Raw genomic sequence first — 72089 nt, forward strand, 5'->3', positions numbered from 1 at the left:
TGATGAGAAGGCAGGTCCTGTGAAAAGATCAATATGTCGTCCAGGTAGACAACGACACATACATATAACAAGTCCCGAAAGATCTCATTAACGAAGCCCTGGAAAACAGCGGGGGCATTACACAACCCGAAAGGCATTACTAGATATTCATAATGCCCATCTCTGGTGTTGAACGCTGTCTTCCATTCGTCACCGGGCCGGATTCTAATTAAATTATAGGCACCACGAAGATCCAACTTGGTAAAGATCCGAGCTCCCTTGATGCGATCAAATAACTCAGTGATCAACGGAATGGGATACCGATTTTTAATAGTAATGGCATTGAGTCCACGAAAATCTATGCAGGGGGGTAGTGATCCATCCTTCTTTTTTACGAAGAAGAACCCGGCTCCAGCGGGAGAGGTGGAAGGTCGAATAAACCCTCGCTGGAGATTCTCCTGGATGTAATCAGATGTAGCTTGAGTTTCAGGTAACGAAAGTGGATAGACCCGACCCCTAGGAGGAGTCTTGCCAGGGAGAAGATCGATCGGACAATCCCATGAACGATGAGGAGGAAGACGTTCAGACTGAGCTTTATCAAAAACATCGGCAAATGAAGCATACTGAGGAGGGAGTCCCGGTGAGGAAGATGAGATGGAAGATTGCTGTATTTTAAGAGGAATGACTTGAGAAAGACAACGATGATGACATTCAGCTCCCCAAGACGTAACTTGAGGAGTGCGCCAGTCAATCTGGGGAGAATGACATTGAAGCCATGGAAGGCCTAAGACAATCGGACTTGTCGTAACAGGAAGAATTAAAAACGAAATCTCTTCATGGTGTAGCACACCAATCTGAAGCGTTACTGGAGACGTACTCTGGGTGATGAGACCATTGATGAGACGTGATCCATCTATAGCAGTCACAGTAATCGGTGTTTTCAAAGTAATCACTGGTAGGGACCATTGATTCACTAGGGATTTAGAAATGAAATTTCCTGCTGCTCCAGAATCAATCAGTGCTTGAGACTCAAAGGATTTGGTAGCAAAGGAAATCGTAACATCAAAAGCGCAGACTTTTAATTTCGTAGAAGATGGAGAGGACTCCAGGGACCCTAACTTCACCTCTCCAGAACTAGTTAGGGCCTGGCATTTCCCGATTTTTTAGGGCAAGAACTGAGCATATGTGTGGAATCAGCACAATAGATACAAAGTCTATTCTTTACTCTTCGGTTCCTCTCCTCTGAAAATAATTTGGAACGTCCTATCTCCATGGGAATCACAGAAGGTGAAGCTGGACGAAATTGAGGGGTTAAGCGAAGAGGTGCTTTAACTGAAGTTGTTTTCTCAGATTCTCTTTCACGAAACCTCATGTCTACACGATGGCAAAGAGAGATCAAATCTTCTAATGACGTAGGAAGCTCTTGGGTAGTCAGTGCATCTTTAATTTTATCGGAGAGCCCCTGCCAGAAGGCGGCAATTAATGCTTCAGTGTTCCACTGAAGTTCAGAGGCTAATATCCTAAATTGAATGACGTACTGGCCTACTGTATGAGAACCCTGACGTAAACGAAGAATGCTGGAAGCAGCGGAGGTCACACGACCTGGTTCATCGAACACACTTCGGAACATAGAAATGAATTTGGCACTATCTTGTAATACAGGATCGTTTCTCTCCCACAGAGGGGAGGCCCAAGCCAGAGCTTGTCCAGAAAACAATGAGATAAGATAGGCCACTCTGGAACGATGGGTAGAAAAATTTTGAGGTTGGAGCTCAAAATGAACTGAGCATTGGTTGAGAAAACCCCTACAAGTTTTGGGGTCTCCATCGTACTTTGACGGAGTAGGCAGGTGAAGCGTGGAAGCCGTAGACACCTAGGATGGCACTGGGGAAACGGAGGAAAGCACAGGAGCTTCAACATTAGCTGTAACGGTCTGTCCAGATGTTCCTTGGGAGGCTAACGACTGGTAGCATTGAAGTAACAGCTGTTGGCGAGCATCCTGTTGCTCCACACGGGTGACCAGATGCTGCAGCATCTCTTTGGCTGTAGGTTCCGTATCTGGGTCTGTCATGGCCTGATCTTACTGTCACGGGCACTAGGAGTCTTTACCCAGGGATCACCAGGTGATAAGCTTACCAGAGGAGTATAGATGGTAATATGGTACTCTGGTAGCGGGGTGATCACGGAACAGGAGACAGCAGATGATAGAGATGCTCTGGAAAGTCTATGACTAGCAGCACTGGTAATATATATGTAGTAATACACGCGGAACTGAATGGACAAAGGACACGTGAGGGTAGTCAGTGGTCTGCGGTAGCAAGTTGTACCACTGCTATAGTGAGGAGGAATGTCCAACAGAAACGAGGTGATGAGAGTCAGCGGTCTGCGTTTAGCAAGTTGTACCGCAGTCTGGGTGAAGGAATGGGATCCAGGTGAAGGTATCCGGGGAGTCAGTGGTCTGCGTTAGCAAGTTGTACCACTGCTATGTGAGAGGACACTGGAACAGGTGACACTGGAAACAGGAATCAGTGGTCTGCCTCTAGCAAGTTGTACCACTGAATATATATGTGAGGAGGAGCACGGGGAGAGACTGCAATACAGAGGATACACGGGCACCTTGAACTTGATCCACAATGACATGCACAATATAGTAATGACTGAACAGCACTGCAATAATACAAAGTCATAGAAACTATCCGGGTAAAAGATAACACAGTCAATGATGGCAAAAGTCTCAGCGGATAGTAAGCTCCAGAGGAGAACAACTCAGTCCAGCAAGATATGCAATACACCAGCACAGTCAATGAGAAGTATGCATACTGTGGTTCAGGAGCAGGCTGTCAGACAGGAGTGCAGAGATACCTGAACGGCTGGAGGCCGGCAGGATGCGAAGTCCCTGGAGGGTGAAGCGGTAATCAAGTAGGTGCAGCGCACAGGTAGGTAGACCAGCAGGGGAACAAATACTCAGGAAGCAGTAGTATGTAGAACTGGACTCCTGGAGGACCCTGAAGAGTAGCGATGGTCTAGACGAGATGAAAGCAGTGAGGCGCAGATCCGATGCAGACTGGCGAGTAGACACCAGCAGGAACACTGAGAAGCACGGAGAGCGGATCAGCTGCTGCAGACACGAGTAGAACTGAGGAGTAGTAGCCAGCAGGACTCTGCAGGTACACGGAGGTAGCGGATAGCAACCAGTGGGTGCAGCCACGATGAAACACGGGAGAGTAGAGCTGAGCTGGAACTGTTGAGCATGGAGAGCAGCGGATAGGAATCAGTTGTAGCAGTCTCGAGGAAACACGGGAGAGTTGAGATGAGCTGAAGACTGTAGCGCACGGAGGCAGCAGATAGGAATCAGCCAAACAGTCACGATGAAACACAGGAGAGTTGAAGTAGTCTGAGGACTGTAGTGCACGGAGGCAGCGGATAGGAATCAGCAACAGTCACGATGAAACACAGGAGAGTTGGAGTGGTCTGAGTACTGTAGTGCACGGAGGCAGCGGATTGGAATCAGCTGACACGATGAAACACAGGTGAGTTGAAGTGGTCTGAAGACTGTAGTGCACGGAGGCAGCGGATAGGAATCAGCTGACACGATGAAACACAGGAGAGTTGAAGTGGTCTGGAAACCACAGGAGTAGAAGTGGTCTGGAAACCACAGGAATCAGCAGCGCTGAATACACGAGGAAACACAGGAACACCTTCAGAGGCTCATGGGGAATGAGACTCCAAGATCAGGCAACGAGGAATGGACAGCAGGTGCTTTAAATAGGGAGTGTTGCCTGATCAGCCAATTAAGTTAAAGGAACAGGTACTGAAGGTTTTGAAAGGGCTGCGCATGCGCAGACCCTCAGGATGGTGGACGGCCACGGTTCCTAAACACACGGGAAGAAGCACTCACAGTCTGGTGAGTGACAGGAACAGTGGCAAAGTAAGCCCAGCTGGTCCCCAGCAACAGACAGGGTGGCATAGGCGGTCCATCCTGTCACAATTAGAATTACACTACTTACTATTTAAATAATTACATACATTTTTATTTTAATTTTAATAGAATACTCTTCATACACATTTGTACATACATACATACCCACTTTTTTTAACACACAACACCCCACATACATACATACATACATACATCCCCATAATTTGTATACCTATATTGGTGTATTTTTTTGCTGGAGTCACACAACCACATACATACCCATCAAATCTGTATTTGTTTTATTGTATTTTTCTGAACTGTGCAAATTATTTTTTAGCATTAGGATAGGTTATTCAATTTCAGATAGGCCAAGTTCTTTTTATAACCTAGTGCAAAATAATTGTACTATTGTAGTATAGGATAGGTTTTTATATTTCAGATAGGGCAAGGTAATATATTTCTTAACCTAGAGCAAATTACTTTTACCATTGTTATAGGATAGGATTTTAGATTGCACATAAGTCAAATTAATATATTTATTAACCTAGTTCTAAATAATTGTACCATTGTAGTCTAGGCTAGGATTTTGTACCACTGTAGTATAGTTATATTGCAGATTAGGTAATACAATATATTTCTTAACCTACTGCAAAATAATTTTAGCATGCTAGTATTGGATAGATTTTTAAATTAAAAAACACATTAATTAATAAATTTATCAGTGTATTTAGGTAGTTATTAGATTTTTACGCAGATTAATTTTTTTTAATATTTGTAAAATTTTAACGAGCAGCCATGTCTAGGGAGCATAGGGATTCTCTCTTTCAACAGGACACCCAAGAGGCATCACGTGTTAGTAGTGGAGAGGAATGGTCAGAGAACTGTAAACAGCGTCGAGAAGAGCAAAGAAGACAGCAATTTGTGAGCAGCGTTCAACCATCTACAAGCAGATAGCAGGCACATCAGGAAGATGACAGTGAGGAAGAGGACGATGACAGGACAGCAGCATCAAGGTCAAGGCGCTTCATGGAAGAGAATGATGTCCTTGCGATCGGGTACTGCAGCACTATGAAACACTCAAGGGTGCAAATACTCAAAAAAACCTCCCACAAACTGAAATCCAAGATTTGGAGCCGGATAGCATCAGAAGTGTCATCTGTCGGAGTTCGCACCAGAACTGTTGAAGTGTGTCAGAAGCGCTTTCAGGACTGTAAGCTCACCACCAAAGCAAAGATGGCAACAGTAGCAAGACATGCCAGTGGCATTGGTGGTGGCAAGGCACTGCGCATCAAATTCAAAGCGCCGGAGAAGAAACTGCGTCAGATTCTCAGGGCTGATCTTGTGGTAGGAGTGGAAGGGACAGTGGGCACCCTCCACTTTCCTGCAACAAGGTATATTATATTTAACACCTCTGTAAGAAATTTTCTTATTATTTAGTTGTATGTTAAAAAAAAATGTTTTCATTCAAAACAGAAGAAGAATCAGCTCGCCCCAGAAGACATGCAAGGGAAGCAGTACCTAGAAAGAGAAAATCCAAATCTGGAGGTAATTTTGAAAACTATGGCAAAAATGTATTTAACTGTTATTAGCAGTAAAGAAAATCCAAGTGTAATTAGGTTTTTATTGACGGTTGACTTGCATTTCCAATGTCTTTTGTCTAATGTGTGTTTTATATTTATTTTAGATTATATTTAAGGTTCTTCTCGAAGACAGATATGGCAGAGGAGTGGAGAAGGTATGATTCTAAAACTTTTCAACAATATTATATGACATTATACACAAGACTCATTTATGTATTTGCCAACTTAGATAACATAGTTTATGGTCCAAATGCATATCAATATATAGATAATAATTATGTGTTGGATGCCCTAGCCCAGTGATGGCTAACCTGTGACACACCAGGTGTTGTGAAACTACAAGCCCCAGCATGCTTTGCCAGTAGATAACTAGCTGATAGCTGGCAGAGCATGCTGGGGCTTGTAGTTTCACAACACCTGGAGTGTCACAGGTTAGCCATCACTGCCCTAGCCCTATATGTGTCAATAAAGATACCTAAGTCATCAGCATCAAAATGTATTCCTAAAACTCAAATATATTAGGTTGTGCTTTACTCACCTACAAGGCCCTCGCCAACTCCACTGCGCCCTACATCTCCACCCTCCTCTCTATTCATGCTCCATCCCGCCCTCTCCGTTCTGCCTCTGACCGTCGCCTCTCTTCCCCCCTTATAACCTCCTCCCACGCGCGTATCCAAGACTTCGCCCGCGCTGCCCCCCTCCACTGGAACAAGCTCCCTCCCTCCATCAGAACTTCCCCTAATCTATCCAGCTTCAAACGGGCCCTAAAAACCCACCTTTTTCTTAAAGCCTTTCTGTCTCCCACTTAACTTCCTACCTTATCTTCTGCCTCTGTCCCCCTACTCTCCCTCTCTCCCCTGCGTCTCTCTGTCTGTCCACCCCTCCCCTTAGATTGTACGCTCCTCTGAGCAGGGCCATCTCTCCTCCTGTTTCCACCACTTCTAACTCTGCTCTCCAGCTACTTAGCCCTCCTCCTCAAAGGTCCTCCACCCCACATCCACTTTCGCTCCCTCCTCCCCCCTGGGGGTCTCCCTGTCTTCCACGCCCCCCTTCTTGGGCCCCGTCATTTTCGGATCCTCCCTCCCCCTTCCCCGCCCTCTCTAGCTGTGCATTGAGCGTACTGAGTTGCTGTGTTTACTGTACTGTGCTGTCTCCCATTGTATTGTGATTTTGTTTGTCTCTGTACGGCGCTGCGGATGCCTTGTAGCGCCTTATAAATAAATATTAATAATAATAAAATACAATACTATAAAAATACAATAATAATCACAGTGGTGGAAAGATTAATAGAGGTGGACACACACACACACACACATATATATATATATATATATATATATATACACACACACACAAGTTAACCCGTGCATGATACTCATGCATTCTAGTCAAATCAAGCTACTTAAGGTGTTAAAAAGGTTCTTGTCCTGCATTTGGGCTCTAGCCCAGGCCTCCTCAGGGGAAGAGCGTTACTTCCCGATGCAAGCGCCCTTTTTTAACGTGGTTTCGTCCACATGTCACCACCTCATCATTTTTCTCCATCACCTCATCCTTCATCTTTATTGCCACATCTATCCAGATGTCTATCCAGACACAGGGATCTCTCTCAGCGGTCCTGAGTATCACACTCCTCTCACTCTGTCACCCCCGGCAACCACCAACCACTCCCCACGGTCACCCCCGGCAACCACCAACCACTCCCAACTGTCACTTCTCCTTCAAGAAATATATATATATATATATTTTTTTTAAATCTTTATAAACACTTTTAACAATTAACAAATTAAATTAACAAATTAAAAACATCTTAGTATACCAAATTTCAGCCCTTTCTGAATTTTTTTTCCCACACACACTAAGAATTTAGTAGGTCAGTGTATAACTCCGCCCAGCAGGTGGCACTGCAGCTTGTTTTTTTTTTTCCCACACACACACACACACACAGACTAACACACGCCACTAGGCATATATATATATATATATATATATATATATATATATATATATATAATCTGTGTAGCTGTACGATTTCTATTGATATAACTATGCAAGAACTATGCTTGTATAGACCTCTTACTTGTAGTTTAATCAATATTTGATGAATGTCTAAGTTCATCACATATGTGCCATTGATGGAAAGGTTCTTTGAATATTTTGAATCTTTGTAGTTTTGAATGTATAAAATTAAATTTAGCTATACTGTTTTTTTAAAGTTGAAAATAATATAGTTGAGAATGTATATATCAAACCCAATTTTTTTTTCGGTGTAAAAATTTTATTTTTTATGTTTGGATATTTGGATATATCTATATTGTACTAACATTTTAATATTTTTTTTTTTTCATTTTTTTGTTCAAAAAAATAATTGTTTGTAATAGATGTGACATTGCAATTGGAAAATCAAGACGCAGTGGAGGTAGTTGGAACGTCTACAAATTCTGGTAAAAAATTTATGCACATGTTGTTAAGGATAAGAGACGACCCCAAAAAATGTTCAGCTTATTTAAATAAAAAAAATTCTTACAGAACAAGATAGGCATTCCAAAAAGTCTCCTGCACCTGCTAAAAGAAGTGAACCGAGTAAAAAAGGTATATTTTCCAACACATAGAAATATAAATATATATATCTATCTCTAATATATAAATATATATAAATATGCTTTTTTGTCATAGAACTCACCGTAACTGAGTTCCAGCACCTTCTTTTGATGGCTTTTCCAAGTTTGAAAAGTAACTTTTGAACATTTGAGGTTTGGTCCACGTGGACTTGAATTGCCCTGACGTGCGTAGCAGGTTGGTGGCAAAATCATTAAAACGGTGCATGTGGGCTGCTTGTTTGTCGAGTCCGATGCATGCGTACTTCGTCCTCGCTGGTTGTGATGGCACTGTTCGGCTTGTGGCGGTGCTTAGCTTGTGATTGGTTATGTGGTTGCGCGCTGAGTGCTTACTGGGCGGCGACCGTTATGTTTCGTTACACAACTGACGTGTGTGTACTGTGATTGACTACGCGATGTGAGTTCCGGCACCTTTTTTCTTACAAAAAAGCACTGTATATATATATATATATATATATATATATATATATATATATATATATATATATATATATATATATATATATCAATCAATCTATATATATCTATATATATATACATTAATAACAATTTCATACTCAATATAGTCAATTATGGGTTTAATGTAGATAAACAACATTGTTTGTCTACCATTACTAAATTCTTAGTTTAAAAGATGTCTCCTAGAGAGACAATCGTAATATTATAAGCACATAACCTAGATTAATAATTAATAATCTGCATTTATCTCCTAGCAAACACACCAATTGAAAATTCCTTGTTCTACATCCTTTTTTAAATAATTTTAATATGTTCCTTTTTAAAAACAAAAAACAAAAACAGCTCACAAGAGAAGAGAAGAGTGACTAAGGAAGACGTGTCGGAGCAAGTTCTAGATGTCCATCAAGGTAATTGTTCCATTTAAGCTTGTATTCTTTAGGTGTTGTTAACATGCAATATTTCATAACAAGTATGTCCATTATTTTTCAGAAAATAACATCTATAATAATAAAATCTATTTAGAATGAAATGTAAATAATCTCTTTCGAAATTATTATTATTTATAGCAGACCGGCATGTTGAAAAAATGCCAGCAGAACGGGGAACATCAACCACATATGGTGAAAGTCCAGAAGGTATTGTTTGTAAAAATGTATAATATATATGTTGTGAAGGGTATTCTGGGACTTGTAGTTTCATAACAACTGGAGTGTCACAGGTTAGCCAACACTGATCTATACATATATCTATCTATATATATATATATATATATATATATATATATATATATATATATATATATATATATATATATTAGATATACACAGACAGAAGATATATATTAACATTTATTTTTATATTAGGGTTTAGAATCCTCCAGAACGTGTTGTAACACCACTCACCATGTATCAGTTGCCTGATGTCATGAAAGAAGTAGCATCTGTTGTCTCACAAACAGGTGAATTTAAGATGAATTATAGAAATGGTCTAATAAATACATGTGACTGTAAGTTTTATAATTTTAACAAGTATTTCATTGTTTAATAGTTAATTTTTTATTCATGGTTGACTTTACAGAAGAAATTGACCATGATACAGAGTCATTTTCATTTTCGCAAGATACAAGTTCAGTCCACGAGGGTGCTGCAACAAGATTTGAGTTGCTGCAAGAAACCTTCACCAACCTTCAAGTTACAGCCACCGCAGATGAAGGTCCATCTCAAGTAAAGGTACCCTCCACAGGCACCAGTCTTCCACCACAACTGGTGCACGGTCTACCAGATGAAAACACTCAGTTTGATTCCATCACAAACTTTTCTAGACAGATGGAAGGAAGGCAGGAAACATCTGGGTGAAATATGGAAGACAAGAGTCCAGAGAACTGGTGATTCAGTAGACCGTTTGATGTCTGTTGTGGAAGAGGCACAAAGGTCATGTAATGCCACCAATACATAATTGGAGCGAATAGTGTCAATCCAAGACAATATTGCGACATCTCTGCGCTTGAACAACACCATTCAAGCGAGAATGGCACTGTCAATAGAGCAGATCACAGCACTCCATTATCAGATGAATCAGTCCATGGCACAGATGAATGTTCAACAACAGCAACAAACAGTGTATTCGCAAGTCATGTTAATGCATCTTCGACCATTTTGGAAGAGCTGAGGGTCCAGCGAGGCCAGGGAAATGTTTCACTCTCTTTCCCCGATTAGAATCTTTCTGGACTGGTTCCAACACCACAGCAGAGGACAACAATGGAACAACCCTGTGGTGGAATTAAGAAGGGAGCAAGAAGATTGCTGGAAGAAGAGGCCGAAGAGGAAACCATTAACCTAGTGTCAGAAGAGGAAGATGGCCGTTTGTGAAGTAATATTTAATAAACTGTATCTTGACTTTTTTTGTTTCAGGTTAAATGAATATATATATTTGTCCTTTCCTAAGTATTATTAAGTATTATTATTTTGTCCTTTCTAAAGTGAAATTATATTTTTTATAGATTTAAACATATATTTGACATTTTGATAAATATTTAAATATTGTTTATGTTTCTAATGTTCGTGTTAATGTATCCTCTTAATTTTTTGTTTTTTTTACATTCATTTTAGCTAAACCAGATATATCGCTGACCAGACCATGATGGACAGAAAAATAGAAGATCTCTCCAGAGATGTTCAATCGGATTCAAGTCTGGGATCTGGCTGGGCCACTCAAGGACATTCACAGAGTTGTCCTGAAGCCACTCCTTTGATATCTTGGCTGTGTGCTTAGTGTCGTTGTCCTGCTGAAAAATGAACCGTCGCCCCAGTCTGAGGTCAAGAGCGCTCTGGAGCAGGTTTTCATCCAGGATGTCTCTGTACATTACTGCATTCATCTTTCCCTCTATCCTGCCCGTCTCCCAGTTCCTGCCGCTGAAAAACATCCCCACAGCATAATGCTGCCACCACCATGCTTCACTGTAAGGATGGTATTGGCCCGGTGATGAGCGGTGCCTGGTTTCCTCCAAACATGTCGCCTGGCATTAACGCCAGAGAGTTCAATCTTTGTCTCATCAGACAATTTTGTTTCTCATGGTCTGAGAGTCCTTCAGATGCATTTTGGCAAACTTCAGGCATGTGCTTAATACTAAGGAGTGGCTTCCGTCTGGCCACTCTACCATACAGGCCTGATTGGTGGATTGTTGCAGAGATGGTTGTCCTTCTGGAAGGTTCTCCTCTCTCCACAGAGTAATATGCTGCTGGTCACTCTGTCAGAGCGACCATCAGGTTCTTGGTCACCTCCCTGACTAGAGCCCTTCTCCCTCGATTGCTCAGTTTAGATGGCCGGCCAGCTCTTGGAAGGGTCCTGGTGGTTCCGAACTTCTTCTATTTACAGATGATGGAGGCCACTGTGCTCATTGGGACCTTCAAAGAAGCAGATATTTTTCTGTACCCTTCCCCAGATTTGTGCCTCGAGACAATCCTGTCTCGGAAGTAGGCAGACAATTCCTTTGGCTTCATGCTTGGTTTGTGCTCTGTCATGCACTGTCAAGTGTGGGACCTTATATAGACAGGTGTGTGTCTTTGCAATTCATGTCCAATCAACTGAATTTACCACAGGTGGACTCCAATTAACTCCAATTGTGATGTGATTTCTTACTTTTTATTTTTAATAAATTTGCAAACATTTTAAAAAAAAATTTTTCACGTTGTCATTATGGGTATTGTGTGTAGAATTTTGAGGGAAAAAAGGAATTTATTCCATTATGGAATAAGGCTGTAACATAACAAAATGTGGAAAAAGTGAAGTGCTGTGAATACTTTCCAGATGCACTGTATATACATACAAGACAAAGATTTTGGTTTATTAGATATTGTTAATCATTTATGTCATTAGACACGAGAAGAAGGGAAAATGTGAAGAAATTCTGAACCACATCCTGAAAGAACGTACAGAAAAATTTACTTGGCGAGTTTGTTTTGTTTTAGTTTATTCCTGTATTTTACATGAATTATTTGCTTTATGTTCCCGGAATGATGTGACCAATGGACGTTGATCTATAAATGATTATCTTTGAGTTGGAGACTGATCCTTCCTTTTTTTTTTTTTTTAAAATAATACCCAATACAGTTTTCTTTTTTGTTTACAATGAGAGCGACTATCAACTTTATCCTTTATGGCAAAAAACCTGGAACACACTATTGAAGGCATGTAACAATTGAAGGTAATAATTATGTAAAGTTTTATGTATTAGAAATAGAGATATCCATACATATGTAATGCCACTAGCAGATGTGAATGCATAGGATACCTCGTCACTTCTCAATTAAGTTAAAATACAAAAGTTTTGTGAAACAACAAAGTACATGTGTTTTTTTGTTTAGCCAAAAATAATTTTTAGAGTAACATATTAGTTATTTTACATAGTTAATATAGTTTTCCCTAAAAAAAAAAAAAAAAAAAGCCAAAAAAAAAGGTGGAATTATATTAACCAGAAAAGCTTAATGACCGCCAATGATTTATTACAAATACCCTTCAACTCCTCCATATTGTAATGATTACTATAAAATTGTGCAGTTTTAACATATTTTGTGTTTGATTTGTTACAGATATCATCGAAGAATACGTAGATGTCACTGACAATTGACTGAAAGCAAAGTAAAGGCACCGACATAGAAGATTGTAAATGTCATAGGAAATAAAAGTTTGAAAGAAAATTATTTCTTGATTTATTATATATATATATACACCTTAACACAAATGGAGTATAAATAAAATTTAAAAAAAAGGCAGAAAAGTCAGAATACAGTTGTGGTGGTAGACGTCTTCACTGTAGACGTGTATTTTTCAGTTCAGGTATTCTAAGAAAAAAAAGGTGATAGGCACTGCCCCTATTCACATAATAAAGGTCAATGTTCAATAGGTAAGTGTTAAAACCAAACTAAGTTTGGGTGTAATCACTATCATTACTATAGCTGTTTGGTTCATTTATTTTTTCATATTTAATCTGTTAAGAGTTGGATTAACTCAGGGATGATTTATTTTTATTAAAAAAATTATATTTAACGCACGTTTCAAAATATAGGTGAGTTTAGAACAGTATCCTTTTTTTTGGAGAAAACTCATATATTAGGATGAAATGATCTCATGAAAGTTGTATTAATTTAGTTTGGTCAACACTTATTTTCACTAAAATGTAGTTGCTGTTTTGTAAACAAATTACATTCAGGTTGAGCATATATATAAAAATAAACCATTACACTTTTAACATTGGGTACCTGATAAAAAAAAAAGGAAAAATAACATTTATAACACAATTATATTTTTTACATTTATTAATAAAATAAAATCTTTTTTTTGTCACAAAACACATTCCCGATGACTCCTTTCCATCTGCGAGGTCAGTTTACGCAAAGAATCTCAGATAGTTACTGTTCACTTATTTGAAGGAAATATTATTATAATTTCCTTATTATAATTTTGCATAAATTATGTAAAATGTAGTATTAATTTTTTTGAACACCTCACAGCTGATCTCTACTTACTAATCTACTTTATCAGAAAACAGCTGCTCCATGCTGATACGTTTCATTGGTTGGGAGATCTTAGAAAATTAGATGTCAGTAATACATTCATTTAGATGTATTTTTCGTTTCATCATTAAAAAAAAATAAGGGTCAGTAATTTTGCCAAAACAATTATGTTATCATTTGACAAATCCAGTTCACATCATTCCCTTACATATAACTTTCAAACAACAATTTAACATTCTGTGTAATGGCACAAAAATAAAACATACTCACGATAGCTGATTTATTCGTTTTCTTACCCATGATCATGCATCATTCCTTTATATTGGATGACAATGCCATATTTTTAGTATTTCACACTTTCTTGAACATAACAATATTAATTTTGGGATAAAAATTCAAATTACTTACATGAAAAAAAAAATCTTCTATTACACGTTGCCGTTCCTGAGTTCTGAGCTCCACCACCTGTCCTACCTCAGTAAAAAGGTCCAAATGCAAAGAAATCTCTGCATCTATATCAACCTCCAGTCTGTTTGCAATACAAATATTGTGCAGAATAGCACAACCAATAATTATATCACAAACTTTAGAGGGTGAATATAAAAGCACACTGTCGGACCTGTCTGAACAGCGAAACCGGCTTTTAAGGGCACTAAAGGTTCTTTCAATAACACCCCTGGTATTAATGTGTGCTGCTTGGTACTTTTTTTCTGCTGCAGATACAGGGTTACTTAACGGAGTCAGCAATCAGGACCGGCTTCCATATCCTGCGTCTCCTAAAAAAAAATACACATTAACTGTCATCATCTTAACCTATTATTTTTTTTATCTCAATTTATTATACTTTCTTTGAATAAATAGTACATTGTAGAAAAAAAGGGACTTACCAAGCAGCCAGCCATGTGGGAAGGATCTTGCTTCAAAATTTCAGAACAATGACGACTGTTGCAATATGAAGGAGTCAGGCGATGAACCTGGAAAACCGATAAGAACATTGGTGATTTTTTATTTGGCATCACAAACCATATGAACATTTATGGAATGGAAGTGTTTTCGATTACGAAAACTTACTTCCATTCAGCGGGGTGGTTAAAGCACAATGTGGGTGCAATCAATTGCACCCAGCACATTGGGCATTTGAGCCAAAGCATAAAAATCTGCTTTGAGCTCACACCACTCACTGGCACACTGTGGGAAATTAATAAAATATGTGGTGTGCTTTTTGAGGGCTTTTAGGAGCTGGAACAGGATCCAAGAAAAAGTGGGTTGGGAAAACCCGGCAATAAGTGCCAAGATGGGCTGAAATGTTCCTGAAGCCTAAAAATAAAAAGAACCCAGCAGTTTGGCAAGTCCAGGTACTGCTCGGTTAGTAGTGGCACGAAATTCCAGGTCCTCTTTTACAATCTCATACAGATTGTATAATTGCTGAGGACAGGTGATAAAGGTTCCTCACCTCCTCCTTGGGCAATCCATCAAGCAAGTGCCTGTTGCGGTACAGACGTGGCCTGGGGATTCTGGTCCTACTTTCCTCAATTGACAATGCTGCCATTGCCTATCCATCATTCTCTCCCACAGTCTCTCCCTCTTCCATACTCACATTCACAACACATGCATCAACATTCTCTCCAGCCACTTCCACATTTACATCACTTTGCATTGCATCCAAGGCAGTCTCCTCCATACATGCAGCATACATGTACTTCCACACTGTGTCCATGAATGGCTCCATTGAAATAGACACACTAAACTATTAGAAAGGATAATTAAACTAAACTATTAACTATTTCTTTACACCCAAAAATGTAGGGAGTCAGGCCTGTTTGCATAGGGGAAAAATGGGCCTGTGAGAAGCACTAGTTTACAAGGATATTACTTTGGTTGAAGTGATTAATTTATATGTATATTTAGCAAATTAAATGGCAAACAACATAAAACAAACTATGCGATATGCGTCCTTGGAAATACTCGATAATCCAGCAGAAATCACTTCAGTAAAATGCAGGAGAAGGTGGTTTGCCCAAAAAATCACTCAGCCAACAGTTCTTTCTCAAAAAAGCTCTTGTTCACCACTGTCAACTCAAGTGATTAGAAGAAAGAAAAATTGTGTCTGTTCTATTTAAAATAAAGGACTGCACCATTAAGCTATTTTTCAAAGGGGAAAGAAATAAACTTTTATTATCATGCTTTTTTAAAATATATTTCATCCTTTTTATTTTTAAATATAACAAGAAAGAACAATTTTATACCTTTTATTACCTTTTTTTTTTTTTTTTTAGCACGCCCCAAAGAGGTGTGAGATAAAACAGCATTTTAGCCTATTTAACGTGCCGCATAAAAAAAAAAATTGAATAGCTTTTAACGCGGCTGCCTCTCGCCCACCCTACACTTTCAATAGATCTTCTACTTGAGCGTGATAGGACCGTTTGAGAAAAAAAAACGGTGAGTTAAAACTGGAATTGAATCGCAGGTAAAGTTAACCTGCTCAAAAACGATAAAAAAAACGCGTTAAAATTAATTAACGTGGTGTTAAAAAAAAAACTGTGGTCAACTGAATTCCCCCCAGTGTGTCGGTTTGTAGTGCAGGCCAGCTGGGCAATGAAAGACACTCTGCATCGTACATAAGCAGTATCACATTGCATAGGTTCAGAGGTAAGTGAACAATTAGCAGCAATACGGCCTAATTCACCACATCTAAAACATCTTATCACATTTCTATCAATTCTTATACGAGGCTGGGACCTTCTTTGCATAAATGGCCAGTCTCCAGGTTCTCGGCCTTCTGTCTCTGGATGTTTCAGTTCATTCCATCAACCAGCACCCTTTTCCCCTGGAACAGTCAGTGATTTTGTAGGATTATAGTCAGGTGTATGATTAACCAATTATACTAAACAGGTGATAACGATCATCATTTTCATATCTGAGTTGAAACAGGCTAAAAAAAATAGGTGATGAACAGCCAAACTCTGCTGCAAAGGTGAGGTTGTGGAAGACAGTTTTATGTCACAAGTTATACATTATGGCAAGACAGCACAGCAACAAGACACAAGGTACTGTATCAGCAAGGTCTCTCCCAGGCAAAGATTTCAAAGCAGACTGGGGTTTCAAGATGAGCTGCTCAAGCTCTTTTGAAAAAACAAAATGAAACAGGCAACGTTGAGGACCATAAATGCAGTGGTTGGCCAAGGAAACTTAGTGCATCAGATGAAAGACACATCTTGCTTACTTCCCTTCAAAATCAGAAGATGTTCAGCAGTGCCATCAGCTCATAATCAGAAAAACCAGTGGGGCCCAGGTACACCCATCTACTGTTCAGAGAAGTCTGTTCAGAAGTGGTCTTCATAGAAGAATTGCGGCCAAAAAGCCATACCTTCAACGAGGAAACAAGGCCAAGCAACTCAACTATGCAAGAAAACATAGGAACTGAGGTACAGAAAAATGGCAGCAGGTGATCTGGATAAGTCAAAATTTGAAATATTGAGAGCAAGCCTACATCCACAGAAAATCTGTGGTTAATTCTCCAAGATGTTTGGAACAACCTCCCTGCCGAGTTCCTTCAAAAGCTGTGTAAAAGTGTACCTAGAAGAATTGATGCTGTTTTGAAAGCAAAGGGTGGTCACACCAAAGATTCATTTGATTTAGATTTTTCTTCTGTTAATTCACTTTGCATTTTGTTAATTGATAAAAATAAACTATTAACACTTCTATTTCTGAAAGCATTCTTACTTTGCAGCACTTTCTGCACACCTGCCTAAAACTTTTGCACACTAATATATATATATATATATATATATATATATATATTAGACACACACAGCGGGTGAAATAAGTATTGAACACATCAACATTTTTCTCAGTAAGCATATATTTACCATTTTGTCATGAAATTTCAACTAAATGTCAGCAGCAACCCTTGCAATCCACATATGCCAGGAAATCAAACCATAGATGTCCATAATTTAAGTTTTGTGTATTAATGTGAAATGACACAGGGAAAAAGTATTGAACACATGAAGAAAGGTGTAAAAAGGCATGGAAAGCCAAGACACCAGCTGAAATCTGTCAGTAATTAGAAAGCAATCCTGCCAGCTGGTTCAGCCACAACTGATGGCCTATAAAAAGGTGTCTAAATTCGAAAGTGTCACAAAAGAAACATCTCATAATGGGTAAAGGCAAGGAGCTCTCTCAAGATCATCGGTACCTTATTGTTGCAAAACATACTGATGGCATTGGTTACAGAAGGATCTCTAAACTGCTGAATGTTCCAGTAAGCAATGTTAGGGCCATAATCCAAAAGTGGAAAGAGCATCATTTCACCATAAACCGGCCACGACCAAGTAGACCTCGAAAGATTTCTTACAGAGTGAACAAAATTATCAGAAGAGTTGTCCAATAACCAAGGACCACTTGTGGAGAGCTTCAGAAAGACCTGGAATTAGCAGGTACAATTGTTTCAAAGAAAACAATAAGTAATGCACTCAACTGCCATGGCCTGTATGCATGCTCACCACGCAAGACTCCTTTGCTGAAGAAAAAACATGCTGAAGCTCGTTTAAAGTTTGCTGCACAACATTTGGACAAGCCTGTGAAATACTGGGAGAAAATAGTGTGGTCAGGTGAGAGCAAAACTGAACTCTTTGGATGCCATAATGCACACCATGTTTGGAGGATAAATGGCATTGTACATCACCCCAAAAACACCATAGCAACAGTGAAGTTTGGAGGTGGGAACATCATGGCGTGGGGCTTTTTTTGTGCACACGGTACTGGATTACTGCATGTAATTGAAGGAAGGATGAATGAAAAAATGCACCGAGACATTCTTGATAAAAATCTGCTGCCATCTACCAGGGTGCTGAAGATGACATGAGGGTGGACATTTCAGCAAGTCAATGATCCCAAACACACAGCCCAAAACACTCTCAATTGGTTTCAGAGAAAGAAATTAAAGCTGCTAGAATGGGCCAGCCAATCACCTGACTTGAATCCAATAGAAAATCTATGGAAAGAACTACAGATCAGAGTTCATAGAAGAAGCCCACGGACCTTCAAGAGTTGACAACTAATTGCGTTGAAGAATGGGGCAAAAATCACACCTGAATAGTTGGGTTGTACCGCACCAAGTTGGCCATTGTTACTCCTTTTGGATTTATTTAATAAGGAGATACTTTATTTTGTGTTCAATGGAGGGTGCGCTCGCACACTCGATGAACATCAATATTATTTTCAAGAAAGAGAGGAAGGAGTGTGTTAAAAGATAGAGACATTCAAATGGCCATAAGCCTTTACATTTTTTTAGCTTTATTAATTAATATATATAATAAAATAACAGAAAATTTATTATTAAAGAGCTAATAGCGAAATATTAAAATTGAGTGTGAAATGTATGTACCATAAATGTGTCAAACTGTTAAGAGGGTAGAGAAAAGCTACCCAGCTGCGCTGTTGCTCAAACTGATAACATCTTGACTTATTAATTAGAAACTGTGGTTTTCAGATAAAATATAGAGCTCCTGATCTAGCGGAGCTCTATTAAGGATAGGAGGGTCTAATTAACGTAATTCCTAGATTATCTCATGTTAAACTTTTTTCAATAGATACCTCTGATTATTATAGTATTATAAAACCGGATTTCTTATTCAGAATTAGCAATTGTCCCTTTCCCCTTTAAATTTACACTCCCCCTTTTCTTTGGAGGTTGGACATAAATTATAATCACTCCCTCCTTTAGACCAATATCGTCCCTTCAAAACTAAGATTCTTCAAGTTTTAATAGATTTTCTGAACTTCTGATTTACTAAATTCTAATAAGGAGTGATAAGTCTAAAAGGCGTCATTTCTCGGTTATCTGAAAATGAATTTCCTCTATTAATAGTCTTAGAGTATTCTTATAGCTGAATTGTAATGAGCAGCCCACGGAGATCAACCCAGAGACTTGTACTATATCCTTATGTCTATTTATGTCTGCACCCACCTTGCACCGTATAATCTGTCATTATCACCAATGCGCCCTCCTTCTGTTGTACCCATTATATCCATTATCGGCCTTACCAGCTAGAGCTTGTAGGAAGGCTGCCTCCTCACGTGGAAGAGGTGTATTTGTGGGTTTGAATTCCATTATTCCATATATACAATACTGCATTGAGCGCCATTGTTTACATCTGGTTTTACATATATGTGTATATATATATATATATATATATATATATATATATATATACACACACACACCATCTGTACTTCTAGATGGTCACCAGTGCAGGGTTCTCCCCAGGACCTATTTCCCGGGTACTTGTCACACAGCTCTTGGAATCCAAAGGAGTCCTATTATGATAGGAAAACCATTGTTTATCCTATTATAATCAGCACTGCAGCCAACAGAGTGTGTTAGACCACTGACCACCAGTCTGACCAGCCCATGCAGGCAGAGGTTCAGCTGCCAGGCATGAAAAAATGAATGAATTATAAAAAAAAAAAGTGTGTCCAGTCCAGCCAGCAAGTGGGCAATAACCTCAAGAGTCTTTATAAATAAATATAAGTGTTGCCAATATCATCCAACATTTTTTTCTTTATTATTATTGCAAATATTACAATGCCCCCACCTGGCTACTTCTTAATGCTACCTGGCTGGCAAAATGTCTATGGAGAACATTGCATTAACTTTAACTAGTGTGGAATCATAGTAAGTGGTCAAGAGGTATCAGCCAGCCCACAACATAGAGGCGCTGCAGCAGCTATACCAGCTACCCAGTAGAAAGCGGTTCCAGGTGCCGGTGAAGGAGCCTGGTGGTGGCAGCACTATCCTCCTACAACTATTGCACAGTTGGTGAGTGTCTGGTGGCAGTTGGTTAGATGCAGTGAGAAGGGAACCCAAATAAACTGTGTAAGGTTCCTCTCCTAAGTACCACACCAAACCACCAGATGGAAAAGTAATCCGGTCACAGTAATATTCAACTGAATGTCTGTACATCGAGGGTAGTACTTTTTTTTTTATTCATTTTAACACATTAATCAATTTTTTTAAGACAAGTGAAATTATGACACTTTCTGCAGAGATTACACTCTTCCATTACTTTTTTAGGTCTGTGGATCTTACAGAGGCAAATAGTTGTGAGTTGATTTTTTTTCTGACTTTTTTTTTTAGGTAATTTTAATTTAATATGAGGAAGCATAATAATAATGGGGCGTTTTCATAGTCCCCAGAAACCCCTGTCCTTCCTGGGGTGCCCTATGCTTACAGTACATCTCCCAGTACCCTCCCCTGCTGTGTGTGAGCACAGCTTTCTGCCCAGCAGCCTGGCCCCACCCCTTCCTCCAACACAGCCGGCCTGGGTGTGATGCAGGAGGCAGAAGATAAGAGTGCTTGACGGTTCACATGTCTGTGTGTTTTACACTGTGCTTGTCTGTGTATGTGACAGTTTACATGTATGTGTGAGTCTGCGCTTGTCTGTATATGTGACAGTTTACATGTCTGTGTGAGTCTGCGCATGTCTGTGTATGTGACAGTTTACATGTGTGTTTGACCCTATTTGAGTTTGCAAGTGTGATCCTATCCTGCCTAAATTGAAACAGATAGGAGATATGCATTTGTGATATAATCTGTCTATTCTAGTTATATAATTACCAGTTGAAACAAGCCACAAAACTCTGTAAATTGCTAATCAGCTTGTGCCAAAAACCAGTTTCATAATTTCATATTTTTTTCCATGAGGCAGCAAACACTGAATATCATTAACATTAGCATTAAAAAACAGTATATCACCTAAAAGTACAATATAGACCACCTATGAGTCATTTTAATATCTGTACAGTATAACATTTGACCACGTCTGAAGAATTCATCTTGTGTGATACAGCAATGATAAACAGACAAGCATCTTATATAGGACTTTACTTAAGAATACTCAGAAAGCAGGGTTTGTTACCTTGGTAAAAGATATAGCACCACGTTTATATTAAAGAGCAGTGTTGTAAAGCGTACAGGAGCGCGCTGGAATGTGTTGAGATTCAAGAATGATTCTCTGTATGCAGCATCTAGGCTGTTAAGTATAGAAGCATTTAGTATGTATAATCAGATTAATCTACAATAATCTCTCAGCAGAAAGCATCACGTATGATGTTTTGCCACATTCACTATGACTGCACAGTGTCACTTTGATTATCATTTATTGTAATTATAACTGTTATTTTATTTAGTTCTTAGGGGGGTATTCAATTGTTAGCGAGACGGGTGAAAATCCTGCGCTCGAAAAAAACCAAAACCCTGCGCTCGTTTTTTCCTGTTCGAGCGCTCGTTTAAAAAAAATAAAAATCGCTCAATTCAATTATTAACATTGCATCCACCCCCTCGCGCTCTATTATTGGTCCTAGCGAGTTTGAAATGAGGAGTGGTTAAGGCAGTCATTTTAGTATAAAAAAATAAAAGAAAATTAATGCAATCAAGAAGGGCCCCAGCATTGCAAAGGAGATTGGGCCCCAGCACTGCAAAGGAGATTGGGCCCCTACACTGCAATCAAGAAGGGCCCCAGCACTGCACAAGAGAATGGGCCCCCACACTGCAATCAAGAAGGGCCCCAGCACTGCAAGCAACAATGCCCCCTCCCCCTGGACAGCAGATAGATTTTACAAGCAGGTAAATTTTTTGCCATTTACAAACATTTCGTGAACACTGGCCAAGCATGGACATATGTAAGGTACAAATATTTGTTGGGACTTTGCGTAAATGAGTGTGTGAAGGTAAAGCATCAGAAAACTGAGGATTTCGTCCATGGTGAGTATTTTTTTTTTTAATAAAAATCTATGGTGTACATGAAGGTGTTTACTGCATTTCTTGGGGTTTTATTATTTTTGATAAAGATTTGTGGTTGGAATGAGGGTGTTGTGCTTTTATTTATCATTTTGCTTTGTGGAACTACAGATCACAGCCAGCCGTGGGTGTAAGTGCATGTTGGCACTTGTGGTTCTACAAGTGCAAACATGCCCTGGGTGCCATGGGTACGCTGGTGCTTGTAGTTAGACAAGTAGCAGCATGCCCACACTATTTAGGCCTACATGGCTGGCTGGGACATGTAGTTCCACAAGTCATACAAAATCCCCATTTATTACTCTACTACCCACAGCCCAGGGGTAGTAGGAAGAACCCTAGTGCTATCGGCACTGGGCTGGGTGTCCCTAGGGGGGTGGCCCGCTTACATTTTTCAGCGGACCACACTCCATAGGGAATCCAGGCCAGCGCTGAACAGTCTGTGGGTGTTTAGTCATTATGGCCGTGGGACCCAAACTGCGTTCCCCCCCTCCTGTTATAGTGCCTATCACCCGGCTGGTTTGCCTAGTGCTGGTTCAATGAAAATAGGGGGAACCCTACGCAAAATTTTTCAAAGATTTAAACACACACAGCAATAGCCTGCCAGCACTAGGGTTAAGACCAAAGTATAGTAAATGTTTTTGGTTTTAAAAAATAAATAAATAACATGCCACTTTTCACAATTTTGATGAGAGTTGACTGAGGTCAGGCACAACCACCCCCCCCCCCCTAAAAAAAATAATAATTTAAATACATGCACCACTAATGGATTTTTTTAAAGGGGGAACTTTAAACATTTTTTTTTAATTATTACACTGTTATTTTTTTTAAAAAAATAGTACTTTTCAGTTTTCAGGTTATTTTAATGAACTTTTAGACCTATTTTTTCAGTTTAATTTAGATTTTACTTAACTTAAAAAATTTTTTTTTTCTTTGAGCAGACCAAGGAGGTGCGAGATGAAACAGCAGATTTGCCTGTTTCACCCACAGCGTTAAAAAACAATTGAATAGCTTTTTCCGCTGAGGGTTCGCATCCAGCCTATACTTTAACATTGACAAACGGTTGGAGAGCGATAAGACCGTTTCGGTAAAAAAAAAAAAAAAGAAGATTAGAACTGCGGGAGAAGTTTCCGTGCTCGAAAATAAGAAAAAAAGACTTAACTCGCTCAAAATTACAAACTCGCTAACAATTGAATACCCCCCTTAGTGTCATGTATTTAGCTGCACACTAGACATAGCAATGCATTTGCATTTTGATGGACCAATGGAATGTTGTGCCTTACTAATTATGTAAAACTATAGCCACAACCGCTGGTGGCGTGGAAAAACCCTCCTCCTCAAATCCTGCAATTGCCTCTGATGCATTTGAATAAATGGGTTTGCATCTCAGTGTCTTCAAAATGTATGCTATTAGAATTGAAGGGAGGGGGCACGAGCGACACAGACGATTGCCGGCAAGGGTGGCCTGTGTGGAAAACCTGGTGAGCAGGGGGCATGTGAAAGAAAAGCTGGTGTACAGCGGTGGCATGTGAGACAGAGAATGGTGGGAAGAGGGGGCATGTAAGGGGGAAAAAAAAAAATCACATGGCCTCTCCTCATACACCAATACCTTCGTACTCACCAGCTTCTCTCTCACAAGCCCCAACACATGACCTTCTGCCCACCAGCTTCCAGCTCGCTTTTCTCTTACCAGTCAGTTTTTCCCTCTCATGTCGTTTTGCCCACAAGCTTTTCTCTCACATGCGCCCCCTGCCCAGCAGCTAAACCTTCACATCACCCCTGCACACCGGCTTTTCCTCACATGGCCATTAATCATCAGATCATTCCCCACATGCCACCTTTTCACCAGTGTGCTCCACATCTTCTTACCTGATTCTCCATTACTTTCAGTAGTGTTAAATATGATTTTTTGTTAAGGCCTCATAAGGCCTTTGTTCAGCCATTTTATTGTAACTTGTATAGAAATATTATTTGCTAGAAGAGATTATTCATTTTTCTGTTAACTTGCAGTTTTGCAATATGTGAGCCTATGGCCTTGAAGTTGAACTAATAGGGAACACCTGAAGAATGTAACCAGTTATGAAAACAATAATGAGCTTCATATCCAGCTGGTAGTATGGGAGCTGTATCCATGGTGTTACACATAGCATATCTCCAACTCCCCTTGAGATAAGAAATAATAGGCTCATCTGTCCTTAGAAGGGGGAGAAAAGTAAACACCTCAAGAATACGTGAGAAAGTTAATCAGTAGCGCTTCTCATAAACTAGTGGTATAAACTATTGTATGCATATGACGTAGGATTCATTTATACAGTAGCCTATAAAAACCTGTATCTTTGTATCAATAAACTAGAGAATATTCCTTGTATACAGAACTTGGTCTGTGTCAATTCTCTCCAGCTGATTGAAGCGCTTCCAGATATACTTGACACCACAGGCTGACTTGGGTCAGAATTTTAGATCTAACAACTTGGAGGTCGCCACAGAGATTCGCTGTCCAGCAGGCTACAAGACAGACAACGGAGGTTTCCCAGCACATTGAACCCCAACATCCGCGGTCAGTAGATTTCTACTCGTTGGTCTTCCTAGTCTGGGTCACCTCATGTCTGTCTGAGGCACCTGACACGCGAATTTGTGAGTCTCAAGTATCATCTGATTAATATAATACAGTATTAACCCAATTTGTTTACTGTAATTGTATTGTTGATTAGATTTTTGAAAGATGATTGAATTTTGAGTGCATGTGTTTGTACCTATGTATGATGTATAAAGCATAAAAGTCACATAAGACATTGATCAAAGAAGCATGTAATGGAATAGAGGGATTTAGAGAGTTATTGTTTTGAACACTGAGTGAACATTTTAGACACCATCCCCAGAGGTATATCAAAGAAGGGAGATTCTGTAATCTGCCCAAATTGTGTAAGAGAGATTTCCAAAAGACCTTCGTCCCAGATACTGTCAAAGAAGCTATTTAGCACGGACATCCAGTACAAGGAGTCCACAGAACGGGACGTCCAGTGCAAGGACAACCCACAGAAACTAGATAAGAGTCCCGATTTGGACTCAACAGAATACTGTCAATACGAGTAATATAGATAGTAAACAAATGACAGCAGCTCCCTCATAGATATGATGCACAAAGACTAAAGGAAATGGGGGAGTAGAAGGTCTGCAGGGAATTTTTCAAGAAAGCGGGGATAGCCAAAGATATGTGTGGATGGAGAAACAAAGGTGTTGCAAGTGGTAATGTGACAAGAACAAAGGGGTATTGAGATCAAACCCCAAGAGATTGTTTGAGGTGGCACAGGAAAGTTAAGAGATCTGAAAAGTCGAAATATATGTGGATATGCTAAATGCATCGGAAGCTGAATAATGAATCAAGTAGGTTGTATATTATAAATGTATGTTTGATCCTGTGCAGCTGAATAAGTGAAATGTGCCCCTCCCTTATTCTGTGTAAATGATTTCAGTGTGTTGAGATAAGAAGCACACTGTTTTTTGTTTTTTGACAATGTATGTAAAATTAAAAAAATGTGTCCGGAGTGCTGATTGATGATAACATGTTGAAGCTAACTTGTATTTAGTGTAATGCTGGGACTTGTAGTTCCACAGCAGTAGGCTGGAAGATGTCAGTTAAGTTTTCTTTCTCTGTATGTGAGTTTTGTCTCCGTCTTACTGCGTGTGAGAGAGATCCGTGATAATTCACATTGTTTGTTCTCTGTCTTAGTGCTCTATAAGGGAGATGTTTGATTTACTTTAAATCACAATGTTTGTCTGTCTTGTCCGTTTTTTACAAGAGACATGTTTCAAGGTTGAAAAAGTTGTACATTCATTGCTTAATTGATAAGCATTTAAAGAGATACAAAAGAAGTTGAGAAAAATAGCTTTCTCTTTAATGAAGTTGAGAATTGTGGGAGTGAGCTTACATGCAGACATTAAAATCTGTTTTTATCTGTGTTAAAATGGCGCTGATGAATGTTCTCAGAAATCAGGAGGGTTTGTTATGCCTTTAAAGAAATGTTACGAGATAAAATGTCGTCTGTGAGCGAGACTTAAGTGAATATATTTTTACTTTGAACACGAAAATCACAGAATCTAGAAATATGTGTGAATATTTGGTCACGGGAGAGAGATTTTGTTGAGAAAATGTTGAATGATTTACAGACACAATGTATTGTGTCTAACGAGAGTACTCTGATTTATGAGACAGTGCTGCTTTTAAAATGGTTGAATACTTGGAACCAAGATTCCAGATTGAATGTTTCTAAACCCGGAAATTTAATTAGTGTCATTTAAAAGGGCTGTACTAAGAGATGATAAGAAAGGAGTGGCTTTGAACACTCGCCCAGGTCTCGTCACTTTGACATTCTCTATTTGTGAAATTAGGGACTGCCCCTTTGAGGAAATCAAGGCATGGAACGCATAGCGTCACAGTTAAGCTTTTAGCAGCTGTTCACTGGTTACCTGATAACAGTATACACGCATGTTACAGTTACAGTAATTCCTAGTAAATAAATGTTAATCTCTATGCAAAAGTTTTTTTATTCACAGGTCTCCAGCTGCAAAGACCCATTAGGCAATCCAGATTGCATTGATTTAACTTCCAATGCACCATCTTTGCACCACAACAAACATAAGTATAAACTAATGAAGGATTTAAATAACGTAAACTCTTCTGAGTAATGATTACCTTGTTTTGGAAAGAGATATTAGAGTTTATGTGCTATTCGCATAGCAAATGCATGAACTAGGTGGTTTTTCTGTATGTGCAGAAAGCAAAAGGTTTTTATTTGTATCCTCATTACAGTTTTGAGTAAATCAGTGTTTGTAAAGACATTTACTGCCCTTATTTACTGTGCTATAATTGTCATATACTGTAAATAATTCTTTTTATTGTGGGTATGGTAATGCATTGATGGGAATTCTATATTTTTACAGAAATGAAAAAGATTTAAGACTTTAAGAGCAATTGTATGTGCTCCTGCATTAGCACTTCTGGATCATAGCAAGCCATTTATACTCTCCTCTGAGCAGAACCAAATGTTTAACCAATTTTAAGCTGAAATAACTTCAGCGCCAGCACTGGCTTTGCCAGATTATGACAAGCCTTTCACATTATTTTGTTATGAAGTCAGTGCACATGTACAAGGAGTACTGACACAAATACATGGTCGCAAGCTAAGGTCACTTGCATACTACTCTGCTTTAGTGCTTGAAAAGAGTATAGATATTGTGCTAGGACACCCAGTTACCTTAACGGTATCGTACGTTGTGACAGAAACCAAGCACAAGCAAAACATTTGTTACCGGCCAGATTTACTAAGTATGAAGATATACAGCACAAAGGACATTCCCTCCTATTGTGAAATGAGTGACATATAACACTTGCCGAGCGCACTGTGTATTTTCTTCCTCCCTTTCCTTTTTTATTAGAAGAAAAAAAAAAAAAAGGAAGCACAAGAGGCCCCAGAGCCTCTCATGTTCACAGATATATGTTAAGACCTTCAGACAAGGGGAATCTGAGTAAACTGTATTTTAAGTTTTTTAAAGGTCCAAGGGAGACCAGAGAGGGGAGTTCATTGATATTAGCAGGAGGAATATAGATTGCACGTTATTTTCCTTTGCTGTGCGCTGTAGATGTGTACTAGACTAGAAAGGAAAGCCAAGTTTGGAAGAACCAGACTCAGGCCCATAGTAATGTATAGATCATTATACATAATTAGAAAATTCTAATATGAAAGTTTAACCCAACCAAATAAAGAAAAGAGCAACCCATGACTACAGGGGTTTACACCCAATGCAGGAATGTGTTTGTGAGTATTGTGGCCCAACACATTATTATATACACTAATAGAACTGATGATGTGGCTTATTAACAGGTTATTTAAGCTAAGTGTTTCTCTTCCAGAAGAATTAAAGTTACCACATCTGTCTTAACCGTTGTACTGTACACTCCATCTAATGAGTGTAAACTTTGTGGAACTCAGAAACCAAGAACCTTTTCCTTGGATTCCACATGCTCCTTACTGAAGCCTATCCTAATGAAGTAGCACTGCTTACTCCCAGTAACGTTACACTTAAGCAGTGCACAATGTTGAATCCTGCTGCCTTATTGCAGCAAGTTTCAAAAGATGGGAGAAGTACCTGTATATATTGGGGTTACCCTAGGGATTTGGGGGAATTCCATTCCAGCTTGAACAGAAAGAAAGGAAAAAAAAAAAATGCAAACAAAATTTTTCTGAACATGATTGCATAGAACTAATGAAACAAGAATCTCTGGTTTTATCTCACATTAAAGATAAACCATTACCAGATGCAGACATCACTCTTTTTGTAGATGGTTCACACTATCACATAGATCCTGTCCCGTATACAGGGTGTGCTGTAACCACACACACAGAAATAGTGATTCAACAGACTCTACCGAGTCACATGTCAGCACAAGAAGCTGAACTAAAGGCCCTGACACTTGCATGCATATATGCAAAAGGACAAAGAGTAAATATTTACACTGATTCAAGTTATGCATTTGTAATTGCGCATGATTATGGCCCTGTATGGAAAAGTAGGGACCTTATGGGTTCAGCAAGCAAACCAGTCAATATGATGAACATACCAGGGCACTGTTCACTGCATTCCAGCTGTCCTCCAAACAGTGATGAAGGTGAAGACACACACAGAGATACTACCCCCGAAGCTAAGTGAAATAGACCAGGCCGCACGAGAAGCCGCCATAGCCCCAGTACCCCAAGGGGAGTCTATTTACATGGTGACCCCCTGACCCCTGTTTGACCAGAGCACACTCCAACTTATGGAAAGACAAGCAACAGAAAATAAGAAAAAGACTTGGGCAATACATGGAGCACTAGAAGTGCAAGGAGTGGTGTAAAGGTCAGCGTTTGTGTCTGCCAAAAGTAGTTTATCCCATTATGGTCAATATAGCACACGAGAAAGTGCATCTGGGAAAAGATGCTATGGTTGTACTCACTAGCAGCTTATGGATAGTACCAGGGTTCGCCCAAGCAGCACAGTCGTTAGTGGCAGAATGCCTAGTCTGTGCACAAAGTAACCCGAGTAAGTCTGTCCTATGGAAAAGCACACCCCAGACATAATATCCCTATAAGAGGATACAGATAGACTTTATAACTTCCCAAATGCTCGGGCTTTGAGAATGTGCTTGTCTGTGTCAACTTCTTTAGTCACTGGCTGGAGACATGGCTGTATAGAAAAGCAAATGCTAAAGCATTAGCCAAGAAAATTGCGAATGAGGTAATCTGATGATATGGTGTACCAGAGGTCATTGTAAGTGACAGAGGGATACACTTTACGGGGCAAGGATTCCAGAAACTATCACACCCCCTACAGATCCCAAAGTTCAGGATGTATGGAGCGCCTTAATGGTACACTGAAATTGAAAATGCAGAAAATAATGGCTGAAACAGGTCTGCCATGGATCTCATGTTTACCTGCACTCAGTAAAAAATACTGCTAGGAAAGACACAGGTTTAACACCATATGAGATATTGTTTGGCACAGCAAACAGAACAGGCTGTTATTTTCCATAGCAACTACACCATGTATATAGTGATTTGTTGAATTATGTTGCCTTATTATAGAAACAACTAACTGAAATACATGGTCAAATATTCTCCTCCATTGCAAACCCTAATTTTGATACAGGTACCCATAAACTGCAGCCTGGGGGGCTGGGTGGTCGTGAGAAAGCACATCAGGAGAAGTCTTGAACCCAGATACAAGGGTCCTTATCAAGTCCTGTTGACGACTCCCATGGCAGTGAAAGTACAGGAAAGAGACACCTGGATTCACGCATAACACTGCAAAGTCTTCAAATCAGGGGAGTCTTGTTCTGATAAATAGAAATGACTGTCTCATTGTATTGATATGTCTTGCCAGAATAATTGTGACTGAAGTAGGGATTAAGGCCTCCCTAACCCAGTATGAAACAGACAGTTAAGTGACATATTGCCTATGCCACTGTGAGAAACATATGGGAAGGAGTGCTCAACAATTTGCACTCATAGTAGAGTAAACTCTGAAAATGTCTTTGTGCAGATGCATAACCTCATTGGTAAAGTTGTCAGTAATGATTCATGTTGGATATTGGAAATATTGGCATTAGTAGCAAATGGTTTAGCAATCCTGTTGATCGTATAGGTGATAATGAAACTAAATATATGGCTGATTAAGAAGTTACTGACACTTGATTGTTGTCTCTCCAAAAAGGGAACCACTGAAAATCCCGAACCTCTGATGATCACAGAAATTACTTCTGAAACCTGACCAGACTATGAGTGTCATGAATTATTTGGACTAGCAAAGCCAAAGAACTGCAGAGTTTGCAACAAGAAACTACTAAAGATTGAACAAAGGACATGCAAGGCCTGCAGAACTACTATAGATTCATTAACTACCTACTAAGAAACCATCATTTAAGAAACCATCTTCTAAGAAACCATCTTTTCTAGACATGGACATTTGCCAAAATGCATCTCCTCATAAATCAAGTTAGGACAGGGAGGATCACAGGCTTATTAGTGGGGGATGAGTTGACAGATTCCTAAGGGGACCAACTCTATGCATGTGGCCTCCTACATGTGTATAAGTACCTGCTTATTAAGAATGTGGTTCTATAGATAGGATTAGGTAGGTAGGAGGAGAAAGGGTCGAAAATTGAATAAAAGATGGGAAATGTTAAATATGATTTTTTGTTAAGGCCTCATAAGGCCTTTGTTCAGCCATTTTATTGTAACTTGTATAGAAATATTATTTGCTAGAAGAGATTATTCATTTTTCTGTTAACTTGCAGTTTTGCAATATGTGAGCCTATGGCCTTGAAGTTGAACTAATAGGGAACACCTGAAGAATGTAACCAGTTATGAAAACAATAATGAGCTTCATATCCAGCTGGTAGTATGGGAGCTGTATCCATGGTGTTACACATAGCATATCTCCAACTCCCCTTGAGATAAGAAATAATAGGCTCATCTGTCCTTAGAAGGGGGAGAAAAGTAAACACCTCAAGAATACGTGAGAAAGTTAATCAGTAGCGCTTCTCATAAACTAGTGGTATAAACTATTGTATGCATATGACGTAGGATTCATTTATACAGTAGCCTATAAAAACCTGTATCTTTGTATCAATAAACTAGAGAATATTCCTTGTATACAGAACTTGGTCTGTGTCAATTCTCTCCAGCTGATTGAAGCGCTTCCAGATATACTTGACACCACAGGCTGACTTGGGTCAGAATTTTAGATCTAACAGTAGCTACACAGGAACAAGTACATTTGCAGCAGTTCACCTCCCCTGTGTTCCACGTGACTACAGCAGTCAGTATGCCCGAGGTCACTTTTATCCTGTGTATTATAAGATGGGGATTATATATGTGGCATGTTCTTATAAGATGGGGCTTATATATGTGGTATATTCTTATTTCCCTATTGCTATCCTGAGCATCTGTGCAAGGTATAGAGGTGACCCTAATGCTTAGATCTTTATATCCTTAATGTGATGACTTACTGCTCTTTCAACATAGGGCCTCCTGCAACTGGGTAAACCGAACATTACACAGATCATAGGCCATCCCTGTGAGAAACAGAATTACAGGTTTATGGATACGTCAGGGTCAGCAGTTCATAGCCTTACCATGTACTTTATCAGTCCAGCCAGTTCATCAACAAGTGCTGGATAGAAAAAAAAATAATAGTGTACCTTAAGCGCTTATTCCTCAAGAACATGGTTTAAACGAGGTATTCCTCACAATTTTGTAAAAGAAGTCCTCAACGTAAAGGAGCACTAAAATAAACTCCAAAACAAATAAAGACAGGATGATATTATATGAACATATACACGCAACACAAGAAAACCTGTGAATTTCAAACCGGGGTTAAGCCCTTCTTCCAAGTGCATGCAGTTGTCAATGCCCTCCTCTCAAGTGAATCAACCACATATCATCACCATTGATTTATATAGCGCCACTGATTCCGCAGCGCTGTACAGATAACTCATTCACACCAGTCCCTGCCCCATTGGAGCTTACAGTCTAAATTTCCTAACATACACAGACAGAGACTAGGGTTAATTTTGATAGCAGCCAATTAACCTATTGGTATGTTTTTGCAGTGTGGGAGGAAACCCACGCAACCAGGGCTGCCAAGAGGAATTCAGGGCCCGGGTACAACAAATTCATGGGGCCCCCCCTCATAGTCGAGTAAGACCCCCAAAAAATTTGCGCCGCCAGTTTTCGGGGATGTGGTCATACATTCAGGGGCGTGGCAATGCGCCATTGGGGCGTGGCTAGCACATCAAAATCGCTAGGTCCTGAATTCACCAGAGCGTCACATATGTCCCAGCACTCCTGACTTTTAAGACATCTAGCACCACAGTGTAGTATACAAAGAATGCAGTGTGTACACAAAGAGTTCAGTCTTTGCCTGCACCTTACATTGGGCACAACACTCACCAAAAATTTACATTGTCTCTACTAAAATCACAACATTTCACACACTCTGCTGCTCTCTCCTACCTGTTCTTCTCACTTTCACCACCTGTGACTGCTGCTTTCTTTAGTTGCGGCTTGTCCGGATCCTGGAATGTTGATGGGGAAAAAAAATGGCTACATTTAGAAAATTACTGCCAGTCCCGGCGTTAAATCAATAGCACCCACGATTAATAATTAAGCCTTCCTCCAGCCCCAACATTAAAATAATAGTATTCACATTTAATAAATAAACCTATTCCCTTCCTGCAAACAGCAATACCTATTTCCCGCAATCATTATTACTGCCATTAAATAACTCATAGTCACATTTAATGAACCTCATTCTCCCTAAACTCACCCCCATATTCAATAGCCCCCAAACCACCCCATCTTAAATTAATAATCCCCACTATTAAATTGCCCCACCATCACCCTACAAACAAAATAGCGCCCATTAATTAGTGTTTCTCTCCCCTTTTTTTTTTAGTGTTTCTCTCCCCTTTTTTTTAGTGATTCTCTCCCCCTTTTTTTTTTTAGTGTTTCTCTCCCCTTTTTTTTTAGTGTTTCTCTTCCCCCTTTTTTTTTTTTTACCTCTCTGCCTCTCTCCCGTTTTTTTTTTACTCCCTCTTCTTTATAGCACTGTCCCTTTCTGTTTCCCTCCCCTTGCCTCTCCGCTTCTTTACTTACCTCCTTTCTTTTCTTCTATTCTTTCTTCTGTCTTCTGGTCTTGTCTGGCGCTCCTCACTGACTGCCGGGCGTGACTTGATGACGTCACGCCCGGCAGTCAGTGTGAATGGAGAAGAGATGAAGGAGGGACGCAGCGCCGATCACATGAGTATGGATCTTTTTTTTTTTTTCCAGCTCCCCCCACCAACGATGGACCCCCCCCCCCCCCGGAACGGGAAAAAAATAATAAAAAAAATCAACAAATAGAAAAAAAATAAAAAAATTACAAGCCCGGGTAAAATGTACCCGCTCACCCCCCCTCTCGGCGGCCCTGCACGCAACCACATACAAACTCCACACAGATACGGGCATGGTCAGGAATTGAACTCATGACCCCAGCGCTGTGAGGTAGAAGTACTAACCACTTTGCCACCGTGCTGCCTGTACTACATAGAGAAATTCCCTTAAGAAATCTGCTTACAGAGCCACTGCGAGTATGAAGCACATCAGGGGGTAAATGTATCAAGCTGAGAGTTTTCCGGAGGGTTTTAAAAGTGGAGATGTTGCCTATAGCAACCAATCATATTCTAGCTATCATTTTGTAGAATGTACTAAATAAATGATAGCTGGAATGTGATTGGTTTTTCAAACACACCAGAAAACTCTCAGCTTGACACATTTACCCCCAGATCATTGACCTGCACCTGCACCTGCACCCCGGATCTCCCAGGAACATCTTGCCCATGTTGGCAAGGATGGTTTGTAGTTACTTATGATGCCCTCATAACCTTAAACATTGCTGTTAACTTTTCTTGTCCGTAGTGGCTACAGCTTTCTTACTGTTTCAGCTATTTGTTGTACTTTCAATAAACCGTTATAAAACATATATGAAAGAGGGATAAAACAACTTGCTGTACAACTTTGGTAAACTAATAATCATTCAGGGTGTATTCAAATTGCTAACACGTAAAGTAGCTAATACACTTCAATGTGTCCTGTTATTAAGCCTCCTCTGTGGGATTAAATAATACATGAAAAGCAGCTGACACGTGAATGAACCTGACGGGAAACAATTCCATCTGACTTCACCAGAACTATCGCAGTGTTTGTTGCTAGAACTCTGCTCTACCTGATCCCGCATCACTGTCAGTGGCTGCACCTCCCCGTGTACCATGTGACCACGGCAGTCACGTGTCCCGGTGACGTCAGAAGATCCTTTCCGCTGCTCCACGTCAGCAAGACTAAGGAAGATGGACGCGGTGCTGCTGGTGAGTGAGGCCGCAGATTGCTGATGTTACCCAGCCGAGGGCATTGGGCGAGTCAGGGCTCCGTGGATGTGTCTCCCCCCAGGTGTACTTGCTGTCCCATGTCGGTGGGGTGTGGAGGGGAGGAAGGCCCTACCCAGTACGTGCCATATGTCTGCTCAGTGCAGGTGCTGTGGGAAGATATCTGGCAGATATATGATATATGGCACAATGCAGCCACCTAAATAATACATGGGGTTAGGATCCGCCCAGCTGTGAACTATTTGGAGGGTGACAACCCTCTAAATGTAAATGGTGGGATAATGCACCCCGTATGTCACATATGGGATGAGGTGACCAGTTATACATCTTATGGGATAAGTTATGGAGGGATCAGAAGTCACCTGGGTATTATATGACCACAGTAGGACACATAGTTGCTAGGCTAAGTGCTTTTATACTTGAAACATAGGTGACTTAGTAGTGTGTATCTTATCCAGTTTAATATATTTTCCTAAACATAACTGACATGATGATACCTCAACTCATACTTGTATTATTTACATTTTATGTATAATATATTTGGGGCATTTTAAATACATATGTGTTTGTGTTCTGCCATTCATTCCCTATATTATAAATGTCTCATTGTAGTTGCTCATCTGCCAACACTGGATTTAAGTTTGATATGCTGGGCACCTTGGAAGGCTAGTGTCACACAGTCAATGTAGAATGCTGCAGTTTACCAGTGGGTGAAGTGTGGCTTTATGAAGCCTGTATAGTGACACACTGCAGTGAAGGGAAAGCTTGGATCCATGTAGTTAGGAGGAGCTTTAGCTGTGAGAACACTATGCTGTATCCTCAGAGCTGATGCACTTTCTGTGCGACAGTTAAGCCAAGCTGTCGCTACATCATCTTCAGATCTCAATGGTTGTCCAGCCAGAAGACTGTTGCATGAACTCTGTGGGCCCATATGCTTTATATTTATGGACTTTTCTGCTTTATTTTTCTGCTATGAGTTTCTTGCCTAATTGACACTAATATGCTCTACAAGTATTGCCAGATTATGTAAAGCCCATGCAAGATTACTGTGCATAGTGAGTAGCTTCAAGCAACATATCTGTGTTTGGAAGATCTGCTTGATAGAAGTTATCACATGTGTGCGTAGTGACAGGTTTAGGGATGTATACTTTATATTAGATTTAGATTTTATACAATGCTAATTGGCGTTCACTAAGCCATGAACGCTGTCCAAACTATGCATAACAACGGCACAGAAAAAACATCTATGTGTGTATAAGCTTTTGGGGTGGCTGTTTGGTCATACTGTGACTGTTTCCCAACAGCTAGAGTGCCATAGGTTATTAATTGCAAATTGGGATATAGCCTTGCTTGCTTATATCTGCTGTACTTGTGTGCTGATGTTTTCTTATATTTATATATATTTTTTTTTATCTGCCTTACATGATTGAATTAAACTTATATCTTCTGTTCCTTTTTACTAATTTTTTAACATTCTATTTCTTGAGGCCGGTGGCATGGGAGCAGAAGTATTTATAATACATTTTGAGAAAGCATGAGTCCCACACACATCATACATACAAAGTGTGCACAATTGGATGAATGGCGTCGCAACTCTCTAAGCTTGCCAAGCATGTGACCTCAAATAAAAACTTCACCTTTTTTTTTTTAGCGTAACATTTCTGTTTCAATAGTTCAACTAACTCTTTGAATATATAATGCAATGTATCTCCTGCTTCTTGCTTGCTGTCGTCTTGTACCTTTTGGATCTGTCATCTTTCCTTAAAACTAATCATAGACATGATTACTTGTTAACAATATAAAAGAACTTTTGTAATTACTGTTTCTGTCCTCTCCTCTCCTCTTCTCAAAGTACAGTGTCAGAGACCGTCTTTCTTACTATACTACCAGAGGGCTGCCTAATCTGTCTGTTCCCTCTCATTTGCATAATGGAGCCGCTGACATTAGACAGCAAAGTGAAAAAGTGAGTAGCCTGAAAGAAGAGAAACTAAATATTTCTGGACCAAATAACTTGCATGATATACTGACAGCCACACACACACACACACACTTGAATCGGAAATATGAATGCCAGCGGCATTCTATGTAAATGAGATGTTAGAGACGTGTCAGCAGGCTGCCTTTGCAGCTTTGGGGTCAGGAGTGAAAAAGAAATTACAAATCACATGATGACCTAAAAGAAAAGTTATATCCTATGTCTTTAGAAAACACTTTTGGTTATATTTTGGGTGACAGATCCAACTTTAAGTGGTGAAATTTTCTTTCTTTCTGACCTGCTACAGTATATTATCTTTCATTAATGTACGTAAGGAATTGGAGCAGAAACCAAGGTTGGCTTTTAATTGTCATTCTTGATTTCTCTTGTACAGAATTACTGAAGTCACCTGAGTTTACTTAATTTCTGAGGTCCCATGAGAGCATATGTCTATTTAGTTGTTGGAACTAAAAAATATAGTATTGTACCTGTATGTTTGCAACAACACTGCTTGGAAAAATCAGATATTCTGCAAATCCACCATAGTGCTTTCAGCATAATGGATTGCACATTGGTCAAAGGACTCTATTTACCATATTTGTCAGTATTCATCTAGTAAACTCTTTATAGGTATGTAATCGATTTTCAGGAAACCACTTGTACACAAATGTCTGAAATTCAGAAAGGGGGATGAAAAGTTAATAATTGATGCTGCTCATTTATAATGTCGAACACACAGACATGATCTCCAAGTACCCCTCCTATACTATTAAACAATTTTAATGAGGAGGCAAGTGTCAGGGAAGACAAGTATTTTTAAATGTAATTTAGTATATTTTTGAAATGCTCAAAATTTTTGGAAAAAAGCGCTTATCAGGAAAAACCATAACCCCCAAACATTCTGGGTAATGGATTCCATACCTATAATTAACAGCCACATAGTTATCAATTTATTACACTGATTTTTAACCATATTGACCCTTCATTATTTCATTTATAGCATGGAAACAATCAGTCTGGTCTCTCGAAATCCAGTGCTTTAGGCATGCTTGGTAACATGGTCAGTTATTGATGGATGTATGTATACATCAATCACTTGGTCTTAGCGCATATGCCTCTTGCAATCTGACCAGGGTGCAGTGTGACTTGCTTCCCTTAGCCAGTATGGGCCACTGAATGTTTCATCTCAGGACAGGCTTTTGCACCATTATCATGGTCTCGTTGCTATTGCATACCTATTAGCCATTCTACTTGGGGAAACTTAAGGCTTAAAGGGTGCAAACGGATCTACTAAAGCACCTCATAAATGGAAGCAAAAACTTGCAGTGATGGATTAAAACTCATTGTAATATTTATTTTGCAAAACTTTATTAGTTCTAATGCTATGAACCACTCGGACAGCCTAACCAGTAATAAGCTGCAATTCGTTGTACTAATATTTTTCTCTTTCTCTTCCTCTTTGTGTCGTTTCCCCATCACCCCTCTCCACACTAAAGAAAGTCTTTATGAGACAGTGGGTTTACAGTTGGACAGTTGTTGGGGTTATGTTTTACCCATTTCTCTATGCTGCTCACGCCATCCTCCCTTGTAGCTATGGAAATGGTTACTGATCTTGTTGTAAGTTACTGTTCCCTGCCTGTAAAAGAGAAGCTGGTATTGGTAAAGGAGATCTTAGCCAATAGATATATTTAAAGCTTCATCTGGTATTTCAAAAGACAAGGAAACTGGAGATTATATTTGGTGCTACAAGAATGGGTCTCCATCTGTATTAATTTAAATATCATAGTTGGAATTTGTTGCATAATAAACCTAGGTGGTCTTTGTTGATGCCTGATGTCTTATGGACAGGTGTCACTGGATTGTCCTACTTTGACACACTGGGGCAGGTGGTCTTTACAGACTTGTCTTGGAGTTCTGTTTATCGTTAGTAACCTGATGTTACTGACCGATTGTACTGGTGCTACTAGTCTGCCAGATGCACACCACTGCAGTTCCCCCAGTTGTAAGAGAGTAGTGCCACCACCAGGCACCTTGTTGGTGGCTATGGGTGGTTTCTCAGGACTTTTGATCAGGACTGCAGAGTAACGGGGAGATCTCAGGAAGCTGGCTCCAGCATAGGACAGCCGATGGATGTATTAGAGGGTTAGCTCTTTTCTGTCGGTCACATGAATTGAACAGGTATATGTGTCATGCAGGAATAGAGCTGGATCTTTAGGAATTAAGAGTGTTGGTTATTGCTCAGTAATAACTCTTAAAAGAGCTGATACATGCCACTAAAAGATGGCAATGATACACACAAAGACAGATCTTGCATGGGGCTTTTCTTCCACTTTTATACAGTTTTTACGCACAGGTTTGCATTGGGTAATCCAGCCCTCTATCCCTTTCACAAGTCCAGTTTGATTCACTTATCTTGTACTGGAGTCATCCGGGCCCTGGTTCACATTTTGTGACATTGTACACAGTGGCAAGCATGTCCAAAGTATGTTCCAGAATACCTGTTCCAGGGTCTAGTGCCCCCTTCAAACTGAAGACTCCAGAGGGATGTTAGCCAGTCTCGCCACTGAATCTCTCTGAATCCAGCAATGGCCATCAGAAGCCCCTTCGGTTCTGCTGCTCTTTGGCTACTGTCTGGGTCTGAAGTGTTGCACCGCTCAGAGGCCACGCCACCACTGTACTGCCAGGGATGGCGGAAACCACCAGTACCACAAAGCTCTGGTATCTGTGGAATGGAACCATAGAGGAGGCTCAACACCGCCGGGTGTGTCCCAATCCCCACTTCAGAAGCCTTATTTTAACTTTAAACCATGGAAAATATATTAGATTTATACATAGGCACACTGTGCCGGACATTTCATACAATTTACTGCACCGGTTATTAATTTGAAATGTCACCTGCAGCGTTTGTGGCGGTAGAGGAAGGAGGCACCCAGCCATAATAGTTTATTATATTTATATTATATTTACTATATTTGACATAGGAATTATTTAGTCACCATTGATTTTGATGATGCAGAGATGACACTGTTATAACGTGCATATATGCAGAGAAGATTTGTACTCTTATTTAATATCACAGCGCAGTAACAGTAATGTGCTGGAGCTTATGACAACCAATCAGACATTTGTTTTCATTAGCCACATACAGAGCGGAGTTGTACTGTTGTATCCCAAGTGAGCCATCAACTGGCTCCGATTTTGACTTGATTATTTAGGGCTATAAGGAATGGGAATCTGAGATTTCCAACCTGGGTTTATAATATTAGCAGCAGACTATAAAAAGTCCCCTATGTTTAGGAACATTTTGATTAAAGGTATGTAATTGAATGATATTAAGTCCCAGACACAATTAACTGTATGTCATATAGCAATGTCGCAGCCTGTCCAGCCTTTAATGGCTGGGTCAGTATTTATTTACATCAGCCTTTGAGAGCTAATTGAACTACTAGTAAATAATGTGCACATAAGAATTAATTACTTGCTTTCCACCTTACAGCAGCAGCATAACAATCAGATCCAAATCACTCATCTTCCATCTCAAGAGTGAGATTAATCAAGTCCTGAGCTGCTTGTAGCTGTTCTGGCCCAGTAGCAATAGATTTATGAAATGATTAAAAGGGCTTTTTAAATGTACTTGGTTTATTAGTAATGAGATGTTTTCTGATTTAATTAATACAAAAGCCCCTTGGTAATGAATGAGGGTGTGAAGTATCTTTGGCCTGGCCTGTGAAAATACTTAGCTGGTGATCTGGCTACAGCAGTCTATACATACCAAGTTTATAAAAGTAGTTTAAGGGCCTTAACACACATTGTCCTAAATACAGCAACGAGAAGGGAAACACTGGTACTATAGGGGGGAATTCAATTCTTAGTGATGTGCTGCGGTGTGCTTCTGGAACAACCCATGACGACACCCCGCTGCTCTGTCCGACCTAAAATCTTTGCTTAGATTTTCCTCACAACCCAAAGAGGTGCGGGGAGAAATGAATGGAGATTTCTCTACCGTAGTAACTGGTAGTGTGCGCATGTGGTGATGTCCGTCAACACATCTCTAAGGGGAGCATTCAATTAGCCACGATGTTCCTCAGAGCATCATGGCTGCGCACTTTTACCGTTACTACAGTAAAAATGTCCGCTCAGTTTTCCTCTCACCTCCTATGGGGCGCAAGGAAAAACGAGTGAAGATTTCTGTTAAAGCCTCAACTGCAGAGTGTTTCCGTAATGCCCGTGAGACACTTCGCGGCTAATTGAATTTTCCCCTCTAAGAATTGGATTCCACCCTAAGGGTTACTGACCTATGACCTGTAGTGCATCGATGTTGCACCTAAAATGGCCATTCTTGGAGAATGCAGAAGTCCTTTTCCTGAATGAGAGACTTGACTTGTGGTGTATTGTGACAGTCCTTTCCCACCACTAGAGCGTGCGTTTCTTCTAGATTCTTTTTTGTGATTGGTGATTGCTAATGTTTTCTTTCTCTGCCAGATGAGCAATCTTGTGTGTATAAAGATGCCTGAGATTGGTCTTATAGAGTGCAGGATATTGCCTGTCAATGTGTTCTTTGCCCTCATGGGTATCTAAAAGATTCAAGGAGTACTTCAACTTGTAACTTTAGGCTCAAAATAAGTGTAATGTATTGGTAAAGAATAAAATGTTTACATGCAGATTTTTTTTTTTTGTGTGTGTATAAATAAGTGGTTGCTTGGTATACACGTCACTAAGTACTTGGAATGCAATGACACACACTAAGGGGGTATAAGGTAGAGTTTGCAGTTATAAGGGGGTCTGTGGTGCAAGAAACCATGCATTATGCAATAGTAATTTATGTAAAGTTCTAGCAGGAAGTTTCAAAAACCATTGATATAAAACTGGTTTCTATACATCCATTGCAGCAAAATATTTGTTCAAACCACTTCTGTTCAACTTTATGCCCAGAACAGCTCTAAAACACCTGTTTATTATTAATGCTGTACTATTTTTCTAACATTGTATGGGTGAAAAGATCACATATATACAATCAATTCAGAAAGCAATGCTGCTTTAAAAACAACGCACTGCAAGTAGGGACTGTCCATAAGAAACCACTTAATTATTCATCCAGTTTGGGAAATACTTGAAAATCACAAAGATTCATAAGGACTTTGGCTTTTAATTACTATAGTGCAGGGATCGACTTAATAATATACAATTCAAAGCTAGTCGGGCAAATCTAGGAGACGACAGGAACTTTTAAGGAGCCAGGAAAGATATGCATGCATTTAATCTATAGAAATAATTTTTAAAATTTAGGAACCAACAGTGATATCTCGGATGCATCGGCTAACTGGCTCCTGGTAGTGTATATTGTTAAATTCTTAGTTAACATTTCTCCAATATTTTACTTATAGACCCAGATTTTGGGTCTTATAATATGCTCATTCTTTATTGATAATTGGTGTGGTCCATACAAGGTAATCAAGAAATGCAGACATGAAAAGAAAAGGTAGGGAGGGTCCTGCCTGCGAGATAGCTTACAGTCTAAAGGGAAAATGGCAGAGCGTGTGGCTCAGTGGGGGTGATTGGCACAGTTCTGCGAGGGAACCAATGGGAGTAGTATTGGTGGGTGTAGGTTAAGCACTACCGAAGAGGGATTTTGGAATACCTTTATGGAGTTGAAGGCTGGCAAAGTATCTGTTCGGGCATGGTAGGGAAATCCATAAGTGGGTAGTGGCATGTTAAGTCTCGAAGTTGGAATGAGAGGTGGTTACCAGAGATGAGGTATTTCAAGATCAGGTTTGAGATGTTTGAAGGCATGGTGGTGGTAAAGGCTTTGTAGGTGCGGGAGATTCTGGAGGGTACGAGAAGCCAGTGTAGGGATTTGTAGAGTTGTGAGGCACGTGTGCAGCAGCGAGAGGGGAAGAGCCTTTTAAATGCCTTAGGTTACATATTCATAGTAAGTTATAGAGTTGCTTGTGGTGGGTTGCCCTGTGTCTGCTAGATGGTTAACATCGCTTTAACAGACCTCAGGATAGTGATCAAAAGATCACTCTGTTAACCTCAAATGCTAGGAGGACCAAAAGTACATTAAGCTGCATTTAAAGTCTGTATTGTGCTGTAAGTATTTAGATATAAGCTAGTTAATTATAAGTGTGGATAAACTGATTTACTGTATAAAATAAACGCTTGTGCGTGATGTGAATTTGCAAAGCTGGGATTGATGTTGTACAAACCTGATGAAAGTGATGGTCAGTCAGCATTTGAGGTGAAGTTCTGTTATACACTCAGGCTGTGAGTATGTGGAAGTCAGTGCATCACAGAACTTTGTCTCGAGGGCTCTCATACATCAGTGAAAAGACACAAGCTGATAGTCCAGTTATTCTGCCACAGCCTACTCGTCCGCAACCTTTTTTTCTTGTTTTCTGTTACATAACTTGCATAGTGTCTATATCTAGTTAATGACAAACTTAAAACGCTTTATTTGTAAAATAAGAACTGTCTAAAAAGCAGCCACCACATTTTACTAGCCTGTATATTTTACATCTCCTATAAGTATTCAAGAATGTAATACATCATATAATTGTAACCTATTCATCCAGGTTCCTTCTGCATTAGGTGTGTGGGGAGGGAAGTGGGTGGTGGATGCTGAGTGATAGAATAATTTTTGTTTTCTCCTGGCAGGATCCCTCATTGTACACAGTGAAAGCTGTTCTAATTTTAGACAACGATGGAGAGAGACTGTTTGCTAAGGTATGTATGAACTGTAATTTTGACAGGTTAATCACTGCAAATTTTCGAGCAATGGTTGTGTCACTCTGCCCTTTAGGGTGTGTTTACATTGGATCACTGGCCTCAGGATTGTTACGTACAGGCATTCACTCCCTAATTCTGCTGGTAAACTGCAGGCGTCTAAAGGTGATCATTGGTCCTATACATCTAAAATGCTCTCTGACGTACTTTTGACTTGTTGGTGGTAAACCCTCACTAAGCAGTGATTGAATAAGAGCAGTAGTATTTATTTATATATATATATATATATATATATATATATATATATATATATATATATACACACACACACACACACGTTAACCCGTGCATGATACTCATGCATTCTAGTCAAATCAAGCTACTTAAGATGTTAAAAAGGTTCTTGTCATGCATTTGGGGCTAGGCCAGGCCTCCTCAGGGGAAGAGCGTTACTTCCCGACGCAAGCGCCCTTTTTTAACGTGGTTTTGTCCACATGTTACCACCTCATCATTTTTCTCCATCACCTCATCCTTCATCTTTATTGCCACATCTATCCAGATGTCTATCCAGACACAGGGATCTCTCTCAGCGGTCCTGAGTATCCCACTCCTCTCGCTCTGTCACCGGCCGGCAACCACTCCCAACTGTCACTTCTCCTTTAAGAAATATATATATATTTTTTTAAAATCTTTATAAACACTTTTAACAATTAACAAATTAAAAACATCTTAGTATACCAAATTTCAGCCCTTTCTGAGTTTTTTTCCCCACACACACACTAAGAATTTAGTAGGTCAGTGTATAACTCCGCCCAGCAGGACTAACACACAGACTAACACACGCCACTAGGCTTATATATATTAGAGATAGAGATATAGAGATATAGATATATATATATATATATATATATATATATATATATATATATATATATATATATATATATATATATATATATATATATAAAAATTATTTATTATATCTATCTCATACATAAATAATCTGAACTGGGTCACAGTCTGTCCTGTTCCATTGACTCCACAGTACTATGATGAGACTTATCCCACGGTGAAGGAACAGAAAGCCTTTGAGAAGAATATTTTCAATAAAACTCATCGGACAGACAGTAAGTGTTGCATTCTATGAGAAATCTGTACCATTGCAAAATATCTGATGTCTTTTTATAGACCATGCTTTTTTTTTTATTAAAATGTAATGTATATCTAACCAACCACTTAGAAGTCTAACACACTGTGTTACATAAGAAGCACAAGAACATACCTGATTAACATGTAAAGCTAAGCAGAATGGCAAAAAAAATAACTTCCAACAATAAGTTAATTTCAGGCACTTGGAAATAGTAGGATTTGTGATAATTGTCACTAAGTCATTTTTTCTTGCATATGAAGAATTAAACTGAAAAATACAATAAGGTCTGTTGTCTCTTATCATCCAGATGAGTCACAAGGCTCAGAAAATTAAAAGTGGTCAGACAAAAAACGGTTTTCAGGGCAGAATATGGACTGTGACACTTTAACCAAGTCATGTGAATAAGTTCCCTAAATGAATTTGCCGTTTTAGAACACATGTTATATGCCTCTTCCCATAACCAGCCAGTTGGATTAGCTTGTCACTAGAATAAATGAAACATGTGACCCTGCGTGATGATAAAGGGTTACCAAGTACCACCTAATGTGTGTGAATTTATTTATCGTAGCCCCTAATCTGAATAAACGTAACTGATCTACTCCTTATTCATTTAACAGGGTTTTTTTAATACCCCTTCTGACTTATTTCTTTTGCATTTTTTTTTTATTCTTTAACAGACTGTCCAAGCCCTAGGTTTAGAGAATAGCTAAACTAAGCAGTGACTCCAAGGAGATGTTTGACGACCATTATAATGTTTGAAACTAGGAGTATAATGCATGTTAAAAAGATAAATACATGTAAAATATAAAGTTTATATTTTCAACTCTCTCTCTGTCTCCTTTACACAACTTCTGACATTAGATATGACATACATATATAGAGTAACTCCTTTACCCCTCCCCTGTAATTCATTTCTATCTCGCAGCCCGGTCTCCCTCTCCTTCTCCCGCATTTAGTGATCAATACTAGAAAAAAAATCTTAAAAAATGTTTTAGGAACTTCTGAAACCTACATAATAGAAATTTGTGATTGTAGTTGATGCATTCTTTTTCCCTTGTACTTCCCATCTGAAAAGCAGTCCACATGTGAAGATTGTGTTGACTATTTTGGCCTATTGACATTGACCTTTTAATATTCACACGGGTGGACTTCCATCTACAACCAGCGATGGCTGAGAAGTATGTTGCTGAACATTCCATGGAGTCTTGTATTAATAAACCTTTTGGGTATAGCACTACTGCGCCTTAGAGCTTGTTAGACTAAACGGGGGGACTGACCAAAGTCATTAAACTGATCAGAAGATGAGTGCCTGTTCTTAAATAAGGGTGAAGCTGTGGGATTTGCATGGTATATAAGATAAATAATTTGATAAATAGTTTTATAAACCTTATAATAATGTTGGGTAAAAGAGAGGGGAAGCGGTTTGTAGCATATTCATCTTTCAAATCATGAAGGTTAAGTGATTTTACAAGCAGTGTAGAAACTTGTTACAAAAGTTTTTCACCAATTGGTGAGAAGAAGAAATTGCACATACAGCAGTTCTGTTCTTAAAGGAAAGCAAATTCAAAATATACAATTATATCTATAATACATAATTAATTTGTAAAAATAAGTATTGAGCTTTTTATGCTGAATACCACCTTGTGGTGATCAGTATAACCTATTTTTACAGGCTCTATCATAGAAGATCTGCATGCTGCATTCCCCGCTATTTGAAGCAACCTGAAAAAATAGATACATCTTCCAAACAATGCAATCCAGGAAATATTTTATCTGCAATAATCACCTGTGTGACCTTAGCAGTGTAGAAACCTATTGTTCAGTAAAGGCAGTTTTACTTATATGGAGTATTAGTTTGTAAAAGTAATATTTTTTTAATGTGCCTTTTAATAAGATGAAGCGTAAACCTACTTTTGGATGTGACATGGAATCATATGTATATGGCTAGGTAAGAATTACATTTCCATGTGGGGGAAAATGTGTAATGGGGAGTCAAAGTGAATGTGTATAGCACACAGAGATGCTTCCACACACATGTGCATACAGCGGTCCAGCATTCCAGTGGCAGATGCACACACTGACATGTTTGTCCACATTCTATGTACAGTAGTTAATGTACTGACGACATGTGTTCTATGCTATATATGAAAAAAAAGTCCTACAAATCGAGAAATAATATATAGATAGTCCGCAAATGAAACGACAAGACAAAATGCGATAACTCTATTTTGCGTAGCAAGCTCCTTGTGATTTTATTGCGGTGTCATTTATTTTGAGAAATATACATATTTTTGTTCACGTTTTAGGTCAGGTCCCAGATGATATTTTTGGTACTGCATTTTTACATCTGATTTCAGTTATGTGAGAGCATTAATCTCTCACTATGTGTTATGGCACAATATTGAGGCTGAGCGTAATGGAAGATGTATTTTAGTCCTAACTGGATATGGTAGGTTGTTCATTGCAGATTTAGTATATAAAAATAACCATTCATAGCCATCATAATGTAAGATGTAGAGGTGATTCCTCACTCGGCTACATTGAATATCTGACCACCTGTTTCCCTTTTATCATGTCTGTAACCTACACATTTTGCTGATCTCTTCATCTTTGTGCAGGTGAGATTGCTCTCCTAGAAGGGTTGACTGTGGTATACAAGAGCAGCATTGACCTGTACTTCTATGTCATTGGAAGTTCCCATGAGAATGAGGTATGTTTCACATCTTGTTTAGACGCAAACACCCCCATAGCACTTATACTAATGTGTGTATTAATAAACATGAAACTGCAGTAGCCAGCATGTTAATAGGATGGTATAATGTAACGGTGAGCAGGCAAGCCACGCAATACAGATCTTAAACGTGAATTGTAACTCCCTGCTAATATTATTTATTATCTTCTATTTATAAAGCACTGACCTATGCAAGGATGCACATGAAGAGGTTCGTGGTGAAAATAAATTACAAACAGGGGCATGAAACATAAGGGAAAGTTACTTTTTACACAGTTTAAAGGCACACTGGTGGCAGTTCAAATGGCTGCTATGGAACCCTGTGTTGTGTTTATGTACACTAAAACAGCAACTACGATAACGAAAACGTCGCTAATTGGGGCGAGATTCAATTGCTGGCGATGTGGCGCGCGGGCGTTGCGCCCATTGGCGTCAATTACGGTAGAAATCTCTGCTCTTATTTCCTTGAACCTCTTTGCAAAGAAAAATGAGCGGAGATTTCTGTCAAATCTCCGCTACGAAGTGTCTCGCGGACGTTGCGGAGGCGCTTCATGACTAATTTAATCCTCCCCCCCATAGAAATGTGAGCAAAGAAACTGCTTCATTATGTAATGCAAATATTAGAAACTGAATGCACATTAATATTCCTCTATTGCCTTCATGGTCTCAAATAATGATTTTTACAAATGAATGCGTTATAACCAAAAGCGCTTTGCACCTACCTTGTCCTTTGAGGTTGTGAGCAAAATGAAAAATGACAGACTGGAAAAGGAAAAACAACAGTTTCCTCATCATATACAGTAAAATAACACAATAGTTACTGGGCCTAACTTGTCAAGAAACGCAAATGCCGACACGTGCCGTATTTTGCATTAAATTGCTTTGCATATGACTAGGAACATACTATACACTAGAGAGCACATGTGAATTTAGTTAATCTTCGAGCGCAAAGGACTACAGTCTACAATTTCAGGGGAGGGAACTGGGCGTATGCATGAAGTCCATGTACAGTGAGGGCATGCCAAGCTCGAGTGCACGCAGCAGCGTCCGTTTGAAGCTTTGGGCATCGCTAAGGTACGTGATTTTCAGTCATATAACTTGCACCAGCTATAGTTCAGGTGTAAGTGCCGATTACTAGTGCTGGCGGCTGTATATGCGTGCTAGAAAATCTGTTTGCAATTGGGAGCAACTGTAAAAATGCGTTTTATGCAGCTCCTTATTACACAGTGAATACAGACGTTTCTTGATCTGTCGGTAAACCAAACAAATTTAACAGTATTAGGACATTAGAGAATAAGACACACCAGCATTTAGTGGTTAAATCAAGCTGTTGATCTATTTGAGTGTGACTCTAAATTGGTTTTAGAAGAGATTAATCCTGACAACCTTAGATCTCTTTAATGGCAATTAAATTATATATATATATATGTCCATTAAATCATTTATAATTAGTCACTTTGACTTTGTCATTGAGTCACTTTAAATTGTTTATTCAACCCTCTATATTTAAATAAATGATACTGAATTACACTTTATCTTGAACTCTGTGGTCTGCATGCAGACTGCATTAAATTTACATTAACATGACAAGAACATTACACTGCAGCTGCTCTAGAAGTGTACTCCCACCCCCTATACTCACTTTGTGGCTTAGAATCAAGACACAATGTTGCTCTAGGGGCACCATGCTACAGTGGGTGCAGTGATTATTGGGTCTCTTTGCCTATGGTGTCTCGGAACATATGTTGTTTCTCTTTCGTGTTCTTTGCCAATACATACTTCACAGTGATACCCAGTTCCCCGGCAGAAGTTCAGAAGAATGCTATTTGGCATCTAGCCCAAGCAAGTTGTAGAATTTGTATGTAAAGCTATTTGTAAATTATGTTTAAACCTCTTTCTATTTGTGGGATGAATGTTTGATCTTTAGAATGTGGCTACTGCAGTATTTATGTAATTGGTAGTTGGTAAAAAAAAAAAAAATCCCAACCCATTGGCAATACAATTGCATTTGCTAGAAAATTTGGTTACTGCCAAAACGGAAGTTAATGGCAGGAAGTGGTTCAATTACTCTCCACATGGATTTCTGCAAAACAATTTGAAAGGATTTAACGTGAAATGCAATTTTTTTTGTATGCTAATGTGTTTCCCTCTAAACCTGTACAGCTCATGCTGATGGCTGTTCTGAATTGCCTCTTCGATTCATTAAGCCAAATGCTCCGGTAAGTGACAAGATGGCATTCCTTAACATTTTTATGTAGCACTACATAATCGCCCTACCTGGTGCTATATGTTGTTACTGCACACATGGTAGTGAATACAATCATGAATTTCACGGTCTTTAAAACCGCCGTTCGTTTTCTGCCTGGTGTCCTATTGAGTTGGTTCATGACATTGATGGTTCTGTGGTAAGAGATGCCATTGTATTCCTTATCTGGCGAAACTGTTTACACGTATAGAAAACAAGGACTTGCTGCCCAATACTACAGCATCTGAAAATCAACATTTAGTAGTCTTCCCTATTTTATGACTACCAAATACACTTTGAAGGTGAAACGTATTCCTCTCTAATTTGAAAGATAAATCCCATGGACGAGGCAGATAAATCTTCCCTGTGTTTTGCAGGGGGAGCGGTCATATGTAGTAACCATTAATCTGAATACGGTTTTTAGATGCCAAATTGTTTATAAAAGGAGAACTACTTATTTATTGTTTGGGGATTTTGTTTATCCCTTTAACCCCATCCATCCATCCATCCATCCATCCATCCATCCAACTAGCAGAACTGTGAGGGACCATCGCCAGCCTCCGTCCCAGGTTGGGAATTATCCAGCCAACAGACCCGCACTCGGCTGTTGATGATTAAACTTTGCCTCTTTGGGAGCCTGTATAATGATATACATGCAGGCACCTGAGAGGGTTGGTAGCTTCCAACCTACGGCGTCCCATACTCTGGTCGTTCTTCTAGTTGATGAGTGGATAGCCCTCGGGGGTGGGGTGGGATGAACATTTTGGCTGAAGTTTTCATTTGAAGGAGATTTATGCTAATTACTTTGAAGTATGCTGTGTAAACTACATTTTAGTGTGGCTTTAAAAAAAATCCCCTCCATGCTGCTATTTGAACTACTATATTTTATTAACATGTGTCATTGTTGCTTTTCTGTATTTGGAGAAACGTGACTAATGCCAAATATGTTCATTATTCTGCAGAAAAAATGTGGAAAAGCGAACTCTCCTGGAGAACATGGAAGGGTTGTTCCTTGCGGTTGATGAGATTATAGATGGAGGGTAAGAGGAATTTGTTTCTGCTCCACTTGGTAGTGACATCTAAAACATTTCACCTTTTTATCTACTTTTGAGTTTATAAAGTCTGTTCAACGTAAAATGCTTCAATACTTTCCTTCATAAGCTTTGCCACTGTCTGCTTAAATGACTGGCAGTGTAGTAGTTAAACATCCAGCATGAACATCAAGGCAATTCACATTCACAAATGAAGGCCGTAAAATCCTCCTGTGATTGTAAATAGAAGTGTTATTCTGGAAGTTGTACATTTCCCGTCTGTGCTTGTTTTTGTTTGAATTGTGATAGCGCAGCAGTTACCACCATAGAGAATCTGTAAGGAGAACAGCTCCTAACTATGTCATTAGCGTATAAGTGCTGCTTTGTATCTGTGTAATGACATCATTAGGAATGCTTCCATCATAGGCTTCTGCAGATTGAGCAGCCGTGCTCTGGCTGTAATGACATATAAGAATTGGCTTTTCTTTAACTCTCCCATGTCTAGAACACTTTACTAGTATACAACTGACTGTATAATGCTAACTTAGTTTATTTAACCCCATTCTCCTCTATCCCTCGCTGCAGTGTCATTTTGGAGAGTGATCCCCAACAAGTGGTTCATCGTGTTGCCTTGAGGGTATGTTGAAATTATTGTAACTTGGTTGGCTTTCCCACATTAAGTACTTCGCTAGATATAGAATCCTTTATGGCCTTGAATTTAATTAAAAAAGGATGGACTTTATTAGGGATCAGTAACAGGTTGCCCAAATTGCAGAGACAAGAGTGTCTTCTATACTGCGTATTTTATTGCTGTAAAAACTTCTTTGATGGTGCCATACGCCTGAGTTAATGCCAGTGTGCATGGGTTTGTGGAGCAAGATGGTGTTGTTTGCAACGAAGCAGACATTTGAGAGCCAATGAGAGTAATAAGGCTGAGTGAGCGAGCTCTGGAAAGTACAAAGTAGGTGCACCGATGTGCATAGTTGTGCAGAGATTATTGAACTGAGAAAGGGGTGGACAGGGCATATTTTAGGTGCTTTCCTTGCTGTACAGAGGGGTGCAGGGCTGAGTTCACTCAGCAAAAGGACTATACTTTTAATAGGACACGATTTGTGCCTTCCTTTCACAGTTCAGTGGAGAAGCTAATTTCTAAGTGCACTTTGCTCAATGTAGAAACAAAATCCTTCAAAAGCACAAGTTCCACATGTTATAAGATGGTCCTGATGTTCCCTGTCTCGTGCTTAGCTAAAGCCATAAATGAGGCTAAACCAATCAGAACTTTCCAGAGAAAAACGTGTAATGTAATGAAAGGGTGGTTCTAAGGTGCCTCTCTGTACACCTAGATGCATTTCCTAGTTTGTAGAGGACAGTGCAGAGTAGACATGCACCTTGATAGCTACAGGACCGATCCTCTAGATACAGAGGTGTTTTGCACAGGCCATCTATTTAGCTTTCTGAATGAGGTCCAGACACTGTCTACAAAAGTCTTCTGCATCAGCCAGGTGTCACTTGGCTCTCGTCATTGAATGGGGTCTGCTGTAAATGTGTAGTTATAATACAGTTATCTATTGTTTGCAGAATGGTGGAAAACAACGAGCTATTTAACTTGAGGTAGAAGAACTACAGTGATACCATCCGCAGTTCTATGGTGGATATGACCCTTGTATATAAACCAATAAATATACTGTCATTAATTGTTTGCTATACATTAGAAAATATACACAATAATGTCCACTATGATGAATGCTAGAGGAGTCTTTAAAGACTTACTGAGCAATGTAAAAACTGCTGGATCCACTTTTGAGTTTATTTTTTCCAGTGGTGAAGTGGTTAAGTGCCTATCGCCATATGTTGTTTCTCTTACTAGCATCTGTCCCCTGGGTCCTTCACACAGCTCCCTGTGAATGCCTGCTGAGAAGGCAGATTTATGGGCCCCATTAGCATGCTGTTACAATGTTTGCTGTGCTCTCAGGAATCTGTGCCCAGCTACTGGCAGAGCCACCTGCAGAGCTGTAGAATGATGGAAGGGGTGTCAGTCCTGCTGTAGTGCAGCGACGATCAGTAGGGTGTCTGGAAGTGTGGAGGTTACTATAGAGGGAACGTGCTGTAGTACAGCGACGATCAGTAGGGTGTCTGGAAGTGTGGAGGTTACTATAGAGGGAACGTGCTGTAGTACAGCGACGATCAGTAGGGTGTCTGGAAGTGTGGAGGTTAATATAGAGGGAACGCATGAAAGGGAACTTGAGTAGATTACAAGACTCATATTCTAAAATGATCTTGAATTTGTGACACTTATTTTTTCAGGGTGATGATGTTCCTCTCACAGAACAAACTGTCTCACAGGTAGGTTCCAGAAATGTCATCCGGTTCCTTTCTGATGTTTTTTGCATGGCTCCAAGTATTTCGGCAGGGGGCTGTAATTCTTTTAACTAAAACCTGCTGCTGACTGAGAGCTGCCATGATGACCTCTATAAAAGTGGCCAATACTATGTTATATATAGTAAAGTAAGAGATTGCATAATATGTGATCATTTTATTTATCTCCACCCGTTGTCCAGCATTTAGATATATCTACAGCATAGCTCACTGGTAACAGGGCAATTTATTTATTGTTCGCATTCTGATGATGTGGAATGGACTTTCCTCTTATCCTCTTCCACTGAGCAACTTCCTAATAATTCTATTACCAACCAGAGATTTTCTGCTATTCAAAATAATACAAAATAGCTGAGCTGTTAGTCACTGGTGCCATTCATTTGTGTGATTCTGGTTCCAGTTCATATTGAGCTTTGTGTTTCCCAACTGAAGCACTGCATTAGTATTGCCACATAAATCCAGTTCCATCATTGGGATAGTACTAGGGAATATCTTCAGTGCAGGATGGTCATGTTAGGTAGGAGAGACATTGTCCCGGGCTCCCCTGCAATCATTTGTGGGTTTTTATAAAGGTAGATGATATGTCAACTATGATTATATCTTCATTGCATACTAACTAGTCTAGAAATGGTGGTGTGCACAGATGAGGTTTACAGCCAAACCCCTCTATGATGTTAAAAAATAAATAGTAAAGTAATAAATACAATAAAAGTTTCGATAAAAGAAAAAATGGACTTAAGTCGCCATCTCTGCCCTCCCCCTGTCCAGAACAAAACCCATTTTCCATGACCCTGATGCACTATTGCCTGAGTGTCTTACCCACAGACTGAAACATAAACCCTTTTGTCCCTGAGCCCTGTAACTGCAGTTAGATTTTGTGTAAGTTTTTTTTCCCTATGTAATTCTCAAACATATAAAAGGTATTTTTTCCTATAAAATGCAAGTGATATTGGTGTATGAAAATAGTGACCTTATTGATAATGTCCTGTATGTTCATTTCCAGGTGCTGCAGTCTGCAAAAGAGCAGATCAAGTGGTCTCTCCTGCGATAGCTGCTGATTCCATACTAGGACATATTCATTCCTTCTTGATGGGATGGGTCCCCGTAGTCCCAACTCTTCTCCAATCTTCTGTTTAAAACCCTTGAGTGGCATCGATGTGTATTACATCTTTGCAGCAGTACGAGGCAGTAACTCATGGCACTGAAGTGCATTATTGGTGTGTTATGCCTTGTTACTAGGAGAAAGCCTTTATTTAAAGTACCTAACCCCATAATGTTTTACTGGCTCATTATGTTTGAGCAGTCTGTGACTATACTCCTGCCTCGCCGGTGAGAGCAGAACAGGTTTAAAATGAAGTACATATGAAAGCCCCTGTGTCACCGTGTGTTCTTAAAAAGGCCACTAAGCTGCATGAACACAGCTTCATGTATCCTCATTGGATGCAGAAAGTTAAAATGAATTCATCCTTTTAGTAAGGAAATGGAGCTTTCACCATCAGCTGCCCATTCCGCTTCATGTGGCATTAAGCACATACCCAATTGAAACTGTCATTTGCACTGCACATACTGGGCCTAAATACTTTGTGAGCTGCTCAAACTGGCACATGGGGAGCAGAAGACACTTCTTTCTTTCTTTTTTAAAATAACTGAAAATGTTTAAGATGACTAAGTGGACCAATACAATGTATGCCATGTATACCTGTGCTATATCTGGGGAGCACAACCCCTGAGGTTACTTAACAGGCCAGGTCTTACAAACTTTTTTGCTTAAGAACAGAAGCATAAGTTATTAATGTTATTAGACCAGTACTGAAGAGCTGCTTCCAGGCTAAAGTTGTGCCTCATTGTGCTAATGAAAATGCTGTACATGTTCAGACCTATACAATGATTAATAAAGTACATAAAAATATGCATGTTTTGACGTTTGATTTTTTTTTTTTTTCACTTCTTGTGATTTGTTTTGTTTTTTTGACTTTTATTTGAGAGAGAGCAGGGCAGAAATATTCTGTCACTTACAATCAGTAAGTAGTGCAACGTAAATGATGCTTCAACCACAAATCTCTTGTGTCAGCTCCATTAACATTGCTTCACTGCACTTAAGCAAGACAGAATACAGGTAAGCCAAGCTTAGATATACTTGTCCACCACTTATTAAGAGACCATTACTTTTTTCATAGGGAACTTTTACTGTTCATTTGACCTTGAATCTGTATTCTAAACCGTTCCTGCAATTAAGTGAGAGGCAATATGAGGTGCATAATAAAAGAAAACATGAACCGCTTCCCCTTTGAGAATCTGACTTGCCATCAACACTGGAAAGGTTGATTAAAAATGAGTGTTTGTACTCACTGGGAAAGCTCTGGTCCCTGTTTATGTGAAGGGAACAACTGTAAGTTCTCTCATTGACGTCTCAATTTGCCCAGCGCAAGTTGCAAAGAAAGCACAAATGCTCATACGACAACCGATTTCTTACTAATCGAAAAGTGATTTTGGGATATGCAATCTTCCAAAACTACCATTGCCTGAAATTATAGTGAAGGTGTTTGCATTAACATTTCCTGAACAAAGTACATCTCCTATATATCATGCTTGCTTTCTTGAAAACTGTCGTTGTCCCTATTGAAGTCAAGTGATATCTGTTAGACTGGAGTTTCCAAAGGAAAGCATGATGTAATGTCACTGAGGAAAGGGACTGTTTTATATAGTAGCCAAGTGTAGACAGATAGCATGACTGATGAGAACAACTACCAACAGTGCGTACAAGGGTACACTGTGTGTCTCTTGTTACTTGTCTGCTAAAACTACCACCTACCTAAAAGGTGCCCCTGGGGCTGCCACATGCATCTGTCTCTTCCTGGGGCTCTGTCCCAGGATTTGCCAGTTCTATATTACGGGACGTAATATAGAACTGGCAAATAACCTTTGCTCACCAAATTTAGGTCATGGCTATTTTTGCAAATCCGTTTATATCAAGTTTTCAAAATTCAAGTGTTTCTGCAAAGCTGAAAAGGCTGTGCTTCCTTTCACAATGCAAGGGACATCTCCATAATGCGCACTCTCTCTCCACCCCTTTTTTGCATTTTGATATTTTCTCTAAAATATTTTATTTTTAAGGTGCCACAAAAATACTGCAGTGCTGTACTGAGTGATAGTACACCAGTGGTAATCATAACATGAGTAGCATTGCTTAACAAGGGTAAACATAACACAATAAGCATGACACCAATAACATAACTTAACATGAGTGGCAAATTCACAATGAAGGAAACTATCCTCGTCTTCAGTTACTAGTATTGAGATTGGGTGGTAGTTAGAGAGGCTAGGCCAAGAGGATTTTTTTGAGAATGGATGAGACTAGAACTAAAAAAGGGGAAGTTGAAGAGGTGGGTTTTAGCAAGTGGGAGAGCAGAGAAGGTGAGTAGGGATGGGATGGAGGGGGACGTCAGAGCACAGACTTCATTCCCCGCAGTCTGGAGGAAGGAGTAATTGGAAGGAGGGCTAGAAGGGAGAGGCGGGTCCTGACAAGAGGAGATTTCCAATCTGATGGAGTTAATTTTAGAGGTGAAGAAGGTGGCAAATTCAAGTGTGATGAGGAAGGGGAAGGCAGAGGTGGAAGTTCTTGATGACAAGGAAGCACCTGGGTTTGAAAGAGAGACTTAAGGAAGGATTGTTCAGTGAGTGAGAGGACAGAGCTGTAGAAGGAGATGATGCATTTGAAGTGGAGGAAATGCACAAGTGGTGCAAGAACATTTTTTTTTTTTTTTTATTTTTTTTATTTTTTTATTTATTTAGAAATCTGAGTTAGGGGTTTGGAACACTGAATGCTGAAATCTAATTTCCGTGCTGTTCGCACTCAGCAAGACACCCTTGCTCTGTCCAACTCCAATTGCTTGGTGCAAACTTACAATGTTCCCCACAAAGTTAAGCACTTTGTTGGCACCAGCTCAAATAATGTCACAAAAGAGAATTTTGCAAATTTGTGGTCGTGAATGAACTCCAACCTGTAAAATGTGTGTTGCAAATGGCTTCTTTAGCCAAAAATAATACTTAAAAGCAGAGTGGGGGACCCCCAGTGAGAGAATTTTGTTCATAGAGTGGATTTGGCCACACCTGTTTATTATTGAATTGAGGTGTAAGTTGCTTAGCAATGAACAAGCATTGACTGCCTTTTAGAGGCAGCCAAAAATTGTCCATTTAACAAATACATCAGTTGATATCATAATGTGCCTGTGTACATCTGATATGCATTGGGAAATGTAAAAAAAAATATCAGGACTTACATGATCTTGTTCATGACAAGATTTTCAGGCCTAGTTGTACAGTCAGACACTTTTCCATACATACACAACCATTTAATTTTGCAAAATATTTTTTGGTGGATCTGACTACATTGATGCACATTTTAAAAAGATTGACTCGGGACAGGAGGCTTAGAAAGCCATTGTATTACTACATATGCTTCCCTGTTCCCTCACTGAATGATTCCATTTTATAAAAAAAAAAAAAAGTAGATATTTTTGATCAGAAATGTCCAAATATTGTTCTGTGTAATATTTCAATAACACAACATTTCCTAGCACAAGGTGTGCACACTCTGTGAGAGTACACGTGAACACCATCTGCTGGCGCACAGTGAGAGAGTATATGTAATGACCAGCTGCTGGCATGCTCTATCTTCGTTGGATCAGGGTACAAGTGGGTCCAGGAACTGGTTAGGTACATTGTTAGGCCAGCCCAGGGCTACACATCTCATGAGATGTCATCCCATCCTATGGGATGAAAATATACATTGTATACACTGCTAAATAGATTGGGAGAGTGCACTATCGATGCAAAACACTAGAACAGTGTTTTCCAAATCCAGCCTTCAGAGAGTCCTAACAATGCATGTTTTCCAGATCTATTTGTATTCATTGCTGACTGACACATTTTAAAAGATCAACAGGTGGTAATTATTTCACCTGTGACCTGGAAAACCTGCACGAATAAGGTTCCTGAGGACTGGATTTGGGAAACACTGCACTAGAGACAAGCTTACCAGACTGAAAGCAATTATTTCAAGGCACAGTTATTGGCTGCTAAACCTACATCAAAACACACACACTCTGCATTCCTAACACACTATACATATATGCCTTTATACATTGCACTCCCTTCACACTTTACATCACAGGTGCTAAAAACCCAATCCTCAAGAGATACTAACAGCTCATGTTTTCAGGATTTCCATCTGTGAAAACAGATGGGATAATTACTGACCCAGAAAAATAGATTAACTCAACTGTGCATGATTAAAGAAATCCTGAAAACATGGATGTTGGTAGCTCTTGGGGACTGAGTTTGAGCACCTCTGCTATACATGTACCCATACACACCCTGTACCCATACACACTGTACTCTCAACATACTATACATGTACTCCTACACACACACACACACACTCACACACACTACCCCAAACGCACCTTATTTGTATCCATACATGCACCCCTAAAAAGCATGTACCCCAAAATATGATACATATTGCTCAATACATCCTGTAACCTCAACATACTATAAGTTTCCCTGCACACCCCATGTACCCCAACACATTATAAATGTTCCCATACGCACACTGTACTTTCAACACACCATACATGTATCTATACACACACTGAACCACCAACATACTATATATGTACCCCCTACTTACTCTGTATCCCCAACATACCATACATGTTCCCATACACACACTGTACCACAACACATTATATATGATGTACCCATATGCACTCTGTATCCCCAACATACTATATATGTACATCTTTCCTTTGTAAGATCACCCTCAATTACCATTGTGTGTACTCTTCACAAATGTGCTTTAAAATGTGTATGTTCTGTATGTTACCTGCATTATAATGTATCTCTTGCTATAAGAGTAGTTGACCTGTGTTTTAAGCTGATCATTTATGAAGGGAACACTGTACAAGTACCTCTACCTACAATCTACCCCTTTCTTTGCCTACATCTATCTCCTCCCCCCTACATCTACCTCCACTGCACTACATCTACCTTCACTGCACTGCATCTACCTCCTCCGCGCTACTACTACCTCCTCCGCGCTACTTCTACCTCCTCCGCGCTACTTCTACCTCCTCCGCGCTACTTCTACCTCCTCCGCGCTACTTCTACCTCCTCCGCGCTACTTCTACTTCCTCTCCCCTACAACTACTTCCTCTCCCCTACAACTACTTCCTCTCCCCTACAACTACCTCCTCCCTCTACATCTACCTCCACTGCACTACATCTACCTCCTATAACCCACTCATGCTCTGCCAGCTTCATCCTCTTCTCTGCTGCCCTCTTATGTCTCCCTTGCCAGACCTATACTGCATGCCCCTCTATATTTTCCTGTATCGCCTGCATATATACATTCCTACAGACACAAATTACCCTCAAATTCTAGGGATTACACCTGCTTACCCATGTAAAGAAAGCAGTGTTTGTTCCTCTGGAAAGAATTATGTTAACTGTAGTGCTGTGATAATTTAAAACATTAAACCAGACATCTTTCTATTAAACATTAATTGTTCCTTTGTATGAACTACATAAGTCATGTTTAATAATTTAAATACAACAGTCTTCTTTTTACTAAATGTATTGTCGGATGTACGGTCCTGATGCTGCAATGCTAGGGAATGTACATGAAAATACTGAGAAACAACTGGTAGTGGTGTGAGTGGAGATTTGGGTGTATGAAGGTTACTATTGTTTATGAATACTTGTCTACTCTCAGATGCTTTAGGGTATGTTCACACATATGCACTGGGAAAACAGGTAAAAATATATGAAAACTAAAGATGGCTTTAAATGCAATTTACTGACGCATTTCCGTGCACTTTTAATGTGTTGCACTTTTACCATTGCAATCTACTTGAAGTGTGCATGAAAAATAGACTATGCCGCATTTTAAAATTTAACGCATAACTGCAAATACTAGCCCATAATAAACCATTCATCCTATCTCTAATGCAATTATCAGACGTTAGCGGTGTAAAGAAAAGCACATTAATAGCGTGTAGGTGTAAATGAGCCATCACAAATATTTTTCTCACTTTTATTTTCTTGCTCTGTATATAAAAAATAAAAACGGAAGCATTTAAAACAAGGGCTTCTACACTGTTGTGGCCAAAGGCAGAATTAACATAGAAACAAGAGGTGCAGCTGCTAAGTGTCTGTAACTGTGGGTGCGGGGCGCCACCATTATCAAAAACTATTCCCATAGTGGGTCACACAACCTCTTCCTCTCAAACAACCTCAACCTTCTGGCAATAACAGAAACATGGCTCACACAATCGGACACTGCCTCATCTGCAGCCCTTTCACATGGTGGTCTCCATCTCGCCCACACCGCCAGACCTGGAGGCAGACAAGGAGGTGGGTTTTGACTACTACTCTCACAACAGTTAACATTAACGGTTCTACCAAATGTCCCATTCACGTGTTTTGAAGTACATCCGAGTTGGATCTTTAATCCATTCTCTATGCGTGTTGCTGTCATCTATCACCCCCCTGGAGCGCACCAACAATTTCTTGAGGATTTCTCTGCATGGCTCCCTCACTCCCTAACTTCCAACATTCCCACCATCATCCTGGGTGATTTCAACATCCCCACTAATAATCCACGTTCCAATGCTGCTTCCAAACTACTCTCTCTAACCTCCTCCCTCGACCTCTCTCAGTGGGTTCAATCCTCTACTCATTGCGATAGCCATTGCCTAGAACTTGTTTTCTCTAGACTATGCTCTGTTTCTGTTTTCCTTAACACACCTTTTTCCCTCTGGGATCATCACCTTATCAGATACATGCTCACGCCCACTACTTTAACCACTCCGCTGTCAAACTCTACCAAGCCTCCTCATACCCGCAGAAATCTTAACTCTGTTAATCTTCAACAGTTTTCCACCTTTCTCCAAAACCTTTTCTTCCCAATCTCTACATTGTCATCCCGATATGCATCTATTTACCTCTCCTATTGAAATACTCTGGACACTGCAAAACAAACATACTTCTAATCTCTCATCTATGGTCAATACCTATTTAACATATTTAAATTTCTTTTCAATCCTCCCACCCCAAACCCTCTGACTACTATCAGTGCCCAGGTTCTTACTTCCTACTTTAAGGACAAGATTGATAAGATCAGACTAGAAATGGTATCTTCCTCCTCAACAAGAAATCTGCTCAATTCCTTCCCTGCACCCTCTAACACCTTCTCTTCAGTTGATCCCCCAAATAAAGATGAAGCATCTCCTCTCATCTTATCTTCCTACTCTACCTCCTGCTCTCTTGATCCTATACCCTCACAAATCAGTAGATCCCTGTATCCTGTGCTAATTTCACCTCTAACTAAAATCTGTAATTTCTCTCTCTACTGGTATCTTCCCATCATACAAGCACGCAGTGATTACTACTATTGTGAACAAAAACTAAATTCTGACCCAAACTTTCTCAGATTAACGTCCCATTTCTCAGCTCCCATGCCCCTCCAAGATCTAGAGAGACTTGCCTACACTCGCCTCACATGCTTTCTTTCCGCAAACAACCTGTTGGATCTTCTTTAGTCAGGCTTTCATTTCCAATACTCCACAGAAACTGCGTTGACTAAGGTTGTCAATGAATTGATTACTGTTAAAACTAAAGGCCATTACTCTCTCCTAATTCTCCTGGATCTCTCGGCTGCGTCAACCACTCTCTTCTCATACAAAAACGCTACAATACCTTAGTCTTCAAGACGCTGTCCTATTCTGGTTCTCATCATACCTTTCTAATCGCTCTTTCAGTGTCAATTTCTCTGGATCTACCTCTGCTCCACTTCCTTTATCTGTTGGGGTACCAGAAGGCTCAGTGCCATGTCATCTTCTGTTCTCTATCTACTTCACTTCTCTTGGAAATCTAATAAGCTCCTTTGGATTTCAGTATCATCTCTATGTGGATGACACCTAAATTTATCTATCCTCTCCTGATCTCTCGCCATCTGTGTTGTCCCACGTTACTGACTGTTTCTCTGCCATTTCATCTTGGATGTCCTCTCACCAACTCAAACTCAATCTTTCAAAAACAGAGTTAGTAATATTCCCACCCACCAACAGAAGTTACCTACCTGACATTTCTATTGCTGTTGACAACATGACCATAAATTCCTCCCCGTAAGCTCACTGCCTAGGCGCGATCCTTGACTCAGAACTATCCTTTGTTCCCCATATCGATTCTATATCTAAATCATGTTACATACATCTAAAATACATTACCAGAATGCACACATATCTTACACATGACACTGCAAAAACTCTAATTCATGCACTCATCATCTCCTGCATTGACTATTGCAATTCCCTCCTTACTGGTCTTCTCCAAAACAGACTGTCATGCCTATGATCTACTTTGCGTGCAGCGGCTAGATTGATATTCCTTGCAAATCGTTCTTCGTCTGCTGAACCTCTCTGTTAGTCTTTACACTGGTTGCCTGTTTTCTTTTACCAAATCTAATATAAAAAACTTCTACTAACCTACAAGACTATCAACAAAACAGTATCAACATACATCTCCTCACTTGTCTAAAAATAGCTCCCAACTTGACGACTCCGTTCTGCACAAGATCTATGTCTCTCATCCATTCTCATTACATCCTCCCATTCCCGTTTACAGGACTTTTTTCGAGCTGCACCCACTCTATGGAATTCCCTCCCTCTCTGGTCTAGAAACCTTCAAATGTTCTCTGAAAACCCACCTCTTCAGGCAAGCTTATAATATTCCCCAACCACCCTATTCTCCTCACTAAGTTACCCTATTACCACCCTTTACACAATTTACACAAGAAAATAACCCTCTCACCCCCTGACAACATTGCTGTGTGAATGGATCCCATAGCATACTAATTACTTTTTACTTTTTCAATCTGGCTGGACCAATATGCAGAATGTAGACTTAACCTCGTGTATCCGACTCCCATTGTCCCATAGATTGTAAGCTTGTGAGCAGGACTTTCTCACCTCTTTGTCCAGTATTGTCTATTGCTATGTTTGTCCCCAATTGTAAAGCGCTTTGGAATTTGCTGGTGCTATATAAATAAATGTTGATGATGATGTGACTGCTAGGTGGCTTGTGCTTATTAAGGACTACATGGTATCAGCAAGGGAGCTAGCACTTGGAAAGACTATGAGAAAAACATGGTACAGTATGTTAGTTATCATGTCAGTCCTTGCACTGCCTGTGCCTGCTCCAGATCAGTGCAGGCCGATGACCATGCATAATCCCTCATTTACTGCGAGCCAGGAGCTTCTGGACTATATATATATATATATCAGTAAGTGGATACATGGGAAAATACCCTTGACCTGCTGACTGCCACCTCTAGCATTCTCGAGTGGAACTTGGGGTCCATCATTAAGGATATGTGAACAAAATAAGTAAAAAAAAAAAGCCTGTATGTTTGTACATGTAAAGGATTTGGCATTGATGCTACAGTGTGGAGGCTATGTAGGAAGAGACAGAGCGGTGTTGTATGGGGAAGTCAAAAGGGTTGTGGCCCCTTCAAAATGTTGCTGTGGGGACCCTTTGTTTCTACTTATGCTTCTACTTGTGTATTACGCACAGGGCCTGATCAACCACTAGGCTGACCAGGCTGCAGCCTAGGGCGCTGGGTCCCGGGGGGCGCGGAGCTGCGGGTATTTATTTTTTTTTTTCATTTTCTTTATTTATTTTTTTTCATTCATTTTTTTTTTCCGGGGTTGGGGTTGCCGCGGGAGGGGGTCACCGCGGGGGGGTGGAGGGCTCGACGATCAAAAGCATTGGTGGTCAGTGGTTAGCAACACACAGCCAATCACCAGGCTGCCTGTTGCTATGCAGCAGACAGGAAGCAGGACGTCTTCACTTCCTGTCAGCTGATCTGAGGAGAGGAGCGACGCTGGCACAACTACAGGTAAGTGAAGGGGGGAACTGCCCTGCATACCTATAGGAAGGGGGGGGGGGGGAACTGCCCTGCATACCTATAGGAAGGGGGGGGGGGAACTGCCCTGCATACCTATAGGAAGGGGGGGGGGAACTGCCCTGCATACCTATAGGAAGGGGGGGGGGGGAACTGCCCTGCATACCTATAGGAAGGGGGGGGGAACTGCCCTGCATACCTATAGGAAGGGGGGGGGGGGAACTGCCCTGCATACCTATAGGAAGGGGGGGGGGGGACTGTCCTGCATACCTATAGGAAGGGGGGGGGGAACTGCCCTGCATACCTATAGGAAGGGGGGGGGAACTGCCCTGCATACCTATAGGAAGGGGGGGGGAACTGCCCTGCATATCTATAGGAAGGGGGGGGGGGAACTGCCCTGCATATCTATAGGAAGGGGGGGGGGAAACTGCCCTGCATATCTATAGGAAGGAGGGGGGGAACTGCCCTGCATATCTATAGGAAGGGGGGGGGGAACTGCCCTGCATATCTATAGGAAGGGGGGGGGGAACTGCCCTGCATATCTATAGGAAGGGGGGGGTAACTGCCCTGCATATCTATAGGAAGGGGGGGGAACTGCCCTGCATATCTATAGGAAGGGGGGGAACTGCCCTGCATATCTATAGGAAGGGGGGGAACTGCCCTGCATATCTATAGGAAGGGGGGGGGGGGAAACTGCCCTGCATATCTATAGGAAGGGGGTGGGAACTGCCCTGCATATCTATAGGAGGGGGGGGGGGGGAACTGTCCTGCATATCTATAGGAAGGGAGGGGGAACTGCCCTGCATATTTATAGGAAGGGGGGGGGGAACTGCCCTGCATATCTATAGGAAGGGGGGGAGCTGCCCTGCATATCTATAGGAAGGGGGGGGAACTGCCCTGCATTTCTATAGGAAGGGGGGGAACTGCCCTGCATATCTATAGGAAGGGGGGGGGGAAACTGCCCTGCATATCTATAGGAAGGGGGTGGGAACTGCCCTGCATATCTATAGGAGGGGGGGGGGGAACTGTCCTGCATATCTATAGGAAGGGAGGGGGAACTGCCCTGCATATTTATAGGAAGGGGGGGGAACTGCCCTGCATATCTATAGGAAGGGGGGGAGCTGCCCTCCATATCTATAGGAAGGGGGGGAACTGCCCTGCATATCTATAGGAAGGGGGGGAACTGCCCTGCATATCTATAGGAAGGGGGGGGGGGAACTGCCCTGCATATCTATAGGAAGGGGGGGGGGGAACTGCCCTGCATATCTATAGGAAGGGGGGGGAACTGCCCTGCATATCTATAGGGAGACGGGGGGACTGTCATGCATATGTATAGGGAGGGAGTGGGGGACTGTCATACAAATCTATAGGGTGGGAGGGGGGGGGATGCCATGAAAATCTATAGGGAGGGAGAGAGGTTGATATGTATGAAGGAGGGCAGAGGAGGGGGGCTGATATATGTGACTGGGGGAGTATTGATGTGACGGGGGGGGGGGGGATAGCTACAGAGTGGAGGTAAGGAAAATAGCTGCAAGGGGGATGGATGCAGGGTGGGAGGTATTAGCCTAGGGCGGCCAGAACCCTTAATCAGGCCCTGATTACGCAATAGTTATGAGGGAAGTAAGTATTTAATGTGTCCCCCCACCAACTGCAATTGCTTGTTAACAACTGCATGTCATGTCATTGTGTTTGACGTGGGATGCCTCAGGCGTTTATGCCAGTAGGTAAGAATCATTTGGGTGTTTCGTGCAGTTAAACAGTAATGGGGACTGACAAACTCTTATGAATATTCAAATACTTGTTCATACACTGTATCACTCTGCTGTCATATAAAGAGGTGAACATGAAATGAAAAATACAGCCAGTGCAAACATGTGCTCCTCTGCAAACACCATCTTCTTGCTCAACAAACCCAAGTGCTTTGGCGGAAATCTAGGTGTGTAGTAGCGCCACATAGGGGATTATATTGCAGGAAGTTTTGAACTTTGTAAAAGAGGCTCATTATGTGTTTTTTTTAGTAACATTGTGGAAATCTGCACTATAACCATTGCACCTAATAAGCAATTTGCATATTATCTGTCTAATGAAAGGAAATGTGAAACATAACTGGTTACTGTGGTAACAGCAGAACTGAGCAATGCTAGTAAATTATCTCATTTTTTAAACTTTACTGATGCAAATATTCAAATAAGCCTTTTCCAAAAGAAGGGATTCCTAAAAAATGCAATGTTTCGGCCCACTTTGGGCTCATCAGTTCAGGACAGGGTATGTTTGTCAGCAGTGTGAAGAACCCCAGGACAGGGCCATCTTTTCCATTGGGCATGATGGGCAGCTGCCTGGGGGCCCCACGGGCAAGGGGGCCCCATATGCACTGCTCTTAATGAGAATAAATAATCCTGCGAAAGAAAAAAACCTGCAAAAAAAACTTTCAAGGGTCACTGAGCAAGTACATCTATCTATCTATCTCTATATATCTATATCTATATCTATATCTGTATACATCTATATATCTATATCTATATCTAGGGGCCCCGCTGCACTGCTTTGCCTGGGGGCCCATAATGTTGTTAAGATGGCCCTGCCCCAGGAGCAGGCTGAACAGAGACCACAATGGACCACAATAGATATGTTTACAGGTGGATGTTATGTGTTAGCAGAAGCCAATGTCATTGTCCCCAAATAGGTTGTGTAGAGGTTGTGTAGTATTGACCCACAAGGCTGCCATATAAATGACATTTCCTTTGTAGAGGCTTATTTAAATATTTTAACCAGAAAGCATTGTCTGTATGTCTTCCTAGACTCATTGTTCTAGACTCATTGTTCTAGTGAGACTGATGTAAATATAATTAGTGATAGGGCATTCATGCAAGCTAATTGGTCTGAATATCAAACAGTTATATTATGCAACTTAATTTAGAGTGGTCTTATATATCAATAGTGTACCTTGTTTAATCCCAATAATAGAGCGCTCAAGAAATATTGGCGCTATATAAATATATCTATAAACCTAAGATGAATGTCATTGTATGTACATTCTATTACATTACACTACATTCACATTTTTTACAGGGGCTTGCAATAGTGGGCTTTTGTTGCCCTCAAGTGATTAGCTGGGGTACTGCATTTAAAAGAATCTTTTTAGCATCTGCAAAGGATCTCAGGATGGATGTCCAAGTTCAGATGTAGGACTGCAGGCTGCTTATGATGATAAACACTTATTTAATTAAAGTTTACATTTGGATACGCCAAGCAATATTTGATCATATTTAATATGCATTACTCAATCACATTAATATTATTGAAACTGTAACAACACTTCTGTAAATTAAACCATACTTGCCAACTTTCTAAAGTTGGCTTCCGGGAGCCTGCCGGAGGAGGGGGGCGGGGCTACAAAATTTGCGTCATTTTGGACCCGCCTTGTGACGTAATGACGCAAATGCATCATTTTACAGCAGGGGGCGGGGCCAAACACCGCGATTCCCGGCGAATCGCAGCATTTTGGAGCCAATTCTGCCCACTTCACTAGGAGATTGCCACACTCTCCCGGGGGTCCGTGAGACTCACCGCGAAATGCGGGAGTCTCCCGGACATTCCGGGAGAGTTGGCAAGAATGAATTAAACCCAATCTTTGGATGTTGCCGTGTACTCTCCGGAGCCAGCTGGAAATGCAGTAAGTTTGCAATATGTAACATACCATGTTTATTCTTTCCAGAAAGGACCACTTGTATAGTTGTGATTGTGCATAAGTTTTAATTTTCATCCTTAAGCACATTTGACTTCCTAAGTTCTGCCACACTTGCCAACTGTTCCAGAGTGTCTGAAAGACTTTCAAAATAGTGGGTGATCTCCAAAACGCACAAGAGTATCTGTCAGTCTGCCTGAAGGTGGATCAGATAGAGGCAGGGGGTCAAACTGAGTGTGATGATTCTATACGCACAATCATGCTCCACCCACGGCGGCGTGATGACACAATTTGCAGCTTTGTGTGACAGCAGGGAAGACATTAAGATGTAAGACATGTCATTAGGTCCTGTACACCTCCAACTGCAAAGAGCTACCCTCCACATCTCCTCTAGGGGAGGTCTAAAAAGTTGTTAACTATGGGTTTAGACGATCTATTAAAATAAAAAAGGTCCAAGCTATAGTTGAATGTGTGTATTTTGTTTTATAGAAGCAAGTTTGAATATAAAGTATATATTCATATTGAAGCTGCCAGTAAAGCCTGTGAACTTCTGTGTTGTGAACATTACGATGCTCTGATTTGCATAATAAGTGCTATAGGTTTGTCATCATCATCATTTATATAGCGCCACTAATTCCGCAGCGCTGTACAGAGAAATCACTCACATCAGTCCCTGCCCCAATAGAGCTTACAGTCTAAATTCCCTAACACACACACACACACACACACACACACAGACTAGGGTGAGTTTAATAGCATCCAATTACCCTGCTAGTATGTTTTTGGATTGTGGAAGTAAACCCACGCAAATACAGTGAGAACATACAAACTCCACACAGATAAGACCATGGTCGGGAATCAAACTCATGACCTCAGTGCTGTGAGGCAGAACTGCTAACCACCAAGCCACTGTGTTGCCCATCCTGCTCTGTTAATGTTCTAATGCTCTAATTGTCCACAGTTTAGTACTGTGAAACATCCAATGCTTCCATTTCCCTCACTATGTCCTAACACTGTCGCTGCCACATACTTACAAAGGCACACCAGTAGACAGGTCAATGCCTTCATTGACAAACTCATCTCCTGAAATACTGCTGTTGCTGTGCACATTTTGATGATTTTATTATCTACAGGATGTCTTGTTCCACCTCTTAGGCTGGGTACACGGGACAGAAAATTTCTCCCAATGTGATATTGTTAATGATTTTACCAATGACTGGATAAACCTTCAGATCTGTGCTCTTCATTTGTCATAACCATTGTGTGACTCTGCACATTCCATAGAGATCTATGGACACTGCCGGTCCTGAGTGCATACACACTGCAGAATTGGGAAGGCATCGTTCCATTGTTGAACAAGATCTTTTTAGATGTGCTTTGGAACGATAATCGTTCATCGTTGAAGAGTACACACCAGTGCGATATGGGCCGACCCGATAATCGTCTGAAAAACCTGTAGTGTGTCCCCAGCTTTATTCAAAACTGGGGACATCTGGAGGAACAGGAGATGGACTGATAAGTAAAGGTGTTCAGATCATAACCAAATACACATTAACATAAAATTACAATAGGTGCTCACACAGTATTGAACTGTGCTTTAAAAAGAAGCTTAGTTTAATTCATAGGACATGTGAAATATATATGGATCTACAAGGTCAATATTGTCCTGTTTTTAAGCAGATGTTTATTGTTTGATTAGGACTTCTCATCAACACATTCAGTATAAAAATTTTTGAACTATACACAGAATTAGATCTATAGGGGGTATTTAATTGACGTCGGGATCGCCGAAAATCCCGCACTCAAAGAATATGACCGTTAATACGGTAATCCTGCGCGTAAATACCATTAATACGGTAATTTACTCACTGGATTTCAGCTTGCAGGTCAGGGAGCTGCGAGCTGAAATCCAGCGAGTAATTACCATATTAACGGTAATATTCTTTGAGCGCGGGATTTTCAGCGATCCCGCCGTCAATTGAATATGCCCCATAGAATATTATATTACTATGAAAAACTTCCTTAGTATAAAAAGTGAAGGACACAGCGTTCTACAATTTTACACATGTCTGCAGAGTTTCCATTGTAATCACAACCACATTATAGGAACGCTTGAAATCATGGCACCCACTTTTAAGTTTTTTAATAAGTCATATTTTTCACTATATAACGTCCCTTTAAGAACTGCTGGTTTATCAATCTACAGATGGAGCTTGGAATTCAGAGTGTAATACTGAAGTGACATTAAACACTACATGGAAACAATAAAGCGATTTAGAGACTTTCTTGTCTAATGCAGTACTTGCAATTGGTATGGCTCAAATATTTTGTGGCTTTTCAAACTTTATTACAAAATCATGGCAACTTTCACATAAAGGGCAGATTTATAGATTGCTAATAAGCAATTTTGTATTTTGTTTAATAACTATTATATATGGTAATTAAACATTTTATTAGTCTTCTTAGCTTTGCTGTTCACCAAGCTCTCTCTTCATGAATCCATATATCTTTATTAAAATTGTTGCATCAATTAAGTTTGCTTTGTTCTTTCCTAGTACATGAAAAACTGTATTTCTTTAATATTAGGAAGAATGCTCTGGAGGTCTTGTGATTTTCTGTGTATTCTCAAACTGTTTGTGGTGATTTAGTAGCACTGCTGTCTTGTGATGGTTTGTGTCTTTATACAGTTCTACAAAGCTGGCATCATAGCAAATATCAATAAATGTGGAAAGTTTTGCATGAGAGAATAGAGCTGCAATGGAAGACAGCTGTTAGAAGCACTCAACTCATAGCCTTATATTCTCCCTGCGCAGTGATTACAAATGGAGCCCAAAACGTCAATAGCAGAGCTCAGACATAATCGACTTGCACAGCAACAACCAACATCAGCAATGCTGTGCACGCTATATAGACAGTGACATTCTGAATAAACAGCGCCCTCTTCTGACAGCACTGTATCATGCAACAATATGTGCATATGTATTATAATACCATGTATTAGACATCTACTACTTATGCCTTTGCAAGCGTTAAATGATTGCTACACACGTATATAATTTATACAATCTCAAATGTTTATGACTGGGAGCTGCAAAGACTATGGGGCACATTTATCAATATTCACATAAAGTGAAAAGTAGTTTTCAATCCTTATCACAATGATAAGGATTGAACTATTTCTCACATTTACATACAGCCCTGCACAGAAACAGCAGTTCCGAAAAACTGCTGTTTCTGCAATGTAAAAAATCATACTTACCCCCCTCTTCGGAAGCGCTGCCTCCAGGTCTTCTCCTTGTTCTTTTCATTCTTCAATTGCGCATGTCCAGTTCCAAGACAGATCCCCTCTCTGTCTCTGCAACGATAGTTGCAGAGAGAGCGCGCTGAGTGACAGGGAGGGATCACGATCCCTCCACACATGTGCTGTCCAGCTCTGCTCTTCGGAGCAGAGCTGACAGCATTAGATTTCTTCAATTCCGATGATGTACGCCAGCTTCAGCTGGCGTACATTAACATGACAAATTCCCGAAAAAAATGTTTTTTCGGGACTTGTTAGAGTGCGGCCAGGAGCAGTCACCATTCTGTTGAATGGTGACTGCTCCCAAAAACGAAGAGGAATGCAAAGCAGCAGATATCCATGATATCTGCTGCGATGCACCCTTAATAAATTTGCGGTTGTCACTGTGGGACCTTAATGACCCGTTAAAAGCACTATCGTGCTTTCTTAAATATGCCCCTATACCTCTTAAGACAGCACCTTGCTATATATGCTGAAAGCATAAAAGAACAATAAAAAAATGGGTTTGCTATCAGAGTCTATTTTTCTGTCACATGGTGGCACACGTGCAAACAGTCTTAGTTCATACTTGCTAACTCTCCTGGAATGTCTGTGAGACTCCAGAATTCCGGGTAGGTCTCCCGGACTCCTGTGAGAGTAGGGCATCCTCCGCATACTTCCTAGTGAAGTGGGCAGGATTTGTAGCCTCCATGACACAATTCTTAGAGAATCGCGCCATCTTGGCATGCCCCTCCACAGTAAAATGACACGTTGGCGTCATTGTGTCACAGTGGCGGGGACAAAGCGGAACGATTCACTGGGCCCCGCCCCACACGCCCATCTCTCCCCCGATCTCACGAAGGCCAACATTTTAAAGTTGCCAAGTATGTCTTAGTTATCTTGAGGCAAACTAGATTTCCAAGACCAAAAAGGGTATGGTCTAACGCAAAGGTGCTTGGGAATAGATAGGGTGTATGTAGAAAACCAGTTTTCTAGTTGGGATTCTGTCAGGTATACATGGTGGTGCTACCATTGCTGAACATAATGTGGATCGTCAGTGAAGATAACCACTTTGCTTCCAGAGATAAAAAGCTTACATTCACGCCCCT

At 40.2% G+C, this 72089-nt stretch overlaps 1 protein-coding gene and 1 long non-coding RNA gene across 4 annotated transcripts; both read left to right on the forward strand.

Annotated features, from left to right (window-relative positions):
* The first annotated feature begins 25767 nt into the window (after window positions 1-25767).
* Window positions 25768-31559, forward strand: LOC142141106 (uncharacterized). The gene is made up of 2 exons (XR_012688615.1): window positions 25768-27550; window positions 28262-31559. It is a non-coding gene; the product is annotated as an uncharacterized LOC142141106 (long non-coding RNA).
* A 3140-nt stretch (window positions 31560-34699) lies between these two features.
* Window positions 34700-54687, forward strand: COPZ1 (coat protein complex I subunit zeta 1). 3 transcript variants are annotated; one of them, XR_012688616.1, is made up of 11 exons: window positions 34700-34803; window positions 36674-36784; window positions 43451-43519; window positions 44565-44646; window positions 47288-47379; window positions 49564-49619; window positions 50608-50685; window positions 51262-51313; window positions 52255-52324; window positions 52981-53019; window positions 54056-54080. XR_012688616.1 is itself a non-coding variant. In XM_075199233.1 (10 exons), exons 1-10 carry the CDS (start codon window positions 34786-34788, stop codon window positions 54101-54103), a joined length of 645 nt encoding a protein of 214 aa, XP_075055334.1. In that variant the 5' UTR covers window positions 34700-34785; the 3' UTR covers window positions 54104-54687. The 3 variants fall into 3 exon arrangements, 2 of the variants coding, with proteins under 2 accessions (XP_075055334.1, XP_075055335.1); XM_075199233.1 differs by lacking the exon at window positions 52255-52324 and having other exon boundaries at window positions 54056-54687; XM_075199234.1 differs by lacking the exons at window positions 36674-36784; window positions 52255-52324 and having other exon boundaries at window positions 54056-54687.
* Window positions 54688-72089: the final 17402 nt, after the last annotated feature.

Source organism: Mixophyes fleayi, chromosome 2 (assembly GCF_038048845.1).
Source record: "Mixophyes fleayi isolate aMixFle1 chromosome 2, aMixFle1.hap1, whole genome shotgun sequence".
Lineage (NCBI taxonomy): Eukaryota > Metazoa > Chordata > Amphibia > Anura > Limnodynastidae > Mixophyes > Mixophyes fleayi.

Coding starts and splice junctions, on each gene's coding strand:
- COPZ1 (XM_075199233.1), top strand. Junction 36,785..43,450: donor TTAGACAGCAAAGTGAAAAA/GTGAGTAGCCTG, acceptor TTCTCCTGGCAG/GATCCCTCATTGTACACAGT. Junction 53,020..54,055: donor CAGAACAAACTGTCTCACAG/GTAGGTTCCAGA, acceptor GTTCATTTCCAG/GTGCTGCAGTCTGCAAAAGA.